At 30.6% G+C, this 72,089-nt stretch overlaps 8 protein-coding genes and 1 non-coding gene across 9 annotated transcripts in view; 4 read left to right on the forward strand and 5 right to left on the reverse strand.

Annotated features, from left to right (window-relative positions):
- The first annotated feature begins 20,697 nt into the window (after positions 1 to 20,697).
- On the forward strand, positions 20,698 to 22,503 carry LOC125840736 (uncharacterized). The gene is made up of 2 exons (XM_049519709.1): positions 20,698 to 20,802; positions 21,775 to 22,503. The coding sequence occupies exons 1-2, from the start codon at positions 20,767 to 20,769 to the stop codon at positions 22,501 to 22,503; spliced, it is 765 nt and encodes a 254-aa protein (XP_049375666.1). The 5' UTR covers positions 20,698 to 20,766.
- Positions 22,504 to 24,621: 2,118 nt separating this feature from the next.
- On the forward strand, positions 24,622 to 35,236 carry LOC125840735 (UDP-galactose/UDP-glucose transporter 5B-like). The gene is made up of 11 exons (XM_049519707.1): positions 24,622 to 24,877; positions 28,335 to 28,448; positions 28,639 to 28,731; positions 28,931 to 28,996; positions 29,482 to 29,580; positions 30,810 to 30,889; positions 31,615 to 31,727; positions 33,027 to 33,115; positions 33,242 to 33,328; positions 34,551 to 34,619; positions 34,728 to 35,236. Exons 1-11 carry the CDS (start codon positions 24,767 to 24,769, stop codon positions 34,842 to 34,844), a joined length of 1,038 nt encoding a protein of 345 aa, XP_049375664.1. The 5' UTR covers positions 24,622 to 24,766; the 3' UTR covers positions 34,845 to 35,236.
- A 680-nt stretch (positions 35,237 to 35,916) lies between these two features.
- Positions 35,917 to 35,988, forward strand: TRNAH-GUG (transfer RNA histidin (anticodon GUG)). Its single transcript has one exon. It is a non-coding gene; the product is annotated as a tRNA-His (tRNA).
- A 3,554-nt stretch (positions 35,989 to 39,542) lies between these two features.
- On the reverse strand, positions 39,543 to 41,380 carry LOC125840734 (exocyst complex component EXO70H1-like). Its single transcript, XM_049519706.1, has one exon. It carries the CDS (start codon positions 41,346 to 41,348, stop codon positions 39,543 to 39,545), a length of 1,806 nt encoding a protein of 601 aa, XP_049375663.1. The 5' UTR covers positions 41,349 to 41,380.
- Positions 41,381 to 43,274: 1,894 nt separating this feature from the next.
- LOC125840761 (uncharacterized mitochondrial protein AtMg00240-like) lies at positions 43,275 to 43,736 on the reverse strand. Its single transcript, XM_049519734.1, has one exon. It carries the CDS (start codon positions 43,734 to 43,736, stop codon positions 43,275 to 43,277), a length of 462 nt encoding a protein of 153 aa, XP_049375691.1.
- Positions 43,737 to 54,447: 10,711 nt separating this feature from the next.
- Positions 54,448 to 57,305, reverse strand: LOC125840762 (60S ribosomal protein L35-like). Its single transcript, XM_049519735.1, has 4 exons — positions 57,302 to 57,305; positions 57,072 to 57,234; positions 56,011 to 56,167; positions 54,448 to 54,720 (listed from the first exon to the last, which is right to left on the reverse strand). Exons 1-4 carry the CDS (start codon positions 57,303 to 57,305, stop codon positions 54,646 to 54,648), a joined length of 399 nt encoding a protein of 132 aa, XP_049375692.1. The 3' UTR covers positions 54,448 to 54,645.
- Positions 57,306 to 59,565: 2,260 nt separating this feature from the next.
- LOC125840733 (uncharacterized) lies at positions 59,566 to 60,655 on the reverse strand. Its single transcript, XM_049519705.1, has 3 exons — positions 60,419 to 60,655; positions 60,220 to 60,338; positions 59,566 to 60,132 (listed from the first exon to the last, which is right to left on the reverse strand). The coding sequence occupies exons 1-3, from the start codon at positions 60,588 to 60,590 to the stop codon at positions 59,716 to 59,718; spliced, it is 708 nt and encodes a 235-aa protein (XP_049375662.1). The 5' UTR covers positions 60,591 to 60,655; the 3' UTR covers positions 59,566 to 59,715.
- A 533-nt stretch (positions 60,656 to 61,188) lies between these two features.
- On the reverse strand, positions 61,189 to 62,235 carry LOC125840763 (uncharacterized). Its single transcript, XM_049519737.1, has one exon. It carries the CDS (start codon positions 62,233 to 62,235, stop codon positions 61,189 to 61,191), a length of 1,047 nt encoding a protein of 348 aa, XP_049375694.1.
- A 7,790-nt stretch (positions 62,236 to 70,025) lies between these two features.
- Positions 70,026 to 72,089, forward strand: part of LOC125840745 (uncharacterized) — a 4,144-nt gene continuing 2,080 nt past the window's right edge. Inside the window, exons 1-6 of the mRNA XM_049519721.1 lie at positions 70,026 to 70,108; positions 70,553 to 70,652; positions 70,733 to 70,786; positions 71,469 to 71,583; positions 71,831 to 71,913; positions 72,055 to 72,089. The exon at positions 72,055 to 72,089 is cut by the window's right edge and continues 27 nt beyond it. Coding sequence (XP_049375678.1) covers positions 70,026 to 70,108; positions 70,553 to 70,652; positions 70,733 to 70,786; positions 71,469 to 71,583; positions 71,831 to 71,913; positions 72,055 to 72,089 — 470 coding nt within the window. The remainder of the gene's footprint in view (positions 70,109 to 70,552; positions 70,653 to 70,732; positions 70,787 to 71,468; positions 71,584 to 71,830; positions 71,914 to 72,054) is intronic.

Here is a 72,089-nt window from a genome sequence, read left to right on the forward strand (position 1 = left end):
ACTCATATTTATTATTGTTGTTAAATATAATATAGTGATAAATATTTTATTAATACTAAATAATTAACAAAAAATCACTTATTTGTTACAGCAGCAATTCTAAAAAAAGAAGTAATAACTTTCAACGAGCGCAAAAAGATAAAGAACTTGAGTTGCCAAAAAAACTTTATGCCAAAAATTATTATTGCTTTTTAACAACATTTCTTCATCATAACAATGACCATACCAAGATTTACCAACTTGGGATTATTGCTAATCCCAAAGCACTACAAAATGTTAAAACATGATTAATGTTGGTGGTGTGCAATAATTCTGCTTGAAAGGTTTATATTTGACTATTTTCTTGACTTACATTAACTTTGTTCAGTCTCTTTCCATCTACTTTTCCCTTTTAATAAAACTCTAGGTAGTCTTCTAATAACTTTATTTTTCTTCTTTTTTCTATAAAAAGAAAAAGAAAAAAAAAACTTTGATGGGATACATGAAAATATCTAGTCTTTAATTAATGTCCCACAAGTTCTTGTTGCAAAGACAAAGAATATCGCTTTTCCATACATAAAGTCAATCTTTGACCATATTATAGAAAGATTTCCCTTTCAACTTTTGCCGGCATACACCTACTTATACACCAAACACTTGGTGTACATACTAACAATATTCGAAGGGTGATCTGATGTATATCCTTCGCATGAAAATTATATATAATATATAAAGGTTAGATAATAGTAATTATATAGGATCCAGTTTCGTATATTTTTAATATAATTGAAAAGAAAATTTACACACTTTTTATTAAATTCCTTGTTCCGCTATTAATTCTCGTAGGATAATCCTTTGCCTCTATATACCAATAATTTAGGAGACCTCATAGCTATTTTACTTCTAGAAGCTCACTAGTGATGAATAATGAGGATCATCGGATCAAGGGTATGAAGGTTATAATATAAAGTTGGAGGTCTTATTTCGAAAACATTCAAGAAATTAAATCCCTAAATATACCCCTACTCCCATGAGGTGGAATTTCTCTTTTGGTTAATTATATTGAGACCGAGATAGTTTACCTATTGATAGTTGGTAAATGAACGGGTTAGATTAAATTTGGGTGCATAATATATTACTTGTCTATTTATGGTCCAAATTGACACCTAAATGTCACTATAATTTAGTGACAATATATTTTCCCTTTTAGCGATAATACTTTATAGTAATTAAGTTAATTTCATTATATTTAGGGTCGTTGAAATCTTTAGTGATATTTATTTAGAGTGTTGACTATAAATACACATCTTTATTATGCTGCTAAATATAATGTATATAGCGGCGATAATATTATTGCTGTTAAATCCCTCATTTGTCGTAGTGTATGTGAATTTTTTTTATTTCCCACCCAATGTCGTAGTAAGTGGGTTTAAGTAATTATATGTATGGATAGTTTAAATATCTTGATTGGGTGCATGCTTTTTATACCATTGGAGCAAATATATATAATGGAGATTCCGTTTTCACTGTTTTGGCTAGTAGTTAGTAATATAAAATACATATTTATCATATAAAATTGAAAAGAAAAGAAATCATGAACTTTTTGTAAGTAGACAAGTTTATAGTTAGTTATGGCCTAATAGTAACCTTTTTTTAGCTTGTTAACTTTTCTCTGTTTGCTTTTTTTCTTCTTTAAAAGTTGTTAATAGAAAGGAGGAAGGGGGTTAAGTGCCTAAATGGGGATAGGGTATTGGATTAGGGTATCCTATGACCCATAATTTAGCAATTTCTTTTATGATATAATCATAGACGAATTCAGGATGATGTTTTATGAGTTTATCATTTAAGATTCTTAGCATTGAATTCATTATAGTTATTATAATTATAATTTTGTGAATTTCTACATATAAATTTATACCCAACGTTGAAAGTATTGAGTCTAAATGAACCGGATATAAGCATTGTGCATCTGTCTCTAGATATAATCATCTGGTATCCGATATTCACCAGTCTGGCTAATTCATATTCATGTTATCTAAGATCGACCATTGAAAGGAAATTTTTTTCTTATCAGGGTCTCATCTACTCTCGTGGCTCAAATTTATCTCACGACAATCCTTAGTCGTATATAGTTAGAAAATAATAATGTTTGTTCCATAAAATGACAACATTTTCATTATTTGAGACATATTTAGGTTTGCGTGAAGATGACTTTTTCTTGTTTACCATATATCATGATAACGCGGTTTACTTAAGTCAATTATGGTATCATTAATCAACTTTTTTCCAACATATATCCCAAAGGTAAAAATTGGAAAGTAGTATTAGTAGAAAAAAGATTCTAAAGAATAACGAGTGTCTGGGTTTTTAACTAAATTAAACTATGCATTTTGTTTTATGCAAATGAATTTCATCACTAAAAAATACTATAATTACATTATTGCATGTTAAAATGTATGATATTAAAAATAATTTTATCTTTAAAGCTCGAACTCGAAATATTAACGTAGGCACCAAGTAGAACATTATCATTCCCTCTGCTATAAGACATCATTTTAATGAAGTGAGAAAACGTGGACCTATAATTGTGTTTTCCCTACCGCACAAGAAAATAATTTTGCCTTTATGGACCGCATCTATAAATCATACTAGTAAGTCTAGTATATGCATCAATTCCTTGCACAACCTAAGCAACTTATCATATCCTCCGTCTACTTTTAATTATTACAATTTTCTTTTTTAGAGTCAAATTATAAGAATTTTAATTAATATTTTACGATATATTTTTCATCATACTGATATGTAAAATATTGCAATTTATAGTATTTTTCAGATAGTTTTTGAATATCTAAATTTTTTGTTTAAAATATTGAATTAATGTAATTTGATTTAGCTTTGAAAAATAGTCAAATTGACTTTCAAAAAGCACAACATGACAATTAAAAGTGGACGGGAGGAGTATCAGATTCTTCATGTACAATAACATGGATTGTGGTGCAGGAACTGCTTTATTCTTATTTAGAGGTTTTGGACTCTTGGAATTTGAGCTCTGAATATAGTAAAAATCTTATTAGAAGCGTCATTCTCAAACAAATTTTGTAGTGCATTTAATCATGCCTCAATGCAGGCTTTGAACACCAAATGAGAAATTTTAAAAAAAAAAGATGCTTCTTGTACAAACATAGTTATAGTTTATAATATATAAAAGGATGAATATACTGATGGCCTGTTAAATTTTAATTTGCAAAGATTTTATATAACGGTATTATTTGAATACGTGATAAAATATTGTTTTAAAAGCATTCCTAACTTAATTAAACTTTGAAAAAGTTTATGTGCATATCTCCAAGTATCCATCACATAAATAAGTATTTAAATCATATAAATTATGTCATCTAATTTAGTTATATACATCAACTTCAATCACAGCATATTTGAAATTTTAAAACTTCGTCGAAATGAATGAATGTCCCAAGAGACTAATTGGAATCAAATTATTGACTCTGCATGTTACAGTCCTAATTCATATTGTTTATTTGTCAAATTTGGTCTTTGTTGAAACCTTATAAGAAGTTTAAACGGCAGTAGCACGGAGAAATTTTAGAAAATGGTGTCGATATTTATAGAAGAAAAAGTAAAAGTTTAATTATCATATATAAAAGTAGATTATATCCTTGATTCATTAATTTAAACTAATTTTAAATGGGAAGAGACTTTGAGTTCAACTTCTACTTTAACTACAATTTTAAGCGTATGATATATTTTGCAAAAAAAATGCTTAGCCTTAACCAACAAGCTAACAGATAGCTTTTGGTATATAGTGTCATTTCGTTTCATATATCACTTTATGCATAGTATTAATATACATACTTCAAGAATTTTTTTTCAAAAACAGCATCACTTTACACCACTCTTAGCTCAACATGGACCCTGTTAAATTAGGTTTTGGACCTAACTCACACCCCAAAAGCTAGCTCAAAGAGGGGAGGACTGTCCAGACACTATAAAGAGTCCACTCATCTCATTAACCATCAATGTGAGACTTTTTTCATTCTTTAACACCCACCTCACGTCCAGTGCTTAGCATCTGGTGCGTGAAATTTTTTTTATTTTGGGGGCCCCAACATGTTGGATTTTATTTGCCCTGATTTCTTACCATAAATAGATTTTCTTTTTAGGAAAATGTTTTAATATTTTGATTAGTCTTTTTCTTGTAGGAAAGGTTTGAGGACTCTATAATATAAGATTGTCCCTTCTAACTTAATCAGCATTCACAATGTTGTCTTATGGTTTTGAGTTTTGGTTATGGGGGAGAATTTGTGAACCTCCTTGTATTCCAAGTGAATTGGTTGAGGTTAACACAACATTGGGTGAGATGACCTTGCACTGATACCATATTAAATTAGGTCTGGGATCTAACTCACACTCCAAAAACTAGCTCAAAGGGAAGAAGATTGCTCAAGTCTTATAAGGAATCCACTCATCGCATTAGCCATCAATATGAGACTTTTGTCATTCTTAAACAAACCCACCCTATTCAATATATTTTTACTTTATGTAACAATATAATTTTTTATCGAGAGAATTCTGATGAACACCTTCCAACCCCAACTTTGAACTTTCAAGTATATGAAATTGAGTAGACCGGCAACTATAAGGGAAAGTCCCACATATATTTTCCAGACAAAGCCAAAAAAAGAGGGGCAAGATTTCAACACAAGTGTAAGGCACGTGCTACCTACAAATTCCTACTTAAATACTTACAATGCTAATGGGGCATGTGCAATGAAACACGGCCTTCCTGCCAAGTGTCCTAAGGGAGGTGCACGCAAGCCGCATGCTAATGACTTACATCTTTTTTTCTATCCGAGTTTGATATTTACGTTGAAGTCTGATTAAATTTTAAAAAATTTAATATTGGAGTAAAACACTTTCTATTAAAAGCGATTATGTATCTAGAGGAATTCGAACGAGAGACCTCAATTAAGAATAAAGAAGTACTTATCAATAACTTAATATATACTTCTTCCGTCCAGATTTATTTGTCATGTTGCGTTTTTCAAAAGTTAATTTGACTAATTTTCAAAGTTAAATTAGATTACATTAATTCGATATTTTAAACAAAAAATTTAGATATTCAAAAACTATACAAAAAGTACTATAAAATTTTAATTTTTTGCATATCAATATGAAGAAATGAACATTGTACAATGTTAGTCAAAAAATTTATAGTTTGACTCTAAAAAGGTAAACTATGATAATTAAAAATAAACAAATGTAATAGTTACCTAATGGCTAATTGTGGTAAAACATTTACTAACGAATATGATACAATGAATAAAATTATTTTTTAAAATAAAAAATTTCAATTCTAAGTTGTGAGTATAGAAAAGTCCTTGACATGAAATGTTACCTAACAAAATTCTTTCATTTATTTGGTACACACACTAACTAGGAGTAAAAATTAGAACTTGTCATTTCCTAGTTAATGCCTTACTTCCTTGAAGGCTAAAACCCATGAATATGACATGCCATTTAACATTTTTCTTTATTTCCTCGAAAGTAAGATAATGAGAATAATTAGCTTTCTTTCTATTAGTAATATATATGTCTTTCGGCCAATTAGTTTATCATATCGAAATATATTACATATATATATAGTTATAACAATATTCATTATATATACTTTGTACATATATTATAAACTAGATGATCAAATGATTTAAGCTTGTAATTATCCCTTTAATTAATCTCTCACATTTCACAAAAAGCAAATGTGATGATTGTCTCACATAATATTTTTTTTTTCTCCAACCACTTTATATAATTACTACATATTTACACAAAAATTATCTTTGAATAGACAGATCCTATAAAAAAAAAATTAAGAGACAATTAGCCATGTTAACTTTCTCTATAAAGTTTTCTCAAGAAGTTTACTTGGGGCAGTTGTATAAAGTTTTCCACAACTTTCAAGTGAAGAAAAGTAATTTAGTGCAATTTTTTTCTAAAAAGTTTATTAAACATTTCCACACTAAATACTTTATATGTGAGAACACTACTTTATTTTTTCCAAAAAAAAGTTGTCTAAACATAGCTAAATGCTTGAATTTCTAACTTACTTTATAACACAAGTATCAATAGAAAAAATGTATATCTGAATTTGTTGAATTAAATAATTAATTGGAGTTTAATTTCAAAAGTTATCAATATTTATTTTAATTTAAAAACCTAATTAAATTTTTTTCAAACTTCAAAAACAAAAATAATGAATATATTTTGATAGTGTAATGCTTTATTTTTCTGTCTCTATGCAGTCAACAAGTAGCAAGTACAATCGTTTTGTTTTTCTTGTTCACACGCGATATTTTGTATATGATTTGAGGTCTCGATTAATTTAAATTTGTAATTTATATACAACGTATTAATAAAACACTTATTGAAAGAAAATTTGCCTCCAAATTTTAAATTTGAGACCTTTAACTAAAAACAAAATCTTATATATTTACTATAAAAAGTTATGAATTTAATTAGATTACTTTAATATTTTAAAATTAAAAAATATACAATATATACTAGAAATTATAGTTATATTTTAAAATATTAATCAAAATTCATACGGTTTAACTCTAAAATAAACTATTAATAAATATTTTAAAACATGAAAGTGGGATCTACCTTTTTTTTTTCTGACCATTGCTAATTGCTTGGGTGACCGTGACCTTCTGAAAGGAACTTTTAAACCACTGAAAATCATTGCTCTAACCATAACTTTTGATCATTAACAAGTAGTAATATGTATAAGGCAACTAAAATAATTGTTTAGTTTGACCCTTATTTTTTAAAAATATATTTCATATGTCTGGTTAAAAATAAAAAAAACTTTTAATGTTAAATTTAAGAAAAATTAAGGAAAAATTACTTTGATGTGTGTTTTTTAATAAATAATTACTGATTTTGGCAATATTTATTTATTTATTATCATTTATAGCAATACATAGCAAGACTATGATAAATCTGCAATATGTATCAAAAGTGAATTATGTATGCAATATATATGTATTATAACTGTTTTAAAATAAATTGTGCTTGTTTGGTATGATATCGACACATTGTATTAAAATGTGTGATAAAATATGTAATAAATGTAATATCCATCAATAAAATTTGTATTATATGTATTTTATAAATTGTTCTCTGTAATATGTATAAAAAAAATGCATTATAAATGTATTAAAAGTGATCAAGTGAAAAAAAATGTTATTACTATAAATGGTAAATGTTTTCTTAATATAGTATATTTATGTAAGTTTTCCTTTTTTATATTCGGCCATAATTGCCGATTTAATACTTGATCAAATTACAGGATTGTGTTTATTTAGTACGTAGCCTAAATTATTTTGAAATTATAATCATTTTTAAAGATTATAATTTTTGAATTAATGTATTTCATTGGAGAAATGGATAAAGTAATTTCAAATTGAATGAAGTAGGTTGGATATTTCATAACTAAGTCTGAGAAAAAAATAATATTTTATTTAGTTGACGATATAAATTTAATTATTTTGAAAATAAATTTATTTCTTCAAATAAACACGATATAAACTTTATTTCAAACCTAATCTTAAAGATATTGTATCTTATTTCGCGTACGAAATGACTTATAATTGAAGACTATAATCCGAGAATAACTTAGAAAATATTTGAATTGACTTATTTTATATATTTCTAAGTCAAAATAATTTTAAAACATTTTTATGGTATTTGACTTTTAAATAAATCAAAAATTTAGATTTCTATCTCATAACTTTTAACATATAAATCATAAACCATAAAGTCATTCAAACATTTACAATTTTTCATTTTATTTTTTATTTGACGGTGTTTTTCTTTTCTTTTTTTTTCTGGACGGGGGCCTACATGATCAGTAATTCAGGGTCAACCTTAACAAGTTGAGAAAGATAATTTTGTTTTTAATTTTTACTATTTAGATTTTTAAATATCACTAATAAATAGTCAATAAACATACTATGCTTGCGTGTTTATATGCAATTTTTATAATCCACAAATAATATTTACTTACATTCGTGCATGAAAGATGAGCTAACTAATTATCCTTCTTTTTAATATATAAACTTAGAGTTTTTTTTTTAATTTGTTGTCCAATATTCACGTTGAAGTTCAATTAATTTAATTTTATATTGTATAGGATCCCATTGGGAGGAAGAGATGTGTTCTCTATAAAAAAAAATTCATCCTGAAAATTCAAATTCGACAATTCTGATTAAGAAAAAAAAACCCACCTATTGCACCACATACAACTTAAAACTTAAATTATATTAAAGAATAAAATATGCTGGCTTTTTGTTTGGGGAATACCTCACCCACGTTCTTGGTCTTTGTCACAACCTTTTTAAAAAAAAAAAAAATTGCAAGAGAAACTAATAATTTGTTTTTTAAAATTAAAAAAAATCAAGTAGGAATTAATCCTTGTGCTTTTGGGTATAATTTAATTTTTAACCAAATGTATTATTTATTTATTTATTGAAGCAGGACATTGACAGATAATATTAGATAAAAATATGTATATAAAATATTTAGTTTGATAGAAAGATCATGAATCCACATACGTCATAAATTAGGCTATAAATTTGCCCCTACAAAAAACTGTTATGTTTTTGAGTTAAAAATCTGTTCAAACACTTCAACTATTTTAAAAAAAGATTTATTTTTTAAAAAAAAATATTAACTTCTCAAATTTAGTTTGTTTGTTGTCTTACTTTCCTCACTGTTTTTATTTTTAAAATTTTTACAACTCCTTGACTTTGATTTTCAATATTTTTATTTAAGATCATAAGGTCAAATAATATTTTGATACATTAAAGATATTTCTTTAGCTTATGATCATAAGATTTAAAAGTTTTTTAAAAAAAATATATGTATCAATTTAAAATCAAACAAATAAATTAAAATAGAAAAAAGTAATAAGTATATCGTAATTCAAGTTCATGGTAGTTATTATTCGTTTTGGTTTGACATACATGAATTTGTATCACATCAAGTTCAAAAATGCAAATATTGTTTTCAGTTTGAATTATATGCATTCAAAATTGTTATAAATAATGATTTCACGTTAAATGTATTTATTTATTTATTTTAAAATCTTGAATTTGGTTCTAATTAAACATATATCCACCTTTTGTCCTAATTTGATATATACGCGTTTACATTGCAAATCATCAGACTCATTCCAATTTTGATTCAATAACCTTTTGTAGTAATTGATTTAATAGATAGACATTAAAGTCACTTGCCAGTGAAAAATCAGAGTTGAATAATTTTTTGTGAGCAGTAAGTCAATAATTAGTAAATATCATATTGAAATTTGAGAAAAATTACTAGAATTAGCTTCCTCCAATTTAGAACACAAATTAATCTGAGTACAATAAAGATCAACTAGTAATGCAATACTTTGATCCTTTATGATGGTTATCTCTCATTTGATATATTTAGTTAGAGAACATTAATGAAATTGTCTTCGTGTGATTTATAGTTTACGAATTCAGTATTGATGGATCTTAAAATCGCATGGTGAATTTTAAATTTTCTAAATTACTGAGCCTACCTCTAATCCTGTGTTCAGAGGATTTATATAAAATTATATATAAAATATAATTTTCTTATTGAAATAATTCAGTGAACACCCTCACATCCTTCTAAATCCGTCCCTAATATTAGAATATATTATTTATATCACATTTCTTAAAATAAGATTGTATTGTGTCAAAAAGTAAAGCTCTTCTAGAGGGGCTTACAGAATTTGTGGTGATATCAAAATAATAATAATAATAATAATTAATTAATATTAATGCTCACAGCTTAAAACGTGTGACAGTTGTATGAGTATATATATGGGTAAACTTTTGTTGATGTGAAGTTTGATATTTATGTTTATTTTTTGTAACCTGTACACCATTATAGAAGCAGTAATGAAGTAAAAAAAATATTATAATATATGCGTATAAAAAGATTATTTCGATTTATATATATTAGAGTAATATTTATTATTATTATTATTATTATTATAATTATATATATATATATATATATATACATATATATATATATAAAGTTACGCCAAATGATGTTCAACTGATCATTTGCAACTACATATGACTACGCCACGATTAAATATTATGAAGTTTGAAGTTTATGTTTCTTTTTTAAATGGACTCCAATAAATATATTTTTTCTTCTATTTGTATTGCACGGCCTTATAAATAAGTCTCTCTTCCTCTAAGACCCTCTCTAATTCAACATTAAATTCTAAATTTGGTGTTTTGAGCTCCAATTCACATCAATTTTTACACCAAATTTGGTGTGTGAATAGTGTTACACTAATTTGGTGTAACACTATTCATCACACCAATTCATTTTTTGAATATTTTAATAATATTTCATTATATAAACTTTTAATTAAACATTATATAAATTGTATGTTTTAATTAAATCTCTTGTATATTTAATTATTATTTATGTAATATTTTTATAATATTAATTTTAGATATAAAATTTAGCTTTTTTATAAATTAATTTTTCTATATATGACTTTTTTTTAAATAAAATTTATGTTAATTCTACTATAAATTATAATTGGATATAACTACAATTAACCTTCACAAAAATAAAAAATGCAAACATTGCTCATTTCGAACTACGTAATGCATTAATAGAGCATTTATGAGAGCACCGTAGTGATTTTGAAAGTTGAATATTTATGTAGAATTTAAAGTAATTTTTTCAATTATGTAATGCTTATTTAATTGTATTTCATTAATGATTTCACTTTTATTTGTATTATCCATTGTTATGTATAATGTATAATATTTGCTAGAAATTTATATTATTTAAAAATTTATGGTACAAAATAATTTTTTTATTAAACGATTATAAAAGAAAATGATATGAATTATATATGGTGAATGTTTTAGAAAGAATTTGTTTTATGAAATAAGAAAATATAAATGAAATAAGAAATAATAATATAATAATGAAGAGAGAGAAAAATATTATTTTTTGGTGTAAAATTTGATGTAGTGGGTTGGAGTTGATTACACCAAAAATAGTGCTGACACCAAATTTGGTGTTTGGGTTGGAGATGCCCTAAGCTTTCCATTTAACAAATTTAACATATTTTTAAAGTTAAGTAGAAGTATGTTTACATCAAATTAATGAAATTTATTGTTTGATCAAGATGAAAATCGAGGTAAAATTACATATTTTCTCAACTTTCAATTTGTTTAGCCTATTTGATTTGATACGGAATTTAAGAAAATAAAAAAAAGACGTTTGAATCTTGTGACTTAAATTAAAGTTATGTCAAAAATATAAAAATGATCTTGAATCTTGTGGTCTTAAATATGTCGTGTAGACAGTTAAAACTAAATAGTTGCTAGGGGGAATGATCATTATTTTTTAAAGAGATAAATGTCAAAAACATATCTAAACTATACATTTTTTTTAGTTTCATACCTAAACTATTGAAAGTGTGAGTTTCATACCTAAACTATCATTTTTTAGTTTGAGAAACACATCTCTCTCTTTTATACCACTCTCATCATGATGTGTGTAATATACTCTCTCTTTTATTTAAAAAAAATTGTCACATCACACTCCACATGGATAAAACATTTAACCTTGACAAAAATTAAATAAATTATTAGTATTAGTTAAAATTAAAAAATTTAAAAGTTATTATCCAAAAAAATAATATTTCTTTTATAAAATAAAATGTAAAATATTTTTCTTACCCCACTCCATCACTTCCTCTCACACACGCACGCCCCCCCCTCCCACCCCACACCCCTCGGCCATTTTTATTTTTTATTTTTAAATTTCTTTTTATAAAAGTATGTAATTTTTGTTACTTCATCCCCCCCCCCCCCCTTCTCAAATACTAATTTAGATATTTTTTTAAAAAAAATAATTCTACCCGCCGCACTTAATCCTCCGCTTTCAATATTTTTCTCATTTTGTGCTAGATATATACATATCGAACATATATTTTACTTGCCACTGGAAGATTTTTTTCTAATTTTTTATTTATTTATGTTATATTTGGAACATTGGTAGAATTATTTTTTCTAAAAATATATGTACGTACATCTCTAACACAAAATGAGAAAAATGTAAAAAAATAAAAATTAGGAGCGGAGGGTTAAATAGGATGGGGTAATTTTTTTTATTTTTTAAAAATAAAATAATATTATTTTTCTTTTGGGGGGGGGGGGGGGATGAGTGGGTGTTTTTTTTTTTTGGAGGGAGGAGGGTGAAGTATGAATTTTTTAAAAATATTTTATAAAAGAATTTTTTTTGAAAAGGACGGGAGATTGTCGGGGGGGGTACGTGGAGGAGGTGGTGGAGTGAGGTAAAAAAAATAATTTAAATTTTATTTTGAATTTTTTTTTATGAATATTAATACTTTAATCTTTAATTTTTAATTAATATTAATAGTTTATTATTTAATTTTTATCAGGTGAAATATTTTATCCATGTGAAATGTCATGTGTCAAGGTTTTTTCAAAGAAAAGAGAGAGTGCATTACACACACCACTGACGTGTGTTTCTCAAACTAAAAAGTGATAGTTTAGGTATGAAACTCACACTCTCAATAGTTTAGATATGAAACTAAAAATAAAAGGATAGTTTAAATGTATTTCTGATACTTATCCCTTTTTTAAATGGACTAAAAATAAGCAGCTCAAACAAATTAAAACATATGATTATCATTGATTTGATGAATCCTTCGTTATATCTAAAATTAATTGTATCAGAATCAAACTTCAACATGACACTACTTTAAAAATCTATATTTTTCATTGAATTTTTTGAGGAAAAATGTTCACTGGCTATTTTCACAGATATTTTGATTGAATTGATGGAAAAAGAAAAAATAATAATATTTTATACAGAAAAATTCAAAAGTTTTTCACTATTTAAGTGATAATATATTTTTGATCATGTATTTTTCTCAGTAAATTAATTCGGTCAAAAATAAATAGAAAAATCATGTTTGATGCACATATTTTTTACTTATTCGCGATGTATAACCTTTAATTGTTTATATTAGTGTGAATAGTCTTACACATAAATGACAGTAGCAAAAGAAAAGAAATTGAAAAAAAAAAAAAACATGCTTTGTTTTCATAAACGAGGGAACGTAAAACAAAACATTCTTTTATCAATATCTTTATTTAAAAAATACAAAAATTATGGTGCGGCTCGATTGAACAACACATAATAAATATTTTTATTATGCATGCAACAACTTAAAATTTTAGAAAAGTCTTAGCATGTGCTCTTAGGTGCCTTTACCTAAATAAATTAAACACTTCAAATATATAATTATCTTTTTTTAATGGGAAAAGGATCTGAAATATATTTAAATTTTGATTGAAATTGTAGTAACAATACCAAACTTTGAAAAGGACCTTACCCCCTACGCTATTTAATAGTGTATTTTGAAGGTATATATATGTCCATGTGAACATCATAAATATTGCATAATTATAAATAATGTGTTCACGTGGACACATATATACCTTTTAAAAACACTACTAAATAGTGCAGGGGGTAAAAGGTCATCCATAAAGTTTGGTATCAAAACAACAATTTTGGCCAAAGTTGAAGTATTTTTCAAACCTCTTTCCTTTTTTGAATTGAACACATTAGCCTCAATTTATAATTTGTAAGATTTCATACATGGTCCAATTGGTATTTGATATAAAACATTTTTGTTTAGCTAATTTTTGTAGCATAACAATGACAATGATAGGATGTAGAGGCTCGAATAAAAAAGAAAAGAATAGAAAACTATTTCATTTGACAAATATTCCTATCATATATACTAATACTAATGTATTTTATATTTTTAAATAATTATATATTAATTCACTATTTAATAATTTTGTATCAAATTCTAATTCAGATACATCCTTTAAAATAATCAAAAATAGAGCTCTGTATATAGTACCCTTCTAAAGATCCATCCAAGTCAAAGTGCACATTCATGATCAAGATGACTATGAACAAATTGACATTGAATAAACTTCTACTTCTACTTGTGTTGTTATAGTTCGACTTCTACTAAATACAATATAGTTAGATGTATCTATGACTTATTTTTTTTCTATGTATTATAAATATAAATATATTATAGAATTTTTTGTGTGTAAGTAGTTATCATTATACACTGAACAAGTTACATGTATGGACATCAAATACATTGAATTGATTACATATATTTCAATCAGATTCACTGAACAAATTATAATATGTTACGTGTTACTGAATCAAATACATTGAACAAATTATACGTATATGAATCAAATACATTATATTTAAATCTGCCCATACATATTTATATACATGTAATTGGATACACGAAATATGCAAACAATCTCATAGTTTAATTGAATCATACACAAATTTTACCGTTGCATATTACGATGTGTTTAAAATTTATTTTAACTACGTGTAACATGATATGTATACTTTCCATTGAACAGAACAACTCACTTAATTAATTACTAATCAAAGAAGAATTAGAAGAAAGAGACGAATTGAAAGCTCGCTAATGTACCTAATTTAAAAGAAAATTAGTATTTTTTTGAATTGTCTTTTTTTTTTTTTGGATAAGGTATTCATCATATACTCTGAAGTCGCTAGGGCTACGTATTGATTGATTTCGTTCGATTTTGAAGTTTATCGATTCGATTTATTGGTTTGTAGACATGTTAAATAGTTGTAGAATCGTTAAGATATTGACATATCGATTATTGATTTATCAGTTGTTGATCGTTATCGGTCTAACCATTCAAGATTTGACACAAAAAAATCATTGAAAATCACTTAGAAACAAGGAGACAAACCAAATGAATCATGCACATAAGTTGAGGGACTGTATCTTACTCAAAAGGAAATATTGTCAAAATATAAAATAATATAGAGTTTGAGACAACTTGAAATAAAAATATGAAACAGAACTCTAAGAGCTTGTTTGGCATTATTGTTGGGAGGCCAGAATCACTTATTTTGAGATATAAAAACTTTTGTTGAACAAATATGTGTTTGACAAACAGTAAAAGTGCTTTTAAATGGAAGCATAAACAATTTTTCTGTTATCGGGAAGAAGCTAAAAATTTCTGCTTGTTGGGAAGAATCTAAAAAGTTTCTGCTTCTTAAAAAAAGTAGAAGCAGAAACAAAAAAATATTTTTCTCAAGACTAAAATATACTTTACATAGGTACATATTTACCCAGTGGCGGAGCTAGGAATTTCTAGATACGAATATACGAGCACTTCCTCATTCCAAGGAGGTGAAACCACTGGGCTATAATAACTTGTTATGTTAAGGGTGTCCAAAATATGTTTTTTAATCATTTCGTGTATCATTTTACTTGTATATACGGTAGTTTTTTTTCCGATGAAGGTTGTCCATTTGGACACCCTGACCACCATGTGGCTACGCCACTGTATTTACCAATATATCTCTTATTAATTAATTAACATATTTCATAAGTTTGGTTAAATTTCATTTAAGAATTTTATTTTTATAAATTTTATAATTTATTTTACGTTTAAATATTATTTTGCAAAATTAGAAAAAAGGTAACAACAATATTTTTCCAAGATTAGATAAAAGAAAAAAAATACTTCCTCTGTCCCTAATTACTTGTCCACTTTTGAATTGGCACACCTATTAAGAAATTAATTAATGACATAGTGAGTTTACCATTTTACCCCTATTAATTATGAAGTGGATGAAAAGTTCTGCATTTTTCAAAGTAATTAATCATTTAATTGAGGGTATAATAGGTAAAAAAAAATTTATCCTTTCTTGATTTGTCAAAATGGACAAGTAATTAGGGACAACTATAAAAGAAAAAGTGGACAAGTAATTAGGGACAGAGGGAGTAACAATTAAAGATTTCAGCCTCCCAAACAAGGTATAATAGTGATTGAAAATTTCAACATGTACATTTTTAATTTAATAAACAAAAATATAATTAATTTTTTTATTATAGATATTTAAATTAATTTCTCTCTATAAAATAATCTTAATATTAAAAATAAATTAATAGCTGTCTTTTTTATAATTTAACTTTCAAAAGTACTTTTTTAAAAAAATCAATCAAACGAAATTTACTTATAAAAATTCACATTATATTTAGATACATGAAATTTATTGTATCATTATTGCATGTATCTGATCTCGTCAAATACATGTATGTGGCGAACTAAAAATGATACAAATGGTAATTTATGAAATTATTATGTCCAGACGTAATTACTTGCTTAACTAGCGAAATTTGTATTATTTCCTCAAATTTTTTGATAGATTGCACTTTCCTTTAATGAGTTTTATACCGTCTAAAATCAAATTAAACGAGTACTAAATATGGAATGAAAATCAATAAAATAAAATAATGATATATAATTTTGTAGCAAAATATGATAAACTTATAGCTTCCAATTTCTCTAGCCAAAAAGTTTGAGAAGCTAAAAGGGGTGGCAGCAATAGTATAAATTCTTTATTTTAAGGAAAAAGGCCTGATATACCCCATAATTTTTTCATTTAGAGCTGATATACCCTCGTTATAAAAGTGACTCATATATACCCTTACTGTTATATAAATGACTCACATATACCTCTACCGTTACAAAATGAGTTCACATATATCCTTCATCTAACGGAAGTGAAAAAATTAGTGTTAAATTTTATATTTTTGACTGTTAATTTTTAAAAAAATTATGTAGGGGTATAGATGATCCTTCTAGCAAAGTTTAAGGTATATTTTAATCTTTTTCATACATAAATTATTTTTTTTACTTCTTTGATTATCATTATTTGAGTTTCTTATTCTTATTCTTATTTTTTCTTTCATTCTTTAGTTTAAAGAAAACAATTTAAAACTAATTTTTTCGTGGCTATATTATAATTTAAAACTATTTTTTTTTTGCTATATTGCAATTTAGTTTTTGTATTTGTAAAAAAATTGGGGCATCTATAATAAATTTTACAACAAATTTAGTGAAACATAAATAAATTTGACCATCAAAACAATAAATTCAAATTAGTCATAGAAACAAATAAGTCAAAAAAAAAATACATGTGAGGAGAATCAAATATACCCATGTGGATTATATATATATATTTAAAAATAATTAATAAATTAAATTATTATTTCTTTTCACTTTCGTTAGAGGAAAATGGTATATGTGAGCCATTTGTATAACAATAAGAGTATATATGAGACACTTTCATAACGATGTGTATATCAGGTCTAAATGCCAAAATTGAGGGTATAGACCATTTTTCCTTTATTTTATTATAATTAATTAACATGCATTTTACTTATTAAATCAGTAACAATTTTATTTTAACCTTTCTCCTTAATTCTCTAACAATTTCATTCAACATATTGAAGTTTATTTACGCACACCTAATACTTTTACACCAAATCACACTATTTTGTCACGTCTAAATGATGAATTAAATGTTTTATTTAATCATGATTAAGTGGATTTTTTTTTATGTAAACATGTTTTATATTCTATGAACATTGAAGTAATGTGCTTATTTTTTATTTATTTTTATTTATGTTGAGATATTAGACTCAAGTTGTGACACTAAAGTGATCAAACTTCACTATAGCCAAGTAGGGGATGAGTCAAGTAAGATCGAGGTATTTATTATAATTTTCTTAAATATAAAATTACACTGTTCATCTATATATATATATATATATATAGTCAAAGAATATTTTTATATATTTAAATAGTAGATGCTGAATTTTTATTTAATTTTTTTTGTGTGTATTTATATTTTTATATTTTAAACTCCTTAATAAAATTATAGCCAACCTTACTACTATTAATTAGAGTCAAATTTCAAATAGATAAGTGGTACATATAAATGAATATATATCATATACGTGCTTATAGCAATGACAAATGCAAAAAAAAAAAAAGGAAAGAAAAATACTAATTTTTGTTTCCATAAATTGGGCGGTTATATAAAACATTCTTTTAATACAGGACAATTCTTGTTAAACTAATTATAGCAAAATATAAGTAAAACCTTTTTATATCTGTCAGTCAAAAAATTTGAGTTCAAAGGAAAGAGCTTAGTTTACGCCACGATTACATTCATTTTCCTTTCAAGGGTTTTTTTATTTTTTATTTTTTACCCTCCCTAGGAGCTCCCACCCCTTTTGCTCCCTTGGTGACTCGAACTCACAACCTTCGGGTTGAAAATGAGGGGTGCTTACCATCCGAGATAAGATGAAATATTTTAAAATTAAATTTGCGATTAAAATTATATTATATTTAGTTGAAGATATAAATTTAGATTGAAATAAATGTATATCTAATATAAATTTTACTATTAATCTTAATCGTCGATATTGCAACTTGTACCATTCAATGCAGTGCATTATTATTTTATCTCATCTGCCAGGTGAGATAAATTTATCCCAAAATTATAATCTTAGGACTATAATCCGATTAAAATAACTTTGTCCTCTAACCCAACGACCCTAATAGAACAATTCACTATAAAGGCCAAATTTTCTTTGAATCAATTTATAAAAAAAATAATTATATTTACCTTTTTAAACAGTTTTATTTATAACAATAAGTATCTCCTTATAACAACTTTTTATTTTTGGGATAATATAACAACCAGTTTTATAAAAATAAAATCTTTAATATTAGCAATAATAGGTTTATAATTTTTGACCGTATATCTTAAAAATTTAATATATCATGAATTATTATTATTATATGAATATACATTTTGCATCATTAAAAGATTTCATTCCCTTGGTAATCTAATGGCGAAGTGCTAACATTTATTTAGTATAAGTATTAGCCATCGTTCTTCAAATTTAATTAGTTAAATATGCACACATTATTCGACATAAAGAGTTTTTATATCATAAATCAGTTGAAAATTTGTGTTATAGATTATGATATTTTCGTTCATTTTTCATCAAATCAATTCATTGGAAAAATATATTATGAGAAACTGATTTTCATTGGAATAGTGGAAAACCTCCTCATTTTTTCATATGAAAATAATTGTTTTTCTTTTTCTCATCCATTCAATCAAAATATTTGTAAAAGTATAGCCACTGAACATTTTTCACGAAAAAAAAGTGTTTTAAGGATATATTTTTTTAGGTATTAACTTTTATTAGATTACTACAATAACTTCCCCATGGAATTTTCATTTATTAGACGGTGCTTGTTAGTTCATTTTTCTTCTCCAATAGTGAATACGACTTATCATATTTTTTTTAATATATATTTTATTTTTGGATAAGCTGTAGCCACCATGTAATAGAGACATCTCCAAATAAATAAATAAAATAAAAAATCTTTCTTCCAAAATTGAGAACAAAATAAATTTCAGAGTAGATTGAGTAAAGTTTTGGTTAATATTTTTTTTAATTATTTCCAACTGGATATTTAAATTTAATGTAACAATAAAATGGTAAACAAACAAAACCGTGTAAAAGTACAGCTTGCTTTTATATTCACAATACATATACATAGAGATAAAGGAGAAATTATTTTTCAAACTCAATGGAATATTTAAGGAAAATCTAACTGGATTTTAGTCATTGACAATATGATTTATTGTACTATTTATGAAAGAGAGAGGATTACTACTTACGGTGTGCACTCCAAGAATAGCGATAATGAGTTTTCTAGAATATTTTTTTAAAAAAATTATATTTAAATTATATGCACAAACATGAACTTTTTTACATTATTGACTGTTAATGTCATCTAAATAGTCTGATTAATGATAAAAAGACAAATTTTTCATTAAGAAATTTCAAAATATAAAGAAAGATATTTTAAAAAAATAATTTTAACCTTATATATAATCTAAATATTCGGCGAAGGGTTTGGATGAACCCCCTTCGCCTCCCTAGCTCCACCCATGAGTTTGACACTCATTATCTTTTTGATTGATCTAATTGTAAATTGTTTAATCAGTGACGGAATCAAAATTTTCTACTAGAGAATTTAAAAATGTAAAGAAATAACTATACGATAAAGCTGATAAATTTAATATTTATTATATATACATAAAAAATAATATTAACTTTGTATATATGATATAATTTTTCGATAGATTTTTTTTTGAATGAATCCTCTTCTACCCCTAGCTTCACCCATGAGTTCGATACTCATTATTTTTCGAGTGATCTAATTGTATAAAATATTTATTTTATATTTGTCAGTGTATACAATTTAATTATGTTTTAATTTGTTAGTCTAGTTTTGACTTGACATAAAGTTTAAAAAAGTAAAAGAAAAAAATGAATCTTCCGTTCTTACACTAAAGATTTATAAAATATACCAAAATACTATTCGGTTTTGAAATAAAAGAGTTTTCAAAAGAATGAAAAGATACATTTTTTTAAAATCAAACTAAAAAAATAAGACAAACAAATTAAAGAGAGTAAAATCTTTTAAATTTTATGTTTATGGAAGGTCTTTATTAAGATTCCATAAATATTTTTGCCTTTTCTATGGTGGGGATTGGTTGGTCTATACTATACCTTCTTTTGTCCTTTTTGGTTCTTGTTTCCTTCTATAAAATACATATTACAATTCACTCACCTCTTATATAAAACTTCCCTCTCAATATCTTTTCAATATTATCTTCTCTTTTTTCCTCTACTTCTTCTTTCAAGTTCATACAAAAAAAATGGAAGAAATTGATTCTTTATGGAGTTACCAAGAGGTAAATCATTTATTTTCTTGTTTCTTCTAGTATCATCCAGAGGCCTCTTATTAAAATTTGGTTTTTTAAAAACCTCATTGGGTTATGAATGCATCATTTAAGTTGGAGTTCTGTTTGGTTACATTTGAATCGCCCAGTACTGTTATTGGGTAGCCTTTCCTTGGGTTCATAGAGTCTGGTTTTAGTGTCCAATTTTACTCTGTTTTTGTATGTAAAGTACTGATGATTTATTGAATTGGCCACTACTGAATTTTGTAAAAGTAAATGATGTTGAATTTTCTTTTTCATAGTTGGTGATTTTATAATATTGGACTGAGACGAGCTTAGATAGAAATTTATGGACCAGTTGAGTTCATAGAATTTGGATAATTGTATTGAGACATAGTAGTTATTGTTTTTATTGTTGGCTTAGTGGTTTACTACAAACTTTTGTTGGGTAAAACTATTATACTAGTGACATAGGGGTAATCTTTAGTGAATTTTAAGAATTAATCATTGTTCACATTTACTTCTTTCCTCTTAATTTATGTGCTACTTGAAAGTCAAATAAGTAAGTTTTTTAATTACATTTTTAAAATATGTCTTTTAGATATTTTGAATTGTTAATTATATATACTCTTCGGTAAATTCCAAAAATGTAAAATTTTTAAAATTCTATGATTGACTTTACCTTCAAAATTTAAAAATTTGACTCTCAAAATTCGAACTGTGTCATTACTTTTCTAATTTTATATAATATTTGGTGCTGACTGATAAGCTTCATGACCTTCCTAATGGCCCCTCTTTATGACTTTGCTAGTACTCCCAACTTTGAATAATAATAACTTATTTATATTCTAACAATTATATAAAAAAAGTAGTAGTTGCATTTGAAAATTCTATTAATTGCATTCATTATATTAATATTTCTTTCATGACTATGTGAAATGAGTTAAAAAAATTGATTATATTTTTTTTGTGACTTTTTTGTAGACTATGGATGAAATGAAACAAAAGCTTTTGTACACAAGTCTTGAAGTTGAAAGACTCAATATGGAAGCAAGTGAAGAAAAGAGGAAGAACAATCAATTAATCCATCTCATAAAATTAGCTTATCAAGAAAGAGATGATGCAAAAAATCACCTTCACAAATTACTCAACAAAATAAATCAATCTCAAATCAACAATATTGATAGTAGTCCTCATGCTACTACTACAATTGAATCAAATAGTCTTAGTGAAACATACAACAATTCATCTCCTATTGAGTCATTTTTGGATGTTGTTTCATCTCCTGATCACCTTTCCAATTACATTGTTCCTGTTATCACGCAACAAGTAGCTAAAATTGATGATGATGATGATCAAGGTTCGTTGGTTATCGATAGACTTGTCAAGGGGAAGACATTGCCTCAACAAGGCAAATTTCTACAAGCTGTGCTTGAATCAGGTCCACTATTGCAAACATTACTTGTAGCTGGTCCACTACCTAGATGGCGTAATCCGCCTCAATTTAAACCGTTACATATTCCTCCGGTTACGATTAAAAGTTGTGAAGGTGGGATGATGATGAATAATTATGGTCAATTTGGTTCATCATTGATCAACAATACTCAACCTTATTTTGAGATGTCTTGTGCATCATCACAAATGTTGTCACCTTATTTAGGTCCAAATTGTAACAATTTTGTCCATATAGACAAGAGACAAAGGTTGCAGTGACACAATATTTTTGTATAAAACTGATTTTTTTAAAAGTGAAATAGCTTTAACTTAATGATTCCATCTCTGTTTCAACATTTTTTTTATTCGCTTTGTGATTTCTTTTCATATGTTGCAAGTCTTGTTGGGAAAACAGACCAATTGCATAAGTATTGACTTTGTCATGAAAAATCACAAGCAATTACCTTTAAAATTCAACAAAGACTTGTATATTGCAAATTAACTTCTGATACTTCAATAGAGTCCTTACACATCATGAGGGTTAGACTTTTCAAAAAATTATGTTTCATGAACAAATGTGTTTGTTCAATTTAAGACCTTCAAATATTACTAACTAACTCAACAAGTACATGGTACACATTAAACATTTGATGGGAGGTAGCATATAGTGAGGGATGGCAATGGGGTGGTGCGGGCGGGTGGGTTGAGGTTAACTCGTAAAATATTCAATTCGCCCTGCCTCGCCCCGCATAACATTTTTTTTTCATTTTCAACCCGTTCCACCCTGCCCCATATAGAACCCCTCCGCATAACCTGCCCTACATACTTTCTTTAATATTTTTTTTTTCTAGTTAAGTTTGATTCTAAAAATAAAATTCATTTTTCATTAAGTTGTATTAATTTTATAAGATAGTGACCTAAAATTTTATTTTTAGAGGTCAATTTGAAAACACGTACGAAATTGAATTGCTTTTATTGAACCATTTTTATTTACTATCTTGAATATTTTAGTAGCTTTAAAGAAATTATCTTAATAAATAATGCTCTATCACTCTTATAACATTAAAGAATTAGAATTAAACCCACATAAAATCACATATACCAGCAACCCGCCCCGCCCCTCCCTACATTAGTTTTAAAAAAATCCACTTCAACCCGTCCCGCGTCCCACCCGCCCCACATAGCCTTGAACCCACCCCCCTCACATCCCCCATTGCCATCCCTACATATAGTTGATGTAGTAGTCAAGAAAGCAACTTAGTTTATGTTGTTCGGTTACTAGAAAACATTTTTTGAATTGAGATTCTTGAATTTTAAAAGGTGTGAATGAGAAGTGAAATGTTTTTGTCCAAAAGACACCAAGAGAAAAGATAAAATTTGAATAACACATTCACATCGAGTGAGTTATGACTTTTTTTGATAATACACAATAACAGTTGTTGATAATATCCTTTGCTATATAAATAAAATAGCTTTTCTCATGTTTTTTTCTTCAAAAAAAAAAAGAAGAGTTTTTTGATCCTCTATTGTTCTTCTTCTTGTACATTAATAATTCTCGTCTGATTTAGTATTGTCAAGTGAGCTCGAAATTCACCACATGTCCGAAAGACACCAAGAGAAAAGATAAAATTTGAATAACACATTCACATCGAGTGAGTTATGACTTTTTTTGATAATACACAATATAGTTGTTGATAATATCCTTTGCTATATAAATAAAATAGCTTTTCTCATGTTTTTTTCTTCAAAAAAAAATAAAATGAGTTTTTTGATCCTCTATTGTTTTTCTTCTTGTACATTTATAATTCTTGTCTGATTTAGTATTGTCAAGTGAGCTCGAAATTCACCACAAATTATGGTATAACTACATTAATAAATAAATCATTCTATTCTAAAAGTATATATTCATTAATCATTACCTCAACTACCTTGATCAGAATAATTTCCTTACATACAACTACAAGTGGAAAGTTTGTACTAATCGTCAACTATCAAATGTTCAATACCAAGAGCATATAATTTTAACTTATTTTTATCATTATATGCTTATACGTATTTTTAAAATTAATTGAAACACTCTAAAAATATTTAAAAACTATTTTAACTTAAAATCATTTAAAATATGTCAATCCAAACAAACTCGGAAAATGTTCACCAACAGTTTCAACTTCAAGTTTCACTGTGTCCTTGCCGTTACAGTCTCAGAGTGGGTCCCATTCATCTGACGTGTCCCACAGTAATTACCGAAAAAATAAATTAAAAAAGATATTCGAAAACGGAACATCAAAAAGAGGAAAGCGGTCATTTCCCCTGTCTAAAACCTCATTCTCCACTTCCCTCCCGGAGTAAAATCACCGGCGATCTGCAGAACGGGACTCCGGCGACCTTCCGTAGACTTCTCAATCCGTAGTGATCTTCATGTTTCACTTTCTCCTTTATCCCTTTTTTACATTTATATAACGTAAAACGAAACACACACAGCTGCGCATAGGTGTTTTGTGTGTTGTATTGTATATAGAGGTGGCTGCGGTGGGTAGATTGGATGGATATGGCGGAGCCACTATCGCCGCCGTTGAAGGACAACAAGCTTTTCAAAGGAGTTTTTGCTGTGGGCGGAATCATGTCTACTCTCGTCATCTACGGAATATTACAGGCATATTTCTCAAAATCATCATCTTCATTACATATTTTATGTGATTAGAAATAAGCGTGATCAAACTTTGTATGTATTTCAATTTAAATGACTCTATTTGACTGAGCATGGAGTTTGAGATATGCATTTTGACTAGTGAATTATTTCAGTGGTAGCGAAAGAAAATAGCAAATTGATGGTTGCAAAGTCGGATTGATATAAAAAGTATCACATCAACTTTTGTAGTTTGAATTTTGTTTAATTTGAATGATTGGAACTAGGGATAGTTTGATTGAAAAGAAATGGTGCAATCACGTTGGGATGTTCTAAAACGGAAAGAATGTCAAATAAAGTGAAACAAATAGAGTATGTTCTACATTATGAAAATGTATAATTGCTTTAAGTATCACTGTATTGCTCGGTACTTATTTTGGTAGGAGTGGTAAATGTAATTGTACAATATTGTTAAGGGATTTAGGAAGAGAGTACTACGTATGCCCGTAAGGGAAAAGGAATATGAGGGGGATATACTTGCAACTTTGGTAACTTATTCATATGCAATTGACATAAAAAGGGGAAAAATAAGCTTTAGTTATTAGTGTATACTACGTAGAGCATTTTAAGACGTTTTTGTCTAATGCGTTGGAACATTGTTGAGTTGTTTATCTGACATCGGATATATAAAGAAATAGAAAGGGTTTTTAAAGGTCTTGGTCGACTCGACTCTTGCCGCTAGATTTTGGTTTAAATATTTAGATTCTTTACTAGGTCAAGTTGGCAACCGTTGGCACACCAATATTCATACTCGTAGCTCTGCATGGAGTCGTGTGTGAACTTCAGATTTAGGTTACACTTGCAGAAGGACATTGAGTTATATATAAAAGGCTCTCATTGAATAAGCAAGTGCATCTAAAGGAGTTGAAAAAGGATTGGACAACCACTCTACTCATTGGGAGTTGAAAAAGGATTGGACAACCACTCTACTCATTGCCTTAAAGTTTGGGTTGAATATGTAAATTCTTGTAACAAATTTGATAATCCGAAAAGTTTTTGATGTTAAGTATGCAACAGGATGAAATGGAGGAATAGCTTGGGGTATTTAAGCTTTTAGAGCATTGGGCTAGTTCTTGCCTAATATGCTTTAATTTTCCTAATTCTAGAAGTTTAAGTGTTCCATTTCTTATTAGGAATCAATGAAAGGAACGTTTTTGGTATTAAATTTTAGCATAAAGCATTTTCAATTTATTTATTTTAAAGGACTTGTTCCTTCATGATTTGGCTATGGATAGGTAGAGGTAGATCGAAGAAATATTGGGGGGAGGTGATTAAACAGAATATGACGCAGTTGTAGCTTATCAAGGACATGGTCTTAGATAGATAGGTGTGGAGGACATGAATTAGGGAAGAAGGTTAGTAGGTAGAAGTGCGTCTATACTAGTAGGTACGCGTGCATTGTCTTGTCGTCCTACTATAGTCGTAGTATTAATCTTGTAGTTACTTTTTCTTCGATTTCTATTACTATTTGTTGTTTCGTGTAGTTATAGTATTGTATTAATGTTTCAAATTCTTTTAGTACTCAAGATTTGTGCTTTCAAGGGGCCCAAAGGATTTTACAGAGGAAGCCACAAGGTGCGGGTGTCCTGCAGGACAAGTTCTGTTCTAAATAAACTCTTATAAGTGCATTATATAGTCAGAAGAGGCCTGCAGGAAAAGTTCTCTTCTAAAGAATCTCTCGATAAGCAAGTTAAAAGAGGCACAAGGACTTTATGTATGAGAAATATACATGCAAAAGAGCTATTGAGATATTTCTCTCTGCAAAAATTATGCCAATACAAGTCAGTATGATTGAGCTACGTCACTTTATTCATCTTCCTATACAGTATTTTGGAAGTATGGATCTCATGTAACACATCTGACATACTCATTTGAGAGATTACTTAAATAAAGCTGCTAAAGTTACCATCACTTCATGTGTGATGTTTCAAGAAGAACTCAAAGATGGAGGGTTATTCTCTCTTCAAACCAATCCATAGATGACGAGTATGGAACTGTTTCAGCGGGATAACTGGGGGTCCCAGCTCTTCAACATTTCTCTTACAAGCAATAGTGTAGGGCTTGTCATGAATGGGCAGTGGCTATGAGATCTATGTTGTGTACAGTCAATTTATATGTGTGTAATGACTTTCCAAAACATAGTGAGTAGCTACAATTGTGTAATTCCAGTGTTCAACCATTCCCTAACAATGGAGTCCGTGACTTTGAAGGGCATTATTGAGTCAAGCAACCGAAACCGAGAAAATAACTCATATATGAGCTAATTATAACTAACTAATCAGCTTGGACTATACCTAGCAAGACCGTTTTGCAGTTTACTCGCTAGTGTCATCACTCATTGGATGAGCCATTCTATTTGTGCCAGTTGAGTACGTTTGTCAGAGACCCAGGCAAAAAGCTTTGTACCTTACCACAAAAACTTTGCTATCAATATTGTCTGGCCCAGTTGCTCCAAGTAGACTTAACCATTTGACTTCTGACATTAAGAGGAAGAGAAGCCCTTTTGAGTAAGGGCTCTTGAATTAGAGTTCTAACTCACCCTTCTTCTATTTCTACCAAAAAAGAAAAGGAAAAAGAAAAAGAATTGAAGGGGAGCATATGGAGGAGAGGAATAGAGCATAATACTATATTTAGCATGCTATAAAACAAATTAGCATAAAGGAAAACTACAAAATTTTAGGTTCTTTCATTAATAACTAATAATAAGTAGTCTACATTCACTTATTCTCTTTAGCAGTTATCATTTTTGCAAATTTGTTCCTATGCCCATTTCCAAAGTTCAAGTGCTTAGGCCATATGCGCCCTAACTAACACTTAACCCGAGTATGTTGTAATTTAGACATCATTTGAGTTTTACAGTGGGAGCCACATCGTGCAATATAGTCATCTAGATTCTACTTAGGCATCTTACCAGTATTACACATAAAACAACTCTTCTCTCTGTGTTTATATGTCTCTTTTCTGTTTTCAATTGATTCTCATGCAAAGTCTGCTGCATTTTCTTTCTTTTACTTCCAGAGTTTACATGTTAAATAGACTCATAGTAACTTATACCCCGCGCACCAAAAATGAAGGACTGATGTGATCACGTAGGAAGCAGCTGTTGACAATGATCTTTGTAGCATTCAATTCCTTGATCTATATCCTCTTCTCCAGTTTTCTTAAATTGAAGATACAACTTAGTACAAAAGGGCATCTTCTCCAGTTAACACAAGTAATTTGAGGTTTCGTCTGCACTTTGTTTCTTTAGCTGCATATTTCAGAGAAATGGCATCTATAAGTATAGCAGCATCTATGCGCTGTTCAACTGGTTACGTTGATCTCATGTTTAATCCCATATTTATAAAGCAACACATTTTTGCATTTAAGTTGGATATTGCATATTTTTATTTCCTTGACATGGTGATGAAATTTGTTCTTGCAGGAAAAGATCATGAGAGTTCCTTATGGACCAAACAAAGACTATTTTATATACTCATTATTTCTTGTCTTCTGCAATCGGATTACCACCTCTGCTGTCTCTGCTGGAGTTTTACTGGTACAATTCCAGGCTATAAGCACAGATGACTTATTCATCTAATACTGCAAATGTACCCTTCATGATTCCAATCTCTTTTGAGAGCCTCTTGACAAGGCAGGGAATGAAGTCTTCAGTATTTGACAAGTGATTCTTGGGAATTTTGTCACACACCGTACTAAGCATTTGCCTCCAATTCTCTGATTTGCAGGCAAGTAAGAAGGCATTGGACCCAGTAGCTCCACTCCATAAGTATTGTATTGTTTCTGTGTCTAACATCCTTACAACAACTTGTCAGTACGAGGCAAGTTTTATCTTCTTCCTTATGGTTACATGAAAATGAAGTAAAAGACAAAGGAGAATACATATAGTAAGCATTAAACAAAGAAGATTGTGAAAAGAAAAAACAAACACATAGAAGATTTGGACAGAAAAGATGTAAAGAGCTTTGACAATTGTGAAGTAATATCTAACAAGTACTGATAGTTTTGATTCTTGCTCAGGCTCTCAAATACGTCAGCTTTCCTGTTCAAACCCTGGCAAAATGTGCCAAAATGATACCTGTAATGGTAAGTTAACTTGCCATTTAGGTTGTGTTGTAATTGCTGGAAAATGTAGTTTTTATAGTTCCTGGTAAGACTGGTTTGGAATTATGTAGTCAGCTTCAATTATATAATTTGTTTGAGTGTTGGCATTGCTGTTCAAAGGCTTGTAGCTATGACTTCTGGCCCGTGATACCATATCCATCTACTTTGAAACAATGAAATGTGAATTTGCCCATTTGTATGAAAAATTTAACTGGTGAAGCGCACTAAAACTAAAGTTATAAGGTGTTTTCTAGGTATTCTTTTGGCTATTTTAGGACATAATTTCAATAAAAACCACCTCATTTGCTAAAGTTAAAAGTAACCTTTTTTCATTTGTTATTCTGCCTCTTTGCATCTCGTAGTTATACATTGTCTCACCTACAATGTTTTGTTTATACAAGTAAAACACTATTGAGTATGCTTACCAATTTGATACTCATCTTACTTTTCCTTTTGTATTCATGCAGATCTGGGGCACTATCATCATGCAAAAGAAGTACAAAGGACAGGACTATTTCGTGGCATTCCTAGTCACACTTGGCTGTTCATTATTTATTCTATATCCGGTAATAACTAATGTCTTCTTCTAAACACCTTTGTGTTTCTCTGAATTGCCACTAAGCTAAATTATTATACGAATTATTTTGCATGAATCCTTCATAAATCTTTTGCTTTGTATTAACCTTTTCTAGTAGCCATGATTTAGCAGAGGAGACGTTGTCTCAAAAGACTTGTAATCTCTGGGAATCTTGCAGATTTAGGGAAAAATAGAACACAATGGAAGTAAAAGATCCATATATGTGAGATTCCATCTGGATTAAGACACAATCATGTTGATAAGCTTACAGTAAGGTCCAATGTTTGCTGGAGTCATTTTAATCTTCTACATTTGTATGCCATTAGAAAATATAAAGAACTATTAGTGCTAGACAACCTAAATTATTGGATAATGGAAAAATATTGTTTCAAATGGAGCAAAATGGATAGAGGGGATTTTATACCTAACCCCAACTATAGAGCTTGGGATTAAGGTATAGTTGTTGTACTGGATCTCCAAAAACTCGGAGGTATGGAAACATACATGTCTAATGGACAGGTGCAATGGCCTAAATATGTTACGAGCTCTGAATGAGGGATTACTGGGTTGAAATTCCTACACTCTTTTATTGGGAAGACATTAAATGGGCAGCTTCTACTGCACCTACTGGCTCCCTAGAACTTTCATGCTGACCTGAAACACCAGAACAAATAGTTTACTGATTCCATATCTTTCGAATGAACGATTGCATGACATTATACTGTTTACCTTGTTGAGGGACTGTTCTGAAGCCAGGTATTTTATCCTTCTAGTCCATATTAAGTTAATTGTTGGGGTATGACACACCCTTTAAGGAAAATGCTTAAGGACATAAATTGAAGGCTACTTTCCACTATTACCCTTTTGATTATTTCCAAACTAGTCTCCTAGAAAATGTAAAGTAGTTAAGAACCTTATTAAATGAAGGTTAAATATGGAAAAAAGTCCCGACAATTTTCTTGAACTTTGAATTATTCACTTATTTTGAACTATGAAAGAAGTCCCAACAATTCACTTAACATGGACTAGAGGGAGTACAATTTATTAGCCCGAAACAGAATTATGTTCTAGCGGCTGATTCTCCAAACTAATATACGGACTTACTAACAAGATTATTGTTTCTGGCACACGTGTTTGTGCTGGGTAGTGTTCAGAATATATTTTCCTGTGCAGTTATATCCTCGAGGCAATATTTTTACAGTTTGTTTTTGGTTCTAGGCAGAAGGGGACACTAGCCCATACAGTAGAGAAAGGGAGAGCACCATTTGGGGAGTTTCTCTTATGATGGGCTATCTTGGGTATGAATTGATATAATCCAACATTTAAACCTTTGGTCATTGAATTAATGAATGTTAAGAGAACCAGCTGGATTCGATTAACTTGAGACTTTCTTGCGAATGTGTGCCAGAGATCTAGAAAACTAGGTTCAAGCTTTCTATCTCATATCTTGTATTTGAATGAGTTTTGTTTATCTTAAAGGTTCTTATAGTGTTCTCTCTTTTTCCTTCCTTGATATACTGTCTTTCACCTTATTCGCTAAGATATCCAGAAAAAATAATCTGACTCCTAATGCTCTATGATTGGAGCATCCAAGTCAATCAAAGGTGGAGAAAGATCAGAATGTGCTTTATAGACCGTATGAACGATTAACACTTAATACATAGAAACTAGAAAGTCATCTTTTGTTAGATTTCTGGTGAACAAATTATATGTTACTTGGCATATCAAATCCATCTCTTTTGCTTTTGCAACAAATTCTTACAATTCTATTTACCTTATTGCTCAACAAGCTCTTCTAATTGTTCACTAGCAGATGAGTTATTTTGAGATAGGAGTCAAAAATAAAAATATCAAAACTTCACCCCACAAGCAGATACAAAATTCTAACTTAAGAGGCAAATATACCCTTATTCAGTTCTCTTTCATTAGTTTTTATTAAAAGGAGAAATTTTGTTATCTTAGAATTGAATAGTAGTTTGTTAGCTTCTGAAACAAGGTTTTAATAAAGCATTTGATCTCACAGGTTTGATGGATTTACGAGCACATTCCAGGATAAACTTTTTAAAGGCTATGATATGGAAATACACACTCAGATATTCTACACAACTGTCTGTTCTTGTCTTCTTAGTTTCACTGGTAAGATCTCAATTATTGCAGTTGCAAAACCAGTTTCTGCAACTAATGAGTAGTGTGTTGGAGTTGATATTAAGATTCAATATTACGCACTCAAGGGTGTGGCCTAGTGGTCAATGAAGTGGGTTGAGAACCATGAGATCTCGGGTTCAAATCCTAGCGGAGACAAAAACACTAGGTGATTTCTTCCCATCCTCTGGAATTAGTCGAAGTGCGTGCAACCCTAACACCAGGGTTAAAAAAAAATTCAATCTTACATCTACAAAGATTACCGGACTAGCTGCTGAACACTTCTCTACAAATTTAACTATTTTGTTATTTTCCATGTCTTCTCACTAAGCTTGTCATCTCCAATAATTTCCATGGTTTGCTGGGAAGACGTATAAATCACGGTGGATGGTTAGTTGTTGGTTGAGTGTTGCCTCGCTCTCTTGTCGGATAGGGCTTGGTGGTAGTTTGGAGCACCGTATCTGCTTCTCCTTTCATACCAGTAGTATTAGTGTTATTCTCGTAGTTTCTTGTTCTTCGATTTTTGTTGCTATATGTTGTTTCTTGTACTTTGGTTATCGTATTATTTAGCTATTGTTATTGTTTTTCTTTTAGAATGCTATGTAATCCTTCCTTAGAATTTACCCTGGCTGCTTCACTTTTGCACTTTCTTTTTTCCCAAACTGCTTTGAAATGCTTTCTTTTTCTTTATTTGAGCCGAGGGTCTATCGCAAAATAACCTCTCTTCCTCCACAAGATATGGTAAGGTCTGCGTACACACTACCCTCCCCAGACCTCACTTGTGGGATTACATTGGGTTTGTTGTTGTTGTTGTAGATATTTGCTGATAACATTTAAATTGATTCTATAAATTATCTGAAATGCAAATTCATGCAACAGCTGATGAGTATGAAGGCTTGGTTAGCTTCCAAGCTCAAGTGTGTTTGGCCTTGAATTACGTTTCAGTTTAGATCCAAAATTTTGACTATTCTTAGCACTATGTGCCTTCCAAGTTTCCTCAATGTTCGTAATAACATCCATGCTGTGTACTGCATATTATTTGAGCTTTCTATTACATGAGTGTGGATGGAACTCCATCCCAGACATCTGCATTCACAAGTGCAGAAATTCTTGACAGCTACTTAAGAACGTAAGGTTCAATGATATGCATGTATTGTCTTTTTTTGTTAGGCAGGATATTCAGTTGAATGACACATTTTAAATGTTTATGGGTATCCCAAGTTTGTGTTGAGAATGTTTATCTAGTTTATGTTCTAATGACTAGATATGACTAGTGTTTTATTTCCCATTTAGGTATGATCATGCAAGGCAATCTTCTCATGGCAATTGATTTCGTATCTCGCCATCATGATTGTTTCTTTGACATTGCTCTGCTTTCGACTGTAAGTTGTTTTAAAATAGATAAATCTTGATTTTCTTAAATGGAGATTCTCTGTTCTCTGCCAAATTGTGCAGACTCGTTTCTGTCATTAAAATGTAATTATATCTGTTTACGTTCTTTGTTACAGGTAGCAACAGCTAGTCAATTCTTCATTTCGTACACAATCCGCACATTTGGTGCTCTAACCTTTGCAACCATTATGACCACAAGACAGGTAATAAGAAATAGTTCAAGGGTTTGAGAAAGTGTTATGCTCTCCACTTAGGATGTGTTTGATATGAGGGAAGGGGAAAATGACTTCCAGGTCATTTTCTGCTGTTTGGTATGACGGAAATCATTTTCGATGTTTTACATTTTCTATCAAAAAGGAGAAAAATGACTTCCCTCACTTGTGGGTGGAAGTTTTTGTTTTTTGGGCAAGGTATTTCGTTAATTGAAAGACATCAAGAAAGATGCAATAGTACAAAAGTACAGAGTAAGCAAAAAGATGCAACAAATTAACTCTTTATAACTGTATATCAAGTTATGACTAGGGAGCTAACAAAGTCCGGAAAATGGTCAGTGCTAGTAAACATCTAGCTTTGATGGAGTGATTAGGCATTGAGATTCCATCAAAACCTCTTCAATTCCTATCGGTCCACAATACCCAAAAAAGAAAAATTATTGCAGGGATCATTAACCAAGTCTTCTTGATGTTTTTATTACTCTCCATAGACTACAACTAGCATAGGCCTCTTTCACATTATGTGGCATGACCCAGTGAAGTCCAAAAATAAAAACATGTTCCACAGGTCAGCAATGATTGCACAATGTACGAAAAGATGGTCAAGTGTCTTAGGACTATTTTGGCACGTATGACATCTGTGAGCAAACTAAAAGCCCCTTCTGTTGAGGGTATCTTGTGAAAGACAATCTTCATTTAAGGTAATCTAGCTGAAGCAGATAAACTTTGGGTGGTAATTTTTTCCTCCATATTAGGCCAAGAGTCAATTATTCCATTTCGAGAGTGTAGCATTCTTTCACAGAGAGTCTTGTTGTGTCCCCAGATCAAGGAGTCAGTTGTGTCTTCTACTATGGTGCTAGTCCAGTTTGGGCAGCAGGCTTAATAGACTATCCACCTCTCAATCCTGTACCAATCTCCTGAGATGGCATGGATGTCCCAGCTATTGCCAGTTCTGTTCTGCATGAAAATCATTTTCCTTATGACTATCTAATATTAGTCTCTAGTATTCAAAAGTTTCATCAAAACACTCACCAGTTAGCTGATATTATTATTGATTTTTAATAGATTATTTTTTCTGGAAAATGTTTTTCACTCACAAACCAAACACCATAAATATTTTCAATCCTAGGAAAATGACTTGTGTCTTACCAAGCGCACCCTTGGTGGCCTTGTGCCTAACCAATACTGATGATGCTCGATTAAATTGATGTAGTTGTTGAGCATTTTGCTGTCATGCTTGTGGTTTGGCCATCCCCTCAGCTGGGAGCAATGCGTTGGAGCTGTAAGCATTTACTTCATTGTCTCTTGGCTTTGGAAGCTGAAACTTTCAGTTTTTTTGTTTTATTTGGGGAGAAAGTTGTTTTACGGTTAGTTTCATTATTTTTTTCAGGTTATCGTCTTTGGGGCCCTTTATGCAAGAAGCTTCTTAAATACTAAAAAGAAACCACCGTTAACTATGGAGAACACAGAAAATAGAGCTTCAAGTCCGCCAAAAGGAAATCCATAGCAAGACCTTGAAGGATTCCGATGTTTGTTGTACAACTGATTTGACTTTGCCCTCTCTGAGATAAAACTAACTAAAGGTGGAATAGATAGGACTTCTATTGTAGGGACTCCGCGTGGAAGACTAGCTTTCTGGTTGGTATTTAACAACTTGAATCCAAGATTTGAAACACATTTTAACAACCGGCCTCAGGTATTCACTATTGTTGAAATAGACACCCATAAGCTATAGAAGTACTGAGTTTTTCTTCCCCATTTTTCGGTGCTACAGAAAGACTCAGCTTTGGTGAAGTTGTTATCTCTCTCGAGAAACGAACTACAGTTTTATCTTGGCAGAACCAAAACAGATAGTATATTGCATTACTTTATGGAAAAAAGATGACAAGTTTTATATAATATGACTCTTGAGTGCTGAATTTCTTGTATAGGCAGATACACTATGGATGCTATTAAGACCACTGTGTCTGGGCTTGTGGAAGAAAAGTTTCTGCTTTATATTTGTTGTTAAGATGAATCGATCAATGGACCAAAATAAGTTCGACTCAGTTCATTTTCCAGGAAAGCTACTCCAAGCATTAGTGGCCGATTCGAATTAGTACAAAAATTAAATGTGAGTATCGGACACTGAGTAGGCTAACAAAAAAAAAACGGAACATTTTTTTGACTCAATCGTCCTAAACTTGGAGATCAAATTACAAAACCAATAGCATGAGGTAAATGATAAGTCCATTGTTTGAGAAAATATCATATGTTGGTGTAACCTTTATGTAACTGAGTTTGTGTATTATTTCTCCTCCGTTTCAATTCGTTTGTCTTAATTATTTTTGGAAAGTCGAAGGATATTTTTCTTTTTACAACTCTTTCAAATTATTTAGTACTAAATATTGTACATTAGTATTAGATATTGTGATTCATAATGTATTTTTTTTTTTATTTCAAAAAAGTTCTGAATCCATGTCGAATATTCGTTAGTTTAAAGGTTGTACATCGAATCAAGCCAAACAAATTGATAAGAAAGAGTATCAAATATCAAAGATGAAGTTAAAATACATAAAGTTGGAGAAATTTGTCATGTAGTGGCTGTAGTTTAGTGGTAAGAATTCCACGTTGTGGCCGTGGAGACCTGGGCTCGAATCCCAGCAGCCACAAAATATTATTATTATTATTTTTTTTTTTGTTCTTCAGCTTTTCATTTTCATTTTGTGTTTCATGCTATATTGATTAGGCTCACCAATTTGGGCCTCTTAATCAAAATAGACCCAATTTACAAGTACATAAAATACTCATGACTCATCTAGGCCTATTTAATTATTTTTAACAGAGAATTAGATAAATTCCACTAGTTTAGGAGCTAATTACTTAGATATACTCTAGTTTGCAATATAACATATTTCCTCAAATTTTAGTGCAATCAGATACGTTCAAATACAAGTATCTCAAGATACATGAGGTCAAAATTATGTGTAATTTGTTCTTGATACATTGTATTCAAGTGGATTCGCATGTATTTAGGATACATAACAAATCTCACTCGCCTCTCTCTCATCTCGATCGTCACTCTCTTATGTATCTAGTGTCCCATATACATGCGAACCACATCAGATACATGTATCTAGTGTGATTAACATGTATCTTGGATCATAACAAATCTCACTCGCCTCCCTCCCCATCTCGCTCGCATCTCCCCCTATTTTAGTGTATCTGATAACAAAAATGCATGTATCTAAATGCATCTTCCTTAATATATGGTAGAAAACTCTTAATTAGTGATAAAATACATAATATGTTGAAAGTATAGATAATAATAGTAAATATGGTAATTAAGTATGTCTAATTATGTAGTTTCTCCTAAAAAATAACACAAATTCCATTAGTTCTAGGCCTAATTATGTGCTTTTACTCTAGTTTTTGAAATTACCTTTTGTACCACATTTACTTTGCTAGATATATGTATCTGGCATACTCAGATACGCTTATATCAGATACCATGTATCCAAATGTGATTCACATGTATCTTGGATACACTTACACTCTCGCTCGTCTCTCTCCTATCACAATTGTCTCTCTTCTTTGTCGCTTGCCTCTCTCCCTCTGTCAATCGCCTCTCTTCCTATGTATCTATATTTCAGAATGTATCTAGTGTTCCATATACATATATCTAGTGTGATTACATGTATCTAACTTGAAGTCTAGCATAAAATTATTAATTAGTGAGACAATATGTAATTATTTCAAACTATAGATCAAATTAGTATTTATAATAGGAATTTTGGTTTTTGGGCCGGGTCATGCTAGGAATTAGATATCTTTTCCTTATTTTTTTTTAGAATCAAAATGTTATTTGTTACAATTTTGCCTCACGTATGACAAATTTTGTTTACACAAGTACACAAAGTGTTGTTATTAATTTTGCTCCAAGTATGACATATTACTTGTGCTTGTCAAGACCTAATTTTAAAAATGTATGTCCTAAATTTGAACTATCAACGTCTTCATAAGTTTTAGACCTAGGTACTTGAAATTGGGAGCAACTTTTACGAAGTTTTAACTATATAAAATTTCGTTCTCACCAATATTTTCAATTTTTATTTTTTTGTTTTTAGTCCATTTTAAAAAGGACAAGGTTTTAGTCGATTTTCAATTTTCTCTGTTTCAATTGTTTTTTTCGTTTTTAGTCCATTTCATCAATATACCTATGTATTTGAAATTGTTTTTACTCCATTTTCCACTAGGATAAAACATGATTTTTACCCTATTTTTTTACACTGATTCAATCAAAATATTTGTGAAAATAGTCACTGAATTTATATAAATGAGAAATTTCAATAAAAAAATAACCCTCAGAAACATGTGATTACAAAATATTTAGAGCAATCTTATTAATTAAGTTCATTAGTAGTAATTAAAGATGAACTACTTATGTGATGAATAAACAAAATTCATCACTCCAAAATGCCTTATCAAACAAGAGAAACGAAAAGAGTTGGATAAAATTAAACGAGATATTATAGTTTAAGAATGTTTCTTTATGTTCTCCGATTGTACGGTGACAACCAAGAAGCATTGCATATTGTCTGAAATTCGACCTTTAATGAACGAATCAAACATATTGAAGTAAATTGTCATTATATTCGAGATAAAACTACTTTTTCTAGTTATGTTTCCACTCATAATATCTTTAATAAGGTGTCACATTATAAACACTTGGGGTATTGACTATAAACAAAATGGTTATATGTATATTTGGTAATATATATGTGTATATTATAAATTATGATTATGCTAAATATAGGAATTCTAGGCCTAATGTATTAAGGATTTGGGTAGGGGAATTAGGAATTCTGTTATTTTCTTGTGTATATATAGATAGTATAACTAATGAGATGGGGTGAAATTTTTTCCAACTATATTATGCTCTTATTCATGATTCTTTGGATTTTTAGGAAAATATTTTCTTTCGTATCCAATTATCCCTTAGAAATATGATGCGTCCTTTTCACCCAAAATAAAATATTTGAAACCTATATTGTATTGTATGTATTACTAATATATCTAAGTTGAAGGAGTTTTATTTTTTAAATTGAGTGTATGGGAAAGGAAAATAGGCGAGAGAATTATAAGGTGAAAATTGAAATTTTACTAATAAGATGAAAATTTACATAAATAATCAACTGAGCTATTAAAATTTCCAAAAGAATAATATTAACATGTCAACAAAAAATCTAAGATGGAGCACGAATTTTCATTCAATTAAAAACGCTTGTGTTTTCTTTTATCAGTATAAGCACACGTAAACATAATCATTAACATAATGACGTCCATATATATTTATTTCCTAGAAATATTATATTGTCCTTATATTATTTATTTTTTTAGGTAATAATAATGACATTCTTTTGAGTAAACAATCCTTCCCAACGATTTTTATTTTTTTTGGAAATTTTTACAAATAGCCATTGTTAAACTTAGTTATACTCCATTACTATGTTTCCTTTCATTTTAATCCGTTTTAAAAAGAATGTCTTTTTCTTGTTAGCAAATTTTTAATTACAACTTTTCAGCACTACAAATTTAAAATCACAAAATAAAAAGAATAGTTTGCTATATTTAACATATTTTTAATTTTATACCAACAAAACTTCATAAAAAAATATCTCGAAAACTCTATGAAAATCAAATTAGGTCTGAACGAACGAATCAGTATTTTACCACCAATCACAAGTTTTAATGTTCGACGTAGTATTCATACAAAAAAATTACAATAAAAAAATTCTTTATTAACCACCATTTATTTCAGAGATCCCTACGAAAATCTTCATTTGTCTAGGTACTATCTAACATGTCATGCCAAAATTTAACTACTATTTTAAAACATCTTTTTTTTTTCTTTCTCAATCGTAACGTTCATTTTTTGCCTATCGAAAAGAACATTTATTATAAGAAGCCGTCCAAGCTTTTAATTTTTTCATTGGAATTAGTCAACTACTCTACTAAAATAATAGGAGTACTTAATACAACAAATAAAAGCACACAAATATGTAAAAGACAAAATGATTTATATATTTAGTTTTGTTGGTCAGTTCCATTCAGTATAACGTTTCTATGCATAATTAATTACATACAAATTAACAAATCATTTTTTTTTTGTTTTATCTACACAAACTCTTCTCTTTTGTCTCGTAAACTTTCAAATACACATAATTTATCGACCTTGTGATGTTGGTGTTGACATGGACGGTGAATATGACCCGCTCCACCCCATACTAGAATCCGAAAAACAAGCACCATGAAATAAATCCGATAAGTAATTTTGTAAATCATCAGGGGCAAATCGGATAATTGACTCTGTTTCGATGTCCAATTCTCCCCGATACGTCTCGTAAAACGCTTGATATATCGAAATAATCTTACTAGCCAATGATATTTTGACGCGGTCGCGGAGTTTTGGGTCAGGTATGACCCATGAACTTTGTTTCCGATACACCTCCTCAAAACTCGAGTTGAATTTGATGAAGCATTCCTTCACTTCTGACGATGATATTTCAGTCGTAAGATTCTCAGGTATTGATGTAACTACTTTGCTCCATCCTGTCCTCTCGTACTTTGACATGTACTCTTTCACCTTCATTTCGTGCTTTGAAATCCATTCGGATCCAAGTAGGAGCTTCAAGTTCGATTCCCTAACCTTCAAAACGACGTAGTTTAAGTTGTTCGCTAGGAACAAATAGGACAACCCTACGTCCTTATATAGTTGTGCTTTACCATCGAGTTTACATAGAAGGACAAGCACGAGCCACGTGAGTCGTACTACGATGGGGGAGGACGGAGAGTCCCCGTCCCCTGATGTAGGACTCAAGTAGCAAGACTCCGACAACATTTGTATTGACATAGGGGAGCAATCAACGACTATATCAGAAATCGCACCACTATAATCACCAAGGAAAACAAGATAGTTCATGACATATCGAGTTAACGGGTGAATTCCACCACCAAGAACCACCTTCGAGGAATCTTTTTGAACGGCGGTTTCAAACTCAGACAACATAGCTCTAATGGCATCACCGAGCTTACCCAGTGATGCCATTGCCTGAGCTTTGACTACCGCCATTGAATCAAAGGTGAATATCGATTCAAGCTCAACCCAGAGCTCACAAATAATCTCATAGATATCTAAGACTCTAAACATTTTCTCCGGAGATAACTTCTTGAACTTCATCACCATTTCCGGGAACACGAACAGAGTAAGAGCACCATCATTAGCAATCTCTGAGAAACACGAATCTCTAATGTTTACAGAGGAAGAGAATACATAATCACAGAGAATTCGTTCTCCGCGAAACAGAGCATTGACAGCAATCTTTACAGAGCTCAACCAATTCTTAATTTTCATCTCCATTAATTCCCAATCCATTTTCTGAACTTGGAAAGAATTCAATTTTTCAATCCCCAAGTAAAACAGAGTTTCATCGATGACTGATTTTCGATTAACTTTGTACAATTTTACGCATTCTCTTCCATAACCAGCACAAATCATACAATCAGCAATGGCTTTCAAATCAGCCATGACAGATTCCGAAACTTCGTCTTCCATAGATGATTTTGAAGCTCTTGATGACGATACCGTTTCATGATCAAGAAAGTAGCTACTACCCGATAAAATAGTGTAGAATTCTTTCTGGAGTCTCTTAATAGCAATTTGAATGAGATTATGAGCTCGAACGAGTAGTTTAGAGGTGGACTTATCTTTAATAACGAGCTGCATCGCGTGTTGTAAATCGTTAACGGATTCAAGAAGGCGTTTGGCTTCTAAAGGGTTGTCGCGAAAGAGATTCGCGACTCTGTTATAAGAGGTAGAGGTAGAGACAGAGGACGCGTCGAGATCCCATTTCTTGATAATTGATTGAGAATTTTGTATTGTTTCTTCCATTAAAGATTCACAAAAAGAGGTGGATGATGATGAATAATTATGTGAAGATGATTTTGATGATGAGAAAAAGGGAGTCTTCATTTGTAATTTGTTGTTTTTTCCAAGAAAGTTTTGTTGTTTCTTTCGAGAGAAATGAAGAGATGTGTAAAGGGAAAGAAGAGGGAAATACAGAGTAATGGGATTGTTTGAAAGGGGAAAGGATGGATATATATATATATACATAGTGATAATGTTCGTGAGACAAACCAAAATTTGAAGTTTATGAGTTCGAATTTCTAGTTTTTTTAAGTTATTGGGTTGTTTTCAATTAGTAATTTATATATATTTGGTGATTTTTTTTTACTATACATTCAAAGTTTGAACAAAAATTACTAGGTTTGACCGAGCGCATTAACAACACATTAGTTTCACCTATCATCAAAGCGACCACTTACAAGTATCATATTTTTGTAAGTTTGCTATCGGAATTATCATGTGTTCACCAATTATTTATCAAAATACACCTCAGTTATAAGTTGTTTCCTTCTTCCTATTTGAAATAGAGATAAGTATTGAAAACACTCTTAAACTTGACGTGAATTATTATTTTAGTCTCCTAACTATTGACAACCTTAAAAACACTCCTTTTAAGTCATTTGTCATCCACCTATGCGTATATGTGGAATTTTCTATTGATGTGGCGTACACATAGATATGAGTAAAAAAAAAAAAGAAAAAAAACATTTAAGTAACTAAATGTTAAAATTTAGTAAAGAAGAATTTTTTTAATTTTTTTTCTTTAACTCACTCCATCCACTGCCCAAGTACCCCAACCCCACCACCCACCTCCACAACCTCACCCCCAATTTTTTAAAAATTTTTAATTTTTAAAAATACTTTTTATCCAACACCATCGAGTACCTCGATTTCCCTCCTCCCTAAAAAAAAAAATTACTTTTAAAATAAAAATATATTTTTTCTTATCCCACTCCTCTTCCATCCAAATTAAAATAAAATTAAAAGAATATTTTTGGAGATGGGCGGGTAGTGAGGTGTGAGGCTAGGGGTACTAGGTAGGGGATGATGAGGTGGGGTGATAAGAAAAAATAATTTTTAAAAAGAAAAAAAGTTATTTTATCTTCTTAAATTGCTAAATTCTTAACCTTTAATTGTTTATATATTCTTTAACTATTTTTCTGTTACATATATCTATGTGTACGCCACGTCAACAGAAAATTTCACATATACACACATATGGTATAAGAGGGGTGTTTTTAAATTCACTTAATCAAAAGGCTGTGAATAGTTGATGAACTAAAATAATAATTCATACCAAGTTTAAGGGTGTTTTCAATACTTATCTCATTTAAAATATCATCATTGTTCAAGTGGAAAAATGAAACTACTATAACTGAGATATATTTTAATTAACAGTTGATGATAGTTCAAAAAAAAACTTAAAACTCCATTAATGGAGGTTAGAAGCATACTGAATTACAGAGAGAAATCAGAAGGAAGAGAAGAGAAGAAATATTATTGAGCTGAATGATTCTACTGTTACATTGAATCTGATCACTTTACATTGTAGCTTAATATCTATTTATAGACTGTAATATTGTAACCACCTTCTTAACTAACTATAGAAGCTTCTAGAACATTCTGAACAACTTAACTAACTCACACCATACAACTTGCTTAATCTTCAATGTTGATCAACACTCCCCCTCAAGCTTTATGGTTGAAACACATTCTTCATTCCAAGTTGACTCATTAAGCTGGTGTATTGAACCTTTCCCAAACCTTTAGTTAGTGGATCAGCTAGTTGGTCTTTAGTGTTTATGTGTTGAGTTTTCAGCATGCCTTGACAGATTCTTTCTCTAACAAAGTGACAATCAATGTCAAAGTGCTTTATTCTCTCATGAAAGATTGGGTTAGCTGCAATCTGAATAGCTGCCTTGCTATCACATATCATATTTACTGGTGTGGTTACCTTGACTCCCAACTCTTTGTATAGTCCAATCAACCAAGTTATTTCAGCTGTACATAATGCCATACTCTGAACTCTGCTTCAGCTGAGCTCCTTAAAACTATCTCCTGTTTCTTTGACTTCCAAGAAATTAGACCTTCTCCAAATTTCACCAAGAATCCTGTAACTGATCTCCTAGTTTCCATACATGCTCCCCAGTCAGAGTCACAGTAAGCAGTAAGTTTAGTAGTGTCTTCTGCAGGCATTAACAAGCCTAATCCAGGTGCTTCTTTGATGTATCTGACTACTCTAAGAGCTGCATTCATGTGTGACTGCTTAGGACAATGCATGAATTGACTCAAGACTTGTACTGAGAATGCAATATTTGGTCTTGTCATAGTCAGATATAAGAGCCTTCCCACCAGCCTTTGATACTTTGTAGTGTCTGTTAGTATGTTGTCACCTTCAGCTATCCCTTCATTGACATGCTCATCATATTGAATTGATGTGAACTTTTGATTCATTTCTAAAGGTGTGCATGCTGGTTTTGCTCCCCCTAGGCCAGACTCAAATATCAATTCGAATGCATACTTCCTTTGTTACATGAGTACGCCTTTGTTGGACCTGGAGAACTCAATTACTAGAAAGAACTTTAACTCTCCTAAATCCTTCATCTTGAACTTCTTCTGAATGTCTAGTCTAGTGTCACCCAGGAGTTGTTGATTGTTTCCAGTGATGAGCAAATCATCTACATAAACCAACACCACAACAATATCATTTCCAGTATGCTTAGTATATAGTGAATAGTCATAATGACTTTGCTTGAACCCTATATCTACCAAGGCTTTAGTTAGCTTTATATTCCATTGTCTTAGTGCCTGCTTGAGTCCATATAAGGACTTGTGTAGTTTGCAGACCTTGTGAGTCTCCCCCTGTCTGGAAAACCCACTAGGAATAACCATATAGACCTCCTAAAGAAGATCACTATTGAAGAAGGCATTATGAACATCCATCTGATAGATATACCAACCCCTGGATGCAGCAAGGGCCACAATAGATATAGCAGTCACCATCTTAGCAACAAGACTGAAAGTCTCTCCATAGTCAAGGCCTTCCTTCTGGCTAAAACCCTGTGCAACCAATCTTGCTTTAAATCTTTCCACATCCCCTGAGGAAAGGTATTTGATCTTGAAGATCCACATACAGCCAATGAGCTTCTTTCCAAGAGGGAGATCCACTATACTCCATGTGTTGTTGCTTTCTAATGCATCTATCTCCAGCTGCATTGCCTTAACCCAAGCAGGATCAACAACAGCCTGTTGAAATGACACAGGCTCACACAAAGCTGAGTAGGCTTGAAGAACATGTTGATAGGACTGAGATAAATGAGTGTATGAAAAATGATTAGCTATAGGATAGGAACATGTATTTCCTTTGGGCTGAGTGACAAAATCCTGAAGTCAGAGAGGAGGCCTGCTGATCCTGCTAGACTTTCTAGTGGAACCATGTAAATAAGCAGGTGGTGATTGGACTGGAGCCACTAGAGTCACTAGAGCCATTGGGGCCATGGTATATTAACAGAAGCATTAGCTAGTGAGACACTTGCAGAGTCATCTGGTGGTATTAGAAGATCCAGGACTGGAACATAGGATTTGATGATTCTTGTACATGCTTGAAAGGGAAAAGGTGTTCTTGAAACACCACATGTCTGCTTACAAAAAATGACTTAGCATGAAGATCAACTAAGATATAAACTTTCTGCGTTGAAGAGTACCGCATAAATACAACTGAGATGGCTCTAGAGGAAAACTTGTGCAACACTTTAGGACATGTAGCATAGCAAAGACACCCAAACACCCTGAGATGCGACAAAGATGGAGGATGCATATAAAGCCTCTAATATGGAGTTTGAAACCCAAGTATTCTTGAAGGTAGCCTGTTCAAAATATAGATAACAGTAGGTACACATTCACCCTAGTACTTGAGTGGGATAACAGCTTGAAATCTAATAGACCTAACTATATTTAAAATGGTCCTATGTTTCCTTTCAACTACACCATTTTGCTGAAGTGTGTACGCACAAGAGGATTGATGGGCAATGCCAAGTTAACTTAATAAAGCCTGAAAGTTGTGACTAAAAAACTCAGAGCCATTGTCTGTTCTCAAAGTTTTAACACTGGTTGAGAATACATTTTTAACTTGAGTAAGAAACTGTTTCAGTACAAATATGGAGTCAGCTTTGGAGTTTATCAAAAAAATCCAAGTATATTTGCTATAGTCATCTACAACTGTAACAAAAAACCTTTTTTTCATTATAAGTACACACTCTGTAAGGTCCCCAAATATCACAATGCAATAGTTCAAAAACAGTGCTAGACATAGTAGTGCTTAATGGAAATGGAATTTTTGTGTGCTTGGCAACAGGACACACTGTACAATGGAATGATCCTATCCATCTAAGGACCTAAGAGACTCATGTTTCTTTATTATGTCAAGAGGTGCATGACCTAACCTCTTGTGCCATACATCAACTGAATCAGAAGTAACAGGTATAACAGTAGACTTAGTAACAGACTTATCAAAGTTTTTGTCACTAGGACTCCTACTACTATTCACCAGCTTCTTTGGAGCTTGAGTTGGTCCTCCTCTTTTTAGTATGTAGAGTCCATGCTGTTCTTTACCAATCCCCTTCACTTGACCATTTGAGAGATCCTTAAACATACAAAAGTCAGGAAAGAATGCTACCATGCAATTAAGTTCCTTAGTGATCTTGGACACTGATAGTAAGTTAACTCTGAAGTCAGGAAGGTATAGGATATGATCATCATCATCATTATTATTATTATTATTATTATTTAGTCTTCTTTGGATATCGTTACTATTTTACTAATTAGTATTTTTTTTCCCTTCAATATTTTAATTCTTGTATTTCTTTAGACTGTTCTGAAAAGTATTTTCATCGCAAAAGGTATTGAAAACAGTTTTTTTATCCCATGAAAATTTTAAAAAAGAAGAAGATATCTACATATACCTCATATTCTTGAAGCTCGTTTATAAAATTATACAAAATATACTATTATTATTATTATTATATTTATATTTTTTCTTTTGGACAAGAATATAATTTGGATTTAATGGTTGAGGATATTGCCGACCCAATTGCTCTTTTATGAAGATTACAATGATCTTTTAACTCGTCAAAATAAATATTTAAGGAAATTGAGTGTGACAATTCCAATTGACCTATCTTATGTCTAAAAAAAGGCAAAATTTGTTGTCATGTGGAGCCAAATGCCAATGAAATTGCATTGTTTTTGCTATGCTACTCATAGTATGGAGGTTTGGAAACTAGGTCAAAGAGTCATGATGTTATCAATATTAACGCGGAATCAAGATGTTAAAAATGCCAAAAAAAAATTATTTTTATTTTTTTAAGCAAATGTTTCCAAATTACGCTCTCGTTTGATGATAGATTCTAAAGTTGAAAATTAAAAATTTGAGTTATTGAAGTTGCCATTTTTGAAATTTGACATTGTGTTTGGACATGCATTATATTTTGAAAAGATTTGAAGTTTTTGAGTACAAGTAGTGGTAGAGGAAGGAATTTAGCAAAGGAAGTGCAAATTTTCTTCCCAGTTGTGTTAAAGATGTGCAAAAAATTATATATATACTCATAATACCTAACATTTAAGTAGCTATTTACACCACATAATTATACGGCGAAGGACATGCACCAAACCACCCTTCGCCTAAGGTGGCTCCGTCCATGAGTGGAAGTCAAACCGTTTTTAGGAATATGAAAATATTTGAAGATCAAATTTTTAAAATTTAATAAAATTCATGGTCATACATAAAATTGAAGATAAATTTTCAAAATCTTAATCAAAAGCTAGCTACATATATTTGGAAATCGAGATTTGAATTCACACTAAAATTAATTATTTGATCAATATATTTAGGATCCTACTATTTTTTTTTTTTATGTACATAACTTTTTTAAAAAAATTTCCCACTCGATGTGCAGATTGACATAAATAACTTGCTAAAAAGGTAAGCTGTTTGTTACATTATGGCTGTCAATTTGAGAATCATCTTATTTTAGGCAGTCATTAATAGTACAAATGTGTGAAAATTAGACTTGGAGTGTGTCAAAAATCCTTTAAGAGTAATATTCTAGAAATACAAATGAAGAGAGTTTCTTGTAAGATTGGTGTGAAATGGTACTTTAAAGTATGGGTTTTTAGATCCATTTGGTTTTTAATGTATAAACATGATGGAGAAAGTTTTTAATCTATACGAAAAGTAAGTCGTTATAGTATTAAGCCATATTAATTAAGATAATTGCTACTTTTGTAATAAAAATAACGGAAAAAGGATCAAATATATTCTTGTACTATTAGAAATTAGGGATGTTCGGAATCGAACTGTAACCGATAAGTTAGCAAAATCGACTTATTGGTATTGAGTTATCGAATAAACAGTTCGGGAACTGATTGAAATCTTATAATTAACCGCTTATTGATGTGAGGGCGGATTGTTCAATTTCCTTATCGGGTATAAACCATTAACCCATTAAGAGCTACTATATTTACTTTTTTATTCTAGGTATGTTAGACTCATTTAATATTTACCATAATATATAAGAGTAATTATATATTTTCCCTCTATTAGTCCTAACTCCGCTAAAGCCGTAAAACCATGAAAATCGACTTACTTTTCTATAATTTTCTATTTTTCTTTGAAGAATAGAGAGCAAGTCAGCAAACTCAAAAAATGGCATCGAGGATATGTACATGAAAAAAAATCAGCAACTTATTGAGTCATTGGCAAAAATGCTTCTATTGGACAATGCAAATGAGACAACTAGTTGACAATCTGGATCAATTTATCCATTTGATCTTGTTATTGCTTAAGAGTCATCCTTTTTGTAAGGTGTGTTCATCACAAAAAAAAGTATCATAGAAATTAGATCATTAGTTCAAGAGTATCAAGGTCTAAGCATTACCCTTATATAGTTCAAGAGTCAAATTTTATATGATACATTATTATTTTATTCTTGAATGCTTTCTTTGGATGGATAGGAAAATATTATTTGTAGTATTCCTTTTAGATAATTCAAAATTCTTGAACTAAAAATATTAGTATACTATTCTTATTAGTATTTGAATATACTCTTATTCCTAACTTGTGGTCAGTATGGTGTAGCCCTAACTAACTATAAGAGGAGTCATATATTATTTCTTCTACAATTAATTATAGAATTATGTAATACAGCGTGGTTTGATGTGTACTAGCTATAATATAAATTTCTTTGGTCTAATACTAGAGTATAATTTGACACGTGAAGTTAAGTATTAGACCACTTCAAAGCATATATTTTGTTATGACATGAGACTTTTTCCACTCGGAAATTTTAAGCCTAATAGACCATGTTATACTTTAATAAGCTAGCGTTTAGTCATAGATTTAATTCAAAATTTGAGAGTTTTTGAAAAATAATTTTTGAATTTGAAGTTGTTTCTGAATATTTTTTCATGACAAGGGAAATCTGCAGTCACCTGCTTGGCTGCTCCTATACAATAGCTCGCTACCTGCTCCTATACAATAACTCGCAAATCACACATGTGAGGTAACCCATACTAGATAAGCCCGATGCGACGAACTTGACCCAGAAAGCAAACTCCTTACTTTTGCTGGCAAAATGTTTCGAACTTGAGACCTCAAATATAGAAGTTCCAAGCCCAAACTACTGGGCCACCCGAAAGGTTCTAAACATCTATTTTATTTGGGGGAAAAAATTAAATTTTGTTAGTGAAAGTGAAATTTCACCTTGAAAATTAGAGATAAATTTTCAAAAAATGATCAAATTTCATGAGAAAACAATATTTTAATTTTTTAAAATTTAGAACTTATCTTTTTTTTTTTTTTTTTTAGCTTTCTTATAGATTTGGGGAGTGTCATCACGCCATGGACCAAGTAGTTATAACCGCGTCTAGGCATAATTGAGTTTGAGGTAATTCTTGGAGTAATTAAGTATGATAGTGATATTTTGCTACTCCATGTTTGTCAACTTGTAATATTCGAAGGTAACATCTAGGTGTGTTTTGTAGGATGGAAAATATTTTTCATTTTTTTTTTATGTTTGATTAGCTTAATATTTTTAAATGAATTTATTTTTCTTGAATTTGAGAAAAATGATTTTCCTTTTATAAAGTGAGGAAAATATTTTTCAAAACTTACAACTAGACCCGGTCTTAAAATCAAATCTCAAACCAAGACCCGATCTCTAACTTGGAAATGACTTCAATCTCGACCCAGAACCCAACTCCAGAACGTGATTCGAGTCCTGTGACCCAACTACTACCAATGTTCTTTTTCTCGACCTCGATCAGGACTGGGGTTGAGTCTTGGGTCAGGTTCTGGAGTCGAATCATGTGTTGAGGTTAGGAGTAGTTTTTTATTGGGTTAGGATCGAAAGTTGAGTCCCGAGTCAAGAGTTGGATCCTAGCTCAAGTTTGGGAGTCGGGTCCTAAGTCGAGGTCAGGACCCTGATCTTGGATCGAACTCTCGACCTCGAATCTAACTAGGAGCCAAACTCCCGACCCTGATCTGGTATCCAACTCCCCACCCGGGTCCACCTTAAAGGGTGAGGATTCAGATTCTGGTGTTATAGTATTTATCGAGATTATACCTAAACTAGAGAACATGATCGCGCTTCGCGCAAGGGTTAAAAATATATGTTAGAATAATTTTTCTTGTGGATTAGTTATATCATTATATTATCTAACTTTATCATTATCTCTTCATTTGAAATGATACATGCTCTATTAAAAATTATTTTATTTCCATTGCACTGAATGGGGGAATTGTTAGTATGTTTTGATGGTCCTCCTTGCTTTTTATTAAGATATCAAGGAGATTGAACTTTTATATTGTAATATCTATTATGGATACTTTTGTGAATGTTATTGAAATGGCTTTCAATGTAAAATAACAGTAAAAAATATAAAGAAATACATCAACAACGTCCTATCATTTGTTATTAGATTGATTTTTAGAGAAAATATTCTCTACTAAAAAATTATTTCATCTCCCTATTACATTGAAATCAATACATGAAAAACGTCATGTCATTCTTTGTAAGATTGATCAAGTGAAATTTCTCTATGTATATATTTTTTCTATCGCTCTTGTTCCTTTCTGAAATATGCAATTCGCCATTGCATAATATTTTCATCACTTTAATAGCTTTGCTTGATTTTTCGGTTGCATCTGTATGCAAAAATAAATGTTTTGTTAATTGTATAGACGTACAACTTAATATAGTTATGAATATTAACATTAATATTTTACCTTGACAATTCTTCGAACTAATTTGTTGGGGATGATCCATAATTTTCTTATCAATTGTAGTACTTTTGTATAAGTATTTGTCAAAGTCAAACTAAGGATAAAGTGTTGCAATAAAATATAATAATATTGAACATTTGAAAAACTAACCTCAATTAACCAATGGTGACTATGGAGATAAATGGCGTGTCTTGATATTTTTAATTTTGTTTGTGGTATTTATACCACTTTTTTCATTTGTTGATTGTGTTTTTCATTTAATTGTTTAAATAATGAATTAATTTTATGAATTTGTTAAATGTTTGTGTAAAGATAAGTGTCAAGATTTTGATAAATAATTGGAGGAAAGTTGGGAATTTGTATTGTTATTTATTTATTTATTTATTTATTATGAAAGACATGTTATTAATTTATTATGCAAATATAGTAAATGAAAAGGTGTAAAGGATTAGTTTAGGATGTTGTAATTGTATAAAAAGTAATTCATAATTGTAAGTTCATTAACGTATAATGTTACATGATTCTGTAATATTGTTGGTATTTTTCTCTTTTGAAAAATTAGTGTATTGTACAACTTTTTTCCTTCCTTGGTTGTGCTCTCCATTTAATTCTTTTAAATAATGAGATTAATTTTTAAACAACTCCATGGAGAATTGCTATTTATAGATTGATTAATCATGAAAAACTAAATACAAAGAAGTTGAGGAGACATGCTATTTAAGTAGAGAATGCAAATAGATGGATTTTTTTTTTGTAACTCATGAAACACATTTTTTTAAAAAATAAAAAATAATAATTATAATTATCATTTACAAAAGTAAATTTTAATAAATTTTACAATAGCACACGATCTTAAAGCACTATAGTCAATAGAAATTTTCAATTGTGAAGACTCACTTAAGCACTATACGAAAACTTATATACTCCTAATTATTATTAATCTTTCAAACAACAAATGTTAAATATTCAATAGAATTACTATTTAATTTATTTATTTAAAAAAAAGAAGAGGGAATCAAAAACTTAAGAACTTCTAATAATAATAATAATAATAATAATAATAAATTAAAATAAGAAGATCATAAAGTTACGTATTAATAGTCAATTTTTCTATGAATTATATTGTATTTTAAAAATTAATTAACTTTGCATTCTCATGTTCTATCATTATAATTAATAAAAAGTTAATCCACATAACTATAAAATTACATCTACATGCTTTCCTGAGTAGCATACATGTATATATTAACTCATCTTTTTGTTTTTATTTTTAAAGATATTCAGACCTAAAAACACGGTAAGTTAACCTTAAACAACAAAAAAAAACATAAAAATAAAATTACCTAATCAAGTAAAAATCTTAAAGACTATTTAGTTATGAGTTAAAGAAGAAAGAAGGAACCTACAAAGAGAAGCAAAGAGAAAAAATCAAATATTTTTTTCTAAAAGAAAACTCATGATTCATATAACCAAGAATCCAAAAAAATAATTAAATATATAATTACAATAGAAAAAGTGATAATTATACTATGCATATCGAATCAGTTTACCTCGTAAAAGCAAACTATGTAAAAATGTCTAATATTCTTCATTATAGATATATCTCCTGCAAAATCAGATCAAAGAACAGAAAAAATTAATCAACCAATGAGACAAAAGATGAAGGATAAAAAAATGAAAATAAAACAATCATCATATATGTCTCAAAATAGGTTTTTATAAGTGTGATTTTAAGGAGTTATAAAATTCTATGTTAAATAGTTTGAAAGTTATGAATATGAAAGGTTAGAAGTTATAGATGTTACTAAATTAATTATGTAATTGAAGAGGTATGAATTAAAGAGATGATTTTATAAAATAAAATAATTGAAAAAAATATCAAGAAAACCACAAAAAAGATAAATATGATTATTGGCCATTGAGAGGTGTCACACCACTTTTTTTTTAGCTATATATATATATATATATATATAGATTTTTCGTTGCTTTTTTAAATTTCAAACAATAAATCAAAGAATGGATAAAAAAAAATAAGCAAAAAGAAAGGAAAAAAAAATGTTCAAAGAGAATTGTCACGTCGCTTAATTTATGCTTACTTTATATATTGATAGAAATTGTTCAATAATATTATTTATTACATAATAAATTATCATTAAATCACTAAATTAATGACAATAATTTTCGGACTAAACTGAAAAAGAGATAAATAATTAAGAAATAATTTTATAATTTTTATATATAAATTAAAATAATTAGAAAAATATTTTTAAAAAAAAATTGAAAAAATAAATAAATGCCATAAATAATGTAACATCTTTCACCTAAATTTTAAACCTTTTTCTTTTATTTTTTTCACCTAGAAATATTGATTACAATTATATATATATATGATACATTACTCCTTTTTGCATAATTTTATCATCATATCTTATAATTCAGAACATTAACTTTAATTGAAAATACAGAAGGAAAATAAAACAGAAAAATAAAGGACTAAAGAAATTGAAAGAAATTAATAATTTCGCGACTAATTTTGATTCAATAAACGCCAGATTTGCTATTCTGTCAAACTTTGTTTTTCCTTGTTTCTTTCATTTTCTTTTCTATTCTGCTCCCTTAAATTGTTCCCTTCAATATGAAATATTATCTCCTTAATCTCCTCCTAATTTGATATAAGTTCCACAAATAGATTGATACTTTCTACAAATAATTTTTCTTGCCTTTTGACACTTTGATTACTTTTCATATAAATTTCTCTAACAAAATGAAAAAAAAATCGTAGTATGTATCTCCTTATTGGAGAAACTACTAATTGAAATCATAGCAAGAAATGAGGAAAAGCTCATTCAAGTAGTTATAGGCACTGATAATTAAGCCCATGAAACAAGTCATTTCGGAAGGACTTTGAGATTGTATATCTTTCTCTTCTTAAAGAAATATGCACATCTCAGAAGGAAGAGAAGCAAATCAAAGGTTGCATATTCCCTTACCCTTCTATTTTATATGCTAAAATAAACAGTTTTGCCTTTTCATCTTCCATTTAGTAATTGAATGCGTATAGATCTTAACGTATATTGTTAATACTTTCAATTTTTTAGCCTTTTATCTTCCATTTAGTAATTGAATGCATATAGTTCTTAATGTATATGGTTAATACTTTCAGTTCTTCTTAAAGTATTGTATTTAGTGTGAGGAAAAATATTCAAAAAATAGATAAATAGGAATCCTGGCTTCGCCACATCACCGTTTTCACATCCAGCTTTATATTATATATAGATATAGATTTTCTTGAAACAATATATTTGTCTTACTAATCAAACAACATAAAATAAGTAAGATAAGCACTTATTTTGCAAGAAAATATTTTTCCCTCATACCAAACACACCTATGTTCAATAGAGTAGTTGAGATGCTCATAAACTAATCCAAACATATGTCATTATTTTTTAAATAGTTAAAACTTATTTTACCTCCTTAACCTTTAAGGGTGGGAAATAATACCCCTTCACCTTTTAAATGGGAATGACAACCTCCTTAAATAATCCCTATTTTTTTTTTCCCAACCTTTTCCTTAAAGCCTTTTCAATCCAAAGTCAAAATTCATACAAAGAAATAGCAGAGTTAATCACCTTGGCTAATTTTATATAAATATAAATGGAACACACATAACTGAAATTCTTTCATCTAATGAATCTTTAAGAAGAATCATTGAACTTTTCACACAAGGTTTACATTTCACCATATTAATTTTGATACTTCTCTCATAAATCAATTAGAGATGATTTTGATAAATCGAGCAGAATTTTATCCTATATGATAGCATTTCATGAATTTTATACTAGATGGATTTTGCAGAACATATCACATCGTATACACGAAGACAAATATTTTGACATGAACATTATACTTGTAAAAACTGAAGAACCTTCACTGAAACATGAGAAAATAAACAAAAGTTTCCGCTTCACAATACAATGACAGGAATGACGATGGAAAATATAACTACTCAGTAGCGAAAATGTAACTCTGCTTTGCTCAGCTCGTACTAGTTCTAACATCACAATGACTATCTAAGTCGGATATTTAAACCTTAATAGCATACTTTCTCAATGGATAGTACATCTCTTTCTTCTTCTCTCTTTCCGTCTTCAAAGATGCCTACATGTTAAGCACACACAAGTCGTTAATTCAAGAGCAAGAACCACGAGTCAGAAGTGAGTTTAGAAGAAAACACAAAAGACGTGCCCAAAAAAAACATCATGTCTGAATTTAGCAGTCTCAGCTGAATACATACTCCAAAAGCAAAAGCAAGTGCTTATGCTGATAGTGGACTATTCTAATGTAACTCGAATATGTATTTACCCCCAAAAAATCCAGGCAAAACTAGCCACCGAAATGAGAATTGTCATATTAAGGCAACAAAGTCCTTAACAAGAACCCTTCAGGTGTTATTTGTGCTTGTTGGGGTGAGGGCGATCGGTACAGCTGTAGACTGGTGGAAGTTTGTGCTAGGTGCTAAGCTACTAATGCTGAGTGAACTCGACATATAAACACACAAAAGCAAAACGTTTATTTCCAGAATTAGGCAGTATACAGAGAGATTAACCAATTTTACTTCCAAATTGCGAGTACAACACAATAAACACCGGAGAATGGACAACATAAGTCGGAGCTAAATGGAATAAAAATGAACATTTTGATGTATTTCCTCCTCCACCTTTTCTTTATACAGTTTTTCTATTTCTTCCCTCTCCTTACATTACCTTTTACCAGCAAACTGCTTTGTATAATATTGGAAAGAGGGTAAATGACATGTAAATGTCAACATACTTCAACCTTTTAAGATATTTAACATGTAATTGCAAGATGAGAGCTTGGGTTGTGCAGTTTGCCAAATAGTTGGATCTAAATACGGCAGATCATTGATCGGAAACACAGTCTTTCTTTCCTTCAAAAGAAGGAAGCAGTCTAATGCCAGTAAACATTTAAATGCAACATGGTAACAAACGAGCATAACATTTTACTTTTGAGCGGTAAATCAATACACATTTCCCAACCAAACAATCTCATAGAGATAGGGATATTATGCAACATTTTGATAAACTACACTTCAATTCAAATCTAGTTGGGTTCGGCTATATGAATCCTTTATATCCATTCCACTCTATCCGAGCCAAATTTCATCTAATACTAAATTTTGTCTTTTTAGGAAAATTTAGTGGCATATAACTGTGACACGCTGAAAAAAGAATATAGTGCCACTAATAATAACAAATTCAAAATTCTGCATCATATCTAAAGAACTGAGTACAAAACTAACAAACTATACCAAACAACACAAAAGAAAGCAACAGTTTTATGTCTAGAATGGCAAATCATTATATAGTTCTTTCAATTATTAGAAAATTAACATCAAATCCATAAGAATCAGGGTCAGGATTCAATTACTTGGTGCTTTGTAAGACGTCTACGGATGGCTCTGGTCTTCTTGGGACGAAGGTCAAGAGGCAAGTACTTCTTATTCTTGTATGCTTCCCTTAGTGCTGACTTCTGCCTCTGCGATATCACCGTCAACACCTGTGCTACTGACAGCCTTACCACCTTTCTGCATTAAAAAAAGGTGAACCATTTCAATAAATGAGTCAGCTTCACATATATGTCAACACGGACAGATGCAGCTTCGTGGAAGCAAGTGCACACCCACCACTTTAGGTCCAACTATGTATATCCATATAAAAGACAACTAAGGTTCTATCCAACCAAACTGGGGTCGACTATGTGAGACCTCACTGTTCATGAGTAAAATTTATCCACACCAAGTGTTTACATCAAACCAATACAACTTACCATGGTTAACTGATTTAATAGAGTAAAAATACATGTTGATTAATCATGGTCAAGTAAAAAAGTCTATGTACAAACATATGGCATAGATGTATTGAATTGGTGAAAACACCCAATACGGATAAGTTTTCACCCTGTTTATGAGGTTCCATTTAAGCTCAACTCACTCAATCCAACTCTATATAGTTGATTTTTTTTTATAAAACAGATATTTTTACTAAGTTGTTGTAAAAGAATAGCATGGGCAGTCCTACTCTACACCTACTGATTTCAAATTATAGATCCCCTCTGTGACGATAACCAATTGTTGATGTTGTATAGATATTTACACTCTGCATCAACTGGTTTCAAATTCTTTTATTAACTTTGTGTATTACTTATACGTTGTTTGATGTACTTTTTCAACCTATGTATACCTAATACACTCTATTAGCATGGTTATAGAAACAATTACTCCTCAAAACCTATTTCACATTATGCAATACAGGTTAATTTTAATACATCAAACCAAACTGTACCTAAGAAATAATCGTAAATAATATCAACATAACTAACATTAATAATACTACACTCTATTCATATTCTTATAATACTACCGCAAATTTCATATTCTGAATCCATCTCTGATTTAATACAAAGACGCAAAAAATGAATAGAAATTTTACATTTTAGAGAGCTTGTTGGGGGCACCGCCAGTGACTTTAGCAACACGGAGGAGAGCGAGTTCAGTTTTGAGATCCTTCAACTGACCCAAAAGATCAGCCTTGGATTTCTGCCTTAATTCGTGAACTTTGATCCTTGCTACAAAAAAAGAAGAAGAGGAAAATACTCAGTAATTAACAAAATGTAATGCGAATGATGAAAATGAAAATGGAAGTTCTTAGTTTGTACTTACCCATGGCGTTCTCTCACAGGCTCACTCTTCTCACACTGAAGAGAATTCCGAAACCCTAGGAGATGTTAAAATTCAGAAACCCCCTAAATTGATAGGATGAGCTGTATGGGCTGTGAAGCTTATGGGCTTGTATATACTTAAGGAAAATAATTAAAATATAAACTTATCTTATCATATTCTTTAAAATTTTCTACCATTTGAAAAAAAGAGAAGTAAATTTTAGGAATAACAAATATAAAAATCATATCATCGTTGTATAGCTACAATATTGATATTTGCGCTCCATAGCCAAGTTATGTTTGCTAAGGAACATCTGATTTGTATAAATCGCCGTGATTTGTATAACTAGGATGCTAATTTGTCTGTCTATGAAAATTGTGTTTGTATATGTATGTGTTTTCTATGTAAGGCTAGAGCGGCGAGCGAGATTGGGAAAAAGAGGAAAGAGGTGAGCGAGAGAGGACAAAGAGTGTAGAGAGGTGAATTGTATATGTATATCAGTTAGATAATTGTATATATGTAACTACTATGTATATGTATCTATGATTGTGTTTGTATATATGCATAAAATTTGAATTCATATACAATTGAATTGAGTTAAAAGATTTGTGTTTGTATATCAAATCTCTCTCTCTCGCTTTATACAAACACAAATTATACATTGTATTTTGTATAGTTTGTGTTTGTATAAAGCGCGAGAGAGAAAAAGACAAAAGAGAACTGACAGGAGAAGATTTGTATTTGTATAATTATAAGTGTATCGGACAAAGAGATATGTATTTGTATTTGTATTTGTATTTACAGTCTTCTCGCTTATACAAACACAAACACAAACTATACATATGTGTTTGTATAAAGTGAGAGTGGCGAGGGAGAGATGACTGAAAAAGAGGAGAGTGGCGAGAGAGATTTCAGAGAGAGGAGAGAGACAAATGACAAAAAATTTGCTGCGAATTGGAATTAAATGAAACTATAGCTATAACATTTATTTTGAATTAATAGTTTGTTATAATGCACAATTTTTCCTTTGAAAAATTTACAAAATCTCTACTCTCTTCTATTCTCGAATACATCACTTTACTCAATGTATCGGTTGAATACATCACTTTACGCGATGTATCGGAACGTACGCGATGTATCGAGACGTTGAGTGATGTATTCGAACTCGAGACGCGATGTATCTCGATGTTTTGGATGTATCCAAATTCCACCAAATTTAAGGAATTTTTGTAATTTGGAAATAATATGGATAAAATGTAATTAACTCTTAACATTATAAAATTTGTGTAAAATTTCCTACTTTTAATTCCCCATATATGGGATAAAGATGATAAATAAGAGGGAAAACTACACATACATTCATACCATATTATAATTTTACCTATACTTTCAAATAATTACCTATCGTATCACTAATTAAAAGTTTTCTATCATATATAGAGAAAGATGCACCTAGTTACATGTATTTTTGTTATCAGATACACTAAAATAGGAAGAGAGGCAGCGAGATAATCATGTATCCCAGATACATGTGAATCACACTAGATACACACTAGTATGGTGTACATGGCCGGGTTGGTTCGGATTTTTCAAATACCAAACCAAACAATTTGTGTCGAATTTTTAAATTTATAAACCAAATCAAACTAATAAAACTCGGGTTTTTCAACCTTGGGGTTTTCATTTTTTTTTTTTGGATTTTCGGGTTATTTCGATAAAGTATCCATACAAACATCTAATTAACTTGTGCTCCAAATATTTCTTTAGTTCTACAAAAATACAACTATATAAGGTATTTCTTAAGAAAATAATACAAAATATGAGATGAGTGATGATACTAAAAGATTCAACAAAAAAATAAAATGAAAGTGCATAACATAAATATTACAAATTAATAAGTTATAATGAAAATGATCGTAATTTAAAAGTACTAAATCATGCTAAAATAAGTCTAATAAGTATTAATTACGTAATTAAATATTTAAAAAAAAATTAAAATTAGGTTATGTATTTTAAATGTCAAAACCAATGTAAAACTAAAAAACAAATATTCAACATTATTGTCACTGTCAGTGTTGGATTAATTATTTTTGTTAGCATTAGTATTGATTTGATTTTGAATTGAGCTTTATTAGAATTACTAATAACTACCTATAAATTTTATGGAACCATTCAAAATTTCAAGTCTCAAAAACTTGAAATAATATGTCAACAGAAGCGAGAAGCGAGAAGCGAAGCGCGCGCTTTTTTTAAGTAAAGCGATATTTAGTATAAAAATAAAAAAATATTAAATAACTGAATAGAGGTAATATATTCTTAGATTAAAAGTAAATAGATAGTCAATAATACTCATAAGTCATAACATATAAAGCAAAAAATCAAAAACATAATTAAATCACAAAAGAATCAAACTCCTATTCTTCAACAAGATCCTCAAACTCTTCAAGTGCCATAACCAAGGGTTCTACTTGGTCATCATCTTCTTCATCATCAGAAGGCTCATCAACAAGGTTTCGACTTGAACTGGAACCTCTAGCTCCTCTTTCATTGCCCCTTAAAGTACTCCCCCTAAAACTATAAATATTCTCCTCAACACCACTTGCCATAGAAACATCACCATAAGTGAGACTTTCTCCTTCATACACTTCTTCATCTTGGTGATCTTGGGGTGCTCCGGTTAACCATTCATTTGCCTCATCAATACTATCCAACAAAATTGGATCAATGGTATTACGAGCATTGTAACGACGCGCCAATGTTCTATTATATTTGATGAACACTAGATCATTGAGGCGTGTCAACTCAAGCCTATTTCTCTTTTTACTATGAATCTGCACATAGTAGAAAGGAATTAATAGGAGGACTTAGGATGATTAAGATACCTATTAATTTAGTAATAATGTAATGTAGTTTCTCACATGTTCATACACGCTCCAATTTCTCTCACAACCGGATGCGCTACAAGTTAAACTTTGCACTCTAATAGCAAACTGTTGCAAGTTTGGGACATTATGACCATATTGCATCCACCATTCAACTGTAGAAGAGTTATTTTAAAAGATGTGTAATAACTTAAAAGTTGAAGCTTTAAACACAATTAAAAGATGAAATTCTCACCTGGTGACCTTAAGGTTCTAGCTCTAATGGCTGATTCAATTCCAAGTAGGCCATCCGCTTTCATGTACACACCAAGCTCCTCCCCTATTTTGTCTTGCAAATTTTTATCTGGGATCATCCTCTCAACACATTTATGATATCCCTGCCACACATCTTCAGTTAAAGTCTTCATGTCATTATTTTTATAATAGAGCCCTGGGTTCAAAATGTGTCCCGCTGCATGCAAAGGTTGATGAAGTTGATCTATCCACCTTGCATCAATGATTTCAAAAACACTTTTATATTTCCTTGTATCATAATTGAATGCCTTTTCAATACTTTCTTTGGCCCTGTCCATGGCTTCATAAATGTAACCCATTGGTGGTTTTTTCTCCCCATCCACCATACGAAGTACATGAATTAAAGGACCACCAACTCTAAGTGCTTGAACAACGTCATTCCAAAAAAATGGACTAATAATGTGTCTTGCAACTTCTTTACCAAGAGTTTCCTTTGAATAGATACTCTCATTCCATTCAGTTGACATAAACAAAGTTCTCAAATTTTTCTTTTGCTTATAAAAACTATACAAAGTCAAAAAAGCTGTTGCGAATCTTGTCTTGGCGGGTTTTACCAAATTTCTTTGCTTTGTGTATCTCCTCATCATATTCAACAACAATGCCCTTTGATTGATATAAGCATGTACCTTAACTGCCTTACCAAAAACTGTTTAAAAAAATGGTAGTTAAAATGTAAAGAAGCTAACAAAGTTTAAAAAAGAAAATTAAATATCAAGACTCAAGTTCACCTGTAGAATACGGGGCTTCTTTGAAAATGTCACCAAACATCAAGTTGATACAGTGAGCAGCACAAGGAGTCCAAAAAATATGTGGGAACACTCCCTTCAACATGTTACCCGCTTTTTTGTTCTCACTTGCATTATCAGTCACAACTTGTACCACATTTTCCTTGCCTATCTTCATGATAGTCTTCTCAAACAAGTTAAACATCTTATTAGAATCGGTAGAAGAGTCACTAGCATCATAAGATTCAAGAAACACACTCCCTCTTGGAGAATTCACCAAAACATTAATGACCATTTTTCCATTCCTTGCTGTCCATTTATCCATCATAATGGAACAACCATATGTTTTCCATTGAACCTTATGTTCTTCTACTATCTTGTTTGTCTTTTCCACCTCCTTTTTTAGAAAAGGAACTCTTACCTCATGATAGGTGGGGGGCTTCATTCCAGGGCCATATTGGCCAACTGCCTCAATGAATTCACCAAAACTCTCTGTGTAATTAACACAATTGAAAGGAAGCCCTGCATCATACATCCACCTAGCAAAAGCAGATACAGCACGATCCCTCAAAATCTTTCTAGAAGATTCTAAGTCAATAGGTCCACCTTTTCTCTTTTCGTTTGGTTTTTGCGAGAAATAGAGATTCATAGGACCCTTGATAGTGCTATTGATGGAAGACCCACTCCCACTACTTGAAGGCATCCTTTGATGCTTTGAGGGAGGCCCCATTGGCATATTAACTTCAACTTCATCATCATCCATTTCATCATTATCAACAAGATTAACCATGGATGCTTCATGGTTCATTTGAATTTTAAACTCATTTTTCTTCAACAAATATTCTTTGATCTCTTCCTTCACTTTATCCGGGACGTTCGGGCATACTTTAACATCTCTATAGCCACCGATAAGATGCTTTTTGTGACGAAATATTCCGCCATTGTATGTCACATCACAAAAGCTACATTTAACTTTTGTGTTACTACCCATAGGAGTTCCATACGCCCAAGCCGGATCCTTTTTTTGTGACATTTTGAATAAGAAAATACAACTTCACTAGTTACTACAAGCAAAAAAGAAGTGTCACTTAGTAACAAAACAACAAATTTACTAAGTAAGAAAAATAAAGACTATTAAGATTTAAGAGCAGCAACCAGAGCAGTCGCACTGTCTTGAAATAAAAAAAAAAACAGAGCAGCAAGCATACACACATCACTGATCACAGTTACTATATAGAAATAAAAAAGAAAACAGAGCAGCAAAAGAATTGGAAAAAACAGAGCAGTAATATTAATTGAAAAAAAAAGCAGGTCAGTAATAGAGATTGAAAAACAGAGCAGCAAACAGAAATTGGAAAAAAAAAATGCAGCAATAAAAATATAGATAACACCCAGCAGCAACCAAAAAAAAAAAACAGTAGCAGCAACCTCGAAGAGAAGGAGGAGAAGAAGAAGAAGAAGAAGAAAAAAACTTACAGCAGTGGTAACCTGGCAGCAACCAAAAATAGAAAAAAAATCGCAGATCAGTTGCAAAGAAAAAGAGAAGAAGAGAAGACGAGAAGAAGAAGAGAAGAAGAAGAAACTTACAGCAGCAGAGAAGAAGAAGAGAACTTACGCAGCAGAGAAGAAGGAGAAGAGCAGTCGCAACAGAGAAGAAGAAGGAGAAGAGCAGTCGCAGCAGAGAAGAAGAAGGAGAAGAGCAGTCCAAAAAAGAATTTGAAGTCGTGAAAGAGTATATTAAGTCGCATAAGGATTTCAGCAATTAAAAAAAAAAAAAAACTTACAATTTTTTTAAAAAAGAAACCCTAAACTGTTACCTTGTCAAAAAAAAACAAAAAAAAAAAACCCTAATTAGCGCTTTTTCAAATTAAGCGCGCTTTTTTTACGCTTTTGCTTTTCTGCGCTTCTCGCTTCTACAGTAGAAGCGAGCGCCTTTTCAATGTCGCCTCGCTTCACGAAATAAAAGCACAGGGGCCTCGCCTCGCCTCGCTTCTCGCTTTAAGCGCGCTTTTTTGCGCTTTTTACAACACTATTATATCAAAGTAAATACTTTTATGTATAAAATAAATTTTAAAAATTATATATATATATATATAATGTCGGGTTAGTTTGGTCTCAGGTTGACTTTTTTAGTTAAAATTAAACCAACCCAAGTATAGTCAGGTTTTTTTTTCCAATACCAAATCAAGTCAAATCAAATCATTAGTCAGGTTTTTTTCCGGTGTGACTCGATTTGCGGTTTGGTTCGGTATTCAATTCGATTTCGTACACCTTTACACACTAGTTACATGTATCTATACGTATCTGGGATAAGTGAGTGAGATTTGTTATATATCTCAAATACATGTGAATCCACTTGGATATTGTGTATCAAAACAAATTACACCTAATTCAGAGTCGCCACTTGGAATTGAGTTATGGTGTTCCAAGTCACCTTTTTAAAAAATCCCTAATCAAGAGGAAATAACTTTTTATTTGGTCTGCGAACTAGAAATTCGAGTAAGGAATTATGTTGACCAAAGGGAAGGTATTAGGCATTCCTCGAATCCCGTGGTTCTAACACAATCGCTTTTATTGACTTATACTTATCTTAAATTATTGTTTTGGATACATTATTACATGCCATTATTTGTTTGCATTTTTTATTGTTGAACATTTTTTTGTCTGGTTTTAACCTAGATGCGTAACCGCATTCTTGGTCTTGACATTTAGAGACATAATTGTCTTCTTATGTTGCACCTAATAATTTTATCTATAAGTCTCTACTTTAAATTAATGAAAGTTAACTATATTATTGGACAAGGTGCGTCACCGCATCCTTGAGTTTATTTTTTAAAGTCTCAAAAAAGATGTGTAACCACATTCTTAATTGAAACAAATATTAACATGCCTAAAACTCATCTAGTATTAAAAGCGCTTACTCTTATTTTTGTGAATTTTAGACAACTAATATTTTCATTCCATTATTATATATATTAATTGATGATATTTTTAATTAAATTAATCTACATATCAAATTATTCAACCAAACCTAAATAGAGTAAATTCAAGTTCAATAAAAAAATCCATTTGTTTGTTTATTGGGTAATGACTCATTTATCCTAAAAATACATAAATTAAAATAGACAATTGACATCAACATTAAACCACAACAATGACATAAAAAATAGTGGCTTAGGCATAACAAAATTGAATAACAACAAAAAATAAAATTCTTACATAGCAATAGGATTTTATTCATCTCGTAGAGATTTGCACTAAGAACTAACATAAATATAACTAATCATGTGAGCAGTTTATTTAGTCTCTCAAAATAAACTTAAGATGTCAATATTCATTTCAATCAAATTATAAATGAAACAAGACTATAAGGAAACTTATCATAAAATCACATCAAATTCCCAAAATAAATTAAAGAGATAAAGTAAAGTTGAATACCGCAAAATCATAATCGAAGCTCGATTAGAACACCTACAAATCTTTTGTAAGTTGTATGTGATGGTATAGGTATTGTGTTTATATGAAAATAGTAATGAAAAAGGAAAAAAAAAGATGTGAATGTGTTGGTGAATTTTTGAAAAAAAAGAAGAGTAAAATAAAGTGTGAATATGTTTTTTTCTTTGTCTTCGTGCAGAAGTGTGCGAGTCTTTTTTTTTCTTTTTGCTGCTGTACTTTTGTATTTTTTGTGTTGCTTGTTCTCTCTCTTTTTTTTTTTTGGTGTTGTGCATGTGTGTGTATTAATATAGTGTGTAGTAGTAGTATGTATATAGGTTGTGAGTGGGGGAGTGTTGTTGTCACGTTGTAGTGGGGTGGGAAATTAAGGGGTTACTGGGGTGAGGGTTGTGGGAATTGTGAAGAGTAGTGGGGTTAAGGTTATTATTATATTTTAATAATTAATATAAAAATTATAATAATAAAAATATTAGCTAATTATAAAAATAAAATAATAATTGAATAGCTAATCTAAAATTATAATTAAGAAATACTAGCTTATTATTAATCTAAAATTAAAAGAAAACATATATTTTTTAATATTTTCAAATTTTTTAAGATAAACTTACTAAAATAAGACAAAAACCAAAATATAGCTTAGACATAAAAAAACTATTTAAGGAATAAAAATAGTGTAAAACCTTATATTAGGTAAAAAATTACGTATCTACAGTTTGCCCCTCTTTGATTGAAACACGAAGAGTTTTCAGACAAACCAACAAGTTTTGACCGGACTCTTATTTGAAAAAAAAAAGTGATCGAGTCTTGGTTTTGGACATCCTACATATCCCAGGTTATAAGGGAATCAGGTCACATGTAGTTCAAGGAGATGAGGTGATGAGTTGGAAGTTAAGTGAGGTTCCATCGAGGCTCCAGATCGCGGCTCTTATCCTTAATTACATAAAAAAAAATGAAAACTATTAGTCAAAAGGAAAATAAAAGTACAAACTCCTATCTATGCAGCTTCCCTTGAGTCTTCACTTGAGTCTTGACTTTGAGATATCACCTTGATTTTTGGTGAGTATCTTGATCTTGAATGGAATCGATGCTTAACTTACCACTTAGAGTGAGCTTTTGACACTCTTCAAAATGACAATTTGAAAATGTTTTTGAATGAATGCATGTTTTCTTGATAAGTAGTTGTAAAATTATTTAGATCATAAAACATCTTTTCATAAATTAATCATGCATAAGCTTTCATAAATCATCATGCACAAATCTATAACTTTCTTCATAAACTCATATCTTCATAAGTTCATAGTTAAAATCATGAAGGCATAATACATAAGCATGACCCTTAACTTGGCTTCAACGAATAACTATGCCCTCCAACTTTGAATTTGCACAAGTAGACACTTAAACTTGTATAAAATTGAACAAGTAGACACAAGTGTCCTACATGGCACAATACACATAGGACGCCATGTAGGATAGAAAATTGCCATGTAGGGTGCCATGTAGGACGAATGTGTCCATTTGCTCAATTTTATACAAGTTTAAGTGCCTACTTGTGCACACCCAAAGTTAAAGGTCATAGTTGCCAACTAACGTCAAGGTAAGGGTCATGTTTATGCATTATGCCAAATCATGAATAATGCATGAGTTATAAAAATCAATAGAAAATCATGTAGTTTAATCAAGACATATATAGAAAAATTGAAATTGAACAATTAAATCAACATCAATTAAGACCCATGAAAATCACATGAAACCCTAAGCAATTTATGAGAAATTGAATTGGAAAATTTGAAATCCATTGGGACCCATTGGATGAATGAAATCTAATGGTTAAATTCCACATACTTTGAAGAATCCTAGCTTTATAGTTGAAAGAGGAGACTAGGATCTTGAATATCCATTGAATCTCTTGAAGCCCTAGGAGAAAACTTGGAGAAGAAGATTGGAGATATTTTTGGAGTGAATGGGTGGATTAGAATCTTTAGAAATTATTTATATTCATTTAGAATAGGTAAAAATGACATAGTAGGGTTAAAAGAGTGGGAAAATACTTAAATAGCCCCGACTTAAAAATTGTTGAAACACCCTCTATGGAAGCTTTTCATTGACCATCAATCGCTTCACCGTCCGTCAACCCATCTGTAGACCCTTGACTTAGATTATTTTCCACAGGTTTCAGGTCCATGGATGGGTTCACTCACCGTGGAACCTTTCACCATCTGTGAACCTGTCCATAGACCATTACCATAAATTTTGTTAACGTGTAGAGTATGAATAAGAAGGAAGTTTATCACAGTTCACACTCTATCACACAATAATAATATGAATGAAGTGAAGTATTTCCTAAAACGTTTCATAGACTCTTATTCATAAATGTGGTACGCATCACAACTATGAACAAGACTCTACTTAACACAACTTCAGACATTCTAGAACTCTGGTCGTAACATGGTGCCTAGAGCCACGAGTGACCCCAAGCTAACCTTATGGTCGGCATGACACCAAGAATATACAAAAAAAAATGAAAATACCGAAGATAACTAAAATACTAATATGGAAGATAATACAAAAAGAGATTATTTATATCGAATAGACAAATATCTGATAAATCATAAGTTAAATCTAAACTAACTATCTGAAAGACTCTACTAAGACGAGTTGCTAGGACAAGCCCCTAGCTGACTCTAACTTTCTGAATTTGAAAGAATAATACTGAAGTAAAGATAGAGGTCATCCTCGAAGAATGATGACTCACCAAAAATTATTGCTACGCTAATTGAATTTGTACTAACCACAACCTAAGTGTTGTATGTTTGAGCCTATATTATCAAATAATATAGGTAGAAAGTATGTAGTTAGTACATTGAATGTACTGAGTAGGATATGCATGATAAACATGATAATTGACATGTTGGGCTATAAAGTCATATTGATACATTGACCAAGTAAATAACATAAAATTCTAGTAAATATTGTAATGATATAACTGATTACTTGGTCATGCAATAACTGGAAGACTGAAGTGTGGGAGTACTAAAACCGATATGTAACCATGTGAGATACTACATGTAGTTTGATGTATAATCTCCACCAAAAGGGCACAATATACTTTGCCAATTTGTAAAGGCTGATCTGAGTTAATGTGGATCCAATAAGCTAATGTCTATAAAAGACTAAGGAGTCAAGCCTCAACTAACGGGTGGCCCTTATAATCATATGGTAACACGTAGTTCTGGAACATAGGGATTACTACTAAAGGTCTCATGCCTCAACTAAAGGGTGAGCTTTCATCCCTAGGTCTGCTCGATGCTAAGTAAACTCCCAATGTAACCATGCAATTAGCTAAAGAAAGTAATAATCTAATAATACTGAGTCATACTGATAAATTGATAATGACTAAATAGCTCCTGAATACTGATAATGTGGTATATACTAAAATATACTCTATCTGAAAGCATCTTTAATCATGAAATCAGATAATCAGGAACATGCATCCGAAAGAACATAAATATGAGACAGGAAAATACTTATAATACGGGGTTCATGAAATACATTTAACAAAATGGAATTTATAAGTAAAATCATGCAAGAGAAGGCTATACATGGAGAGGAATTATATTACATTGAAAATACATGCTAAAAATAAACCCTAGGTTTTGTAGAAATCATAGATTGAGGAACTGAGATTTCTTTGGAACTCAATGGATATGATAAGATAGCCATGATCAAATCCCACACACCTGGAGTAAAGACACCAACTTAAATTGTTGAATAGAGACTTGAAGCTTTGGATCCCCGATTCTTGCTTGAAAGGAACCTTGAATGAAAAGAAATCTGATTTGGAGAGTTGTGCGTGAGAGTGATTTGGAGAGTTGTGCGTGAAAGGGGAGGTTAAGGTCACTAAATTTTCCTTTATACCACTTAAAATAAGTTAAAACGAGATAGTATTAGAGATTATGGGAAAATAGCAAAATGAGCCCGCATGGAAACTGAGATTGGCAGGTTCTACGAGGGCATCTACAGGTCGTAGCTCCTTGTCCATAGAAATCATGTTGAAATATGAACTTTTGAATTTTGATCAATGGGACATGTTTACGAGCCATGCATGGTTCATTCTATGATCAGTAGAACGTTCGTAGTTCTCATATGAAATTTTAAGTTTCAGGACTTAGATCTAGGGGATCATTTATGACACATAAAAAAATTTACTACCCATAATCCTAGTTCATGAAACTTAGGAAAATAAACCTATTTCTGAACTTCTATCTATGAACCTCATCTACAGCTTATGGTTTCATTTACGGACCGTAGAAGACGTCCTAGTTCTCAAAAGTTCTGCAGAATTAGATTTTTTTTCTAAACTTTCTTGATCTGCTATTGCCCTAAAAATTTTGGGGTGTTACATTATTCCTAAATTATTTTTCTTGTCTTCCAAGTAAATAATATGTATAGGAGAACATATTTTTTTATTAGGTATATGTGGAAGTTCCATTGGTTGAAAAACTATTAAATATGAGTCGTAGGGTTAAACTTTTGCCTAAGAGTCCCTAGCCTACCTATAAATATGTTTCTGACTCTATAAGACTGGCATTATGAGCCTATAATAGATGAAACTATGGTTTTCATTTAGTGACTTACAAGTTGGTGCTAGATCAACGACGATTCCGATGACACTTGAACAACTATGGCGGAAGGTACGTTCCAATTTATTTTTCCATTGCATTTTGGCTCTGCATATATATTTTTCTATATTCTGACTATATATTGAACATAAAAATCATATGAATCGAGTGTTCATTAAATTAATTTTAAAGCTTATCAACTGAATTCATTGGTATGCATTTTTTCATGTGCTTAAATGATTCGAATTTAATTGGGTCCGATAATCTAACATATAAATACCATATGAAACAAGTAGATCGTCAAATTTGTTTTAAAGCTTATCAATCACATTCATTGGTATTTTTTCATGTTCTTAAATGATTAGGAATTAATTGGGTGCTGATAAACTAACATAGAGATAGCATATGAATAGAGTGGATAGTTAAATTGGTTTTAAAGCTTACCAATTGAATTCATTGTTTTGCTTTTTTTTTTCAAGTGCTTAAATAATTCAAATTTAATTTGACACCAATAAACTAATAAAGAAAAGATATTTTACTATAGGGGAAAAAAGTAAAAAAACACAAAAGTCAAACATGTCCTTAGAGAAGTCAAATCATGTCTTAAATAAGTATCTGGTCAAAGATTCACTCAATATTTTTTTCTGAAAATTTAGAACTAAACAATTCTTCAAATATATGTGTAAGTTTCATTAACTTTTTCAGATGCATTTAACAAACACAAGGAGGAGAGTCTAAAAGATTCATTTTGATGGCGGCGCTCAAGCACAATGCATACCTCAACAATGAATGGACTCCTGAAGAACAATCTGTTCTTGAAGAATTGCTCGCCAAGTAAGTCACTCATCATATGTTTGCTAAGAACTATAGTTTTCTCATATGAATTATTATTTGTTGCTCATAAGATGATTTTAACATTTGATGTCATGTGATGAAACACATAGAATTTTATGACTTATTAGATGTTGATAAGTGGTTGAGAATATTCACCATCGAATCGATAGATTTAGGGTTTGAGTCACCCTATAGGGTAGGGTAGGGTAGGTGGGAACACTATTGATCCTCCTGGTATGAATGGAAATAAAAAGGTTGTTAACTATTTCACTATTACTATTGGTTATTTGATGGTATGACTAATTGCTATTAGACACTTTTCGCTTATAGATTGTCAAATAATACTACTTCCAAACCATATCTATTACTTTTTTACTTTGGATTTGCTTTGTTTAGTTTGACGAATATTATGCCTAATCTGACAGTGAAATACTATTTCTGCAGATACTCATCTGACAGCGAAATGCATTGTTATGTTCAAATTGCGATGCACTTAAACGGCAAATGTCTACGAGATGTAATATTCAGATGTAGATGGATGAGTGTAAGTCTTATTAATTTTAACTATTTCCCAAATATGCATAATAACTATGTTTAAATGTTCTTTTCTCTTTATTGAAGCAGCAAAATGGGAAGCAAGGAAGTGATGATATTTCAAGGAAAAATAAAGACAAAAAGGTGTATTCTATAATTGCAGCACATAGTTCTATATATTTCATTTTGCAAGTGTGTCTTTGTTGGACAAATTTCACACCATTTGAGAAACTTTGGTGTGATTGAAATCTTAGAATTGCAGACAATTGTATAGCTATATGCATATGACATAAACAAAAAGGTTGATGTGCTTAAACCAAAAGAGCAAGTGTATGTAATATATGCACACATTACATGTTTGTTCAATATTCATTGTTCTATAATGTTACCCAAGCTAAGCCTACAATTAATATGTAGAGATTCAAAAAGGAGTATGTCTTCTGTTATTTTATTTTACTCACCATTTTAGATACATTTAGGGGTTGTTTGGTGTGAGATATTAAAAATAATAGTGATGGGATGATTTTTTTTTATCTTGTTTGGTTGCCATGTTTGGGATAATTTATCCCACCATTTATATCATATTGATGGGATAAGTTATCCCATATACATGGTGGAATAAGTTATCCTATCCTGGGATAACTTGTTTCCAACCAAACGACCTCTTACATTCTAACTCCCGGTAGATTACCTTATGTAGTCTACCCCTTCCAAATAAATGAAACAAATATTTGCTTCCAGTCTACACCTTCCAAAACATGTTGTACATTTATTGATTTTTGAACAATAAGTTCTTTTTCATGATTTCCTTGTTTTGTGGTTTTAGGAAAAACTTACAGATCTTATGCCAAAATTAACTAATATTGCAAATCAAGCAAATGCTTCTCCCAATGCTCAAGCTATTTTGCCAATGGACAGTGATGGTGGAATTTTCTACCAAGGTTGGTCGTTTTGCTCTAATTTTATTTTTAATACTCTAGAGTCTAGTAGGACATTTTAGAGGGAGGTATACATTTTCAGGAAGATGAAATATTGAATAGAGATGATAAAAGTATAATCTCGTCTTGATGATCAAAACCAAATCATTAAAGTTGTTCTGATAACTATAATATATACATACAATGTTTCAGCATTATTTTTTCGACTTTTTTTTTTTGTTTTGGATAATCATGCCTGAAATTTTTGCAGCCATTGGTGGTCTCACAGGGAAGCTTCTTGAACAAAATGCTCAGGCATTGGATCAAATTTCTGCTAACTTTGCCGCTTGTAAGGTCAGTTGGTGATTTTGAGATTTTCCAGTACAACTGCCTCTACCCTTTTATCTGTGATCTATGACAAACATTAATATATATTTCATAAAGAGAATATATGGTGTTATTGTTAAAGCATTATTTTTTTTGTGACTGATGCAGATCCAGGAAAACATCAACCTTCTCTTGCAGACTCA

This window comes from Solanum verrucosum, unplaced genomic scaffold (genome assembly GCF_900185275.1).
Source record: "Solanum verrucosum unplaced genomic scaffold, falcon-dt-bn FXZP01000187.1, whole genome shotgun sequence".
Lineage (NCBI taxonomy): Eukaryota > Viridiplantae > Streptophyta > Magnoliopsida > Solanales > Solanaceae > Solanum > Solanum verrucosum.

What these genes read in the sequence shown, in the direction of transcription:
- LOC125840734 (XM_049519706.1), bottom strand. Translation starts at nt 41,348, where the DNA reads ATGAAGACTCCCTTTTTCTCATCATCAAAATCATCTTCACATAATTAT.
- LOC125840735 (XM_049519707.1), top strand. Translation starts at nt 24,767, where the DNA reads ATGGATATGGCGGAGCCACTATCGCCGCCGTTGAAGGACAACAAGCTT. An exon ending in CTTATGATGGGCTATCTTGG is followed by an intron (nt 30,890 to 31,614) that starts GTATGAATTGAT and finishes TTGATCTCACAG; the next exon opens with GTTTGATGGATTTACGAGCA. An exon ending in GGGAGCAATGCGTTGGAGCT is followed by an intron (nt 34,620 to 34,727) that starts GTAAGCATTTAC and finishes TATTTTTTTCAG; the next exon opens with GTTATCGTCTTTGGGGCCCT.
- LOC125840761 (XM_049519734.1), bottom strand. Translation starts at nt 43,736, where the DNA reads ATGAATCAAAAGTTCACATCAATTCAATATGATGAGCATGTCAATGAA.
- LOC125840763 (XM_049519737.1), bottom strand. Translation starts at nt 62,235, where the DNA reads ATGTCACAAAAAAAGGATCCGGCTTGGGCGTATGGAACTCCTATGGGT.
- LOC125840762 (XM_049519735.1), bottom strand. An exon ending in CCCAACAAGCTCTCTAAAAT is followed by an intron (nt 56,168 to 57,071) that starts GTAAAATTTCTA and finishes TTTTTAATGCAG; the next exon opens with AAAGGTGGTAAGGCTGTCAG. An exon ending in GACGTCTTACAAAGCACCAA is followed by an intron (nt 54,721 to 56,010) that starts GTAATTGAATCC and finishes CTTAACATGTAG; the next exon opens with GCATCTTTGAAGACGGAAAG.
- LOC125840736 (XM_049519709.1), top strand. Translation starts at nt 20,767, where the DNA reads ATGGAAGAAATTGATTCTTTATGGAGTTACCAAGAG. An exon ending in CTTTATGGAGTTACCAAGAG is followed by an intron (nt 20,803 to 21,774) that starts GTAAATCATTTA and finishes ACTTTTTTGTAG; the next exon opens with ACTATGGATGAAATGAAACA.
- LOC125840733 (XM_049519705.1), bottom strand. Translation starts at nt 60,590, where the DNA reads ATGAAGACTTTAACTGAAGATGTGTGGCAGGGATATCATAAATGTGTT. An exon ending in TAGAACCTTAAGGTCACCAG is followed by an intron (nt 60,339 to 60,418) that starts GTGAGAATTTCA and finishes ACTCTTCTACAG; the next exon opens with TTGAATGGTGGATGCAATAT. An exon ending in ATTGGAGCGTGTATGAACAT is followed by an intron (nt 60,133 to 60,219) that starts GTGAGAAACTAC and finishes TACTATGTGCAG; the next exon opens with ATTCATAGTAAAAAGAGAAA.